The sequence below is a fragment of the Cibotium barometz genome, chromosome 38 (assembly GCF_041138505.1).
Source record: "Cibotium barometz isolate CiBa-2024 chromosome 38, ASM4113850v1, whole genome shotgun sequence".
Lineage (NCBI taxonomy): Eukaryota > Viridiplantae > Streptophyta > Polypodiopsida > Cyatheales > Cibotiaceae > Cibotium > Cibotium barometz.
This window is the reverse complement of record NC_141083.1, coordinates 22594363-22645944: the sequence shown is the minus strand read 5'-3', so window position 1 is coordinate 22645944 and position 51582 is coordinate 22594363. Positions and strand designations below refer to the sequence as shown.

Here is a 51582-nt window from a genome sequence, read left to right as displayed (position 1 = left end):
TCCCCATAGGAAGTTCCCCATGATTGTATACAGGGAGTTCATACAGCATACATGAAAGGCCACCTTGCTGATCTTTCTTCTGTCTAAGGAACCTCCCCATAGGAAGTTCCCCATGATTGTATGCCCAAACCACCCTGATCTTTGTTCATACAGCATACATGAAAGGACACCTTGCTGATCTTTCTTCTGTCTAAGGAACCTCCCCATAGGAAGTTCCCCATGATTGTATACAGGGAGTTCAATTGGGTTTTGGAGGGTCTCCAGCAAGCTAGAAAATAGACCACAGAGGGAATAATGAAGTGGTTAAGGACAAAAGCTCGAGAAGCAACACCTGTATTTATATGACTCCATTTCAAAACCTGGCTTTTGAGCTTCTACAGAACGAAATCCCATCTCTGTTTGACAGAAATATTAAACCCCATGGGTATGCCTAACAGCCTGAAAACTACCCCTTCCGGAATAGCCTTACATCCAACGGCCAAGATTACTGGAGGAGGCACACCTTCAAATACTCTGAAACTAGTCTTAGCATGATTGATTTGAGAACCACTGAAGTATCCAGGCAAGCCATGAAGTGGGCTACAGTCTGAACCTCATTACGGAGTAGAGCATTGGTGTCATCAGCGAAGAGTTGCAAACATAAGGGTTTAGCTCTATTAGGGACAGAGATGCCCTTGATATTGTTGTTGTATATTTCCTCATTCACCAACCACCCCAAGGCATCAGCAACAATGGCAAAAAGCAGGGGAGAAAGGGGCACCCTTGTCTTATAGACTTCTTCAGAGGAAAAGTATCTGTAAGGGCCCCGTTAACAGCAACCCTTGACGAAGCATTTCCCAAAAGGGTTTGAACATACTTGATGAATTTTTTGTTAAGGCCAATGTCCTGCAAAGATTGGAAGAGGAAGGACCAATCAATTATGTCGTCGTAAGCTTTGTCAAAGTCTATTTTCAGAAAGATGTAGTTTTGCCTAGAGCTTTCAGCATGTTCCATGCCCTCCCACAGACTTATGATAGCATCAAGAATATATCTCCCCTTAATAAAACCTTTTTGCTCCTTCAGGATCCAGTCATCCATGTAGGGGTTGATTCTCCTAGTCAGAATATGAGCAAAGACTTTGTAGAGAGAAGAGAGACATGTTATGGGCCTCCAATTCCCCAAGTCATCCTTCTCATCTTGTTTGTGAATTAGCTTAATAACCCCCACATTGGTCTTATCAGCAAGGCAACCCTTCTCCTCATGGCTTCTTTCCAGATGTTTAAGATGTGTGGGGTGAGCTCCTCTTTGAAGGCTTGGAAGAATTCATTAGGGATCCCATCTTCCCCAGGGGACTTCCCCTTTTTGAGGTGAGTGATAGCCTCCTTCACCTCCTTCTCAAAGAAAGGGGCATCTAATTTCATAGCCAGTGAGTGACGGATTAACCATTTTTTTCCTAGTGAGGGCGATTTTGGCTCTAGCTGCGATAACTTCCGGAGTGGGAGGGGAGATAGTGGAGAACAAGTTAAGAAAATGGTTCTTGATGACTTGAAGGTTTTCTTCTTCACTCAGAAGCAGCAGCCTGGCCATTAGGTTTCCTAACCAGGGGAATAAGATCTCTAGCTTTTTTCCTTTTGAGTAAAGCAAACATCTTAGGGTGGGGGGTGTCAATTTTTCCAGCCCACGCCTCTCTGTACCACAGCATAGAAGTCCTAGCAGCAAGCAATTCCTCAAGTCTAGGTTGATTCCTTAGATCAATTAGAGTGTGATCAGTCAAACCCTTGTTAGAATGAAGGAGAACTTGAATCTGTTTTCTAATCTGAATTCTGCGATTCAGACGAATAGCATTAGCTTTAAGCTTACAGTCCCTGCAAATAGTATGCACCCTATTAACCAGCAAAGCCCAACCCTTGGAGGGGGAAACAAATTGACTGAAGGCATCTGAGATGAAACCTTTTATCTTTTGCTGCACACACGAAAGTAGGAAAATAGATGGGTCCAGGTGTGGCCAGCCAGCCCTACCTTTAGCCTGACCCACCGAGAGATTGCAGATCAAGGGAAACTGGTCTGAGATGTTGAGGGAAGTATCTGTAAGGCACTTGACATTTGTGAACATGTCTACCAGGCAACTAGAGGCATAAAGTCTATCAAGTCTAGCAGCCCTGTGAAAGTGATCTTTTTGAAGATTAGACCAGGTGAACCTTGTTTTAGGGGAGAGGTCTGAAAGGGCCTTACCAACCTTTAGAAGATCCCATTTATCCTTCTCAAGGCCACTAACAATTCTTCCTAGAAATCTGCTTCTATCACCTTGACATTCAACCATGTTAAAGTCCCCCACCAACAGAATGGGACCCACAATCTGATTAATAATAGACTGCCATGATGCTGCCCTCATACTAGCCAAACGAGAAGCATAAATAGAAACCACTGTGAAGTTAAAAGGATTCCCCAATCTAACCGCTATCCAACTGTACATAACATCAGACAATGCATCCTGTATGGAGTGTTCCCACTTTCTCTAGATGCCAACTGCGGACCCTCCTTTACCTGTAGAATGATTAGTAAAAAACCAAAGGGCATTCTTTGAGATTCTTTGAAGATTAAGATGAAGCTGAACTTTAATCTTTTGCAAATTCAAAAAGTCAAAATCATAAGGCATGTCTCTAACCCATCTATTAATGGCCACTGCCCTTTCAGGGTTAGTGAGCCCCTTACAATTGAAAGAGAGCAAGTTTATATGGTTCATTTTTTACTAGCTTTGGAGGGCTTCCCAGAGGACATAGAGGTTCTCAATGCCTCCTGGACCTTTTCCTTTTTCCTCTTCATCTTGGCACTCAAAGGAAGGGGAGAGAACCCTCCCTCCTCGGGATGCTTAGATGGGGAGAGGGACATTCTTTTCATCATTGCCACATCTTCAGCTTCCAACTGAGTTTTGAACCCATTATCAATGTGTTGAGTTTTATCTATGAAGTCATCATCTGAATCCATAGGGGAGTCAAGTTCTTGGCTGAACAAGACTCTATCCTTGTGGGCAATCCTTCCAAGAGAAAAATGTTCCTCCCCGAAATGGGCTGCCTTTGGGGTCTCCTTGGCTTGGATATGATTATCCAGAGTATGACTTTCACTTTTCCCCACATAGCCATCTTGGACATCTGCCAAAAGGGGAGCAAACCTATTGGCAGGAATATGCCAAGTTGCTATGTGATTTTTGTTCTTTGTAACATGGTTTTTTTGGGGAAACACAAAGGTATCATCCTTGCTGGGAGCCTTAGAGGTATCTGTGGGTTGATGAAGGTCAGGGCAATCCCTAATCATGTGGCCTTGTTTATTACAATTAAAACAAGCATTGGGCAAATTTTTATAGGTTAAAACCTGTTCATATATGACCTGCCCTTCCTTGTTTTTAAGAGGGAATTTATCCTTTAGAGGTTTGGCTGTGTCAACCTCTATGAGCATCTGATGAGCCCATTGAGGGTTAACCACCTGAAAGGGCTTTTGCCCTAGCACTTTACCAACTGAACCTCCAATCCCTTTGGCCCAGAGAGAGAACTTAGCAGGCATGTCTGTTAACTCAACCCATACAGGGATTTTAGTTGGTTTAGGGCCCTTAGGGTCAAAGCTTTCATACCATCTGAAGAAAGACAATTGGAAACTATGGAAAATTTGAGAAAACAAGTGTTTTCATTTGTTATTACAAGACGTATAATTGTACGTGTACGACTCAATCGTACACCATATAAGATCAACTCATATATGATAAATAGAGTAAATATTATCTCCCATGATTGAATAAATTTTGACATGTGGCAAAGGATATTAATTAATCATTAAAAGAACACATGTTACACTTATCCATACACTTTAAGTGATACATTATATATTTCAAAAACTACGTCATATGTTGAGATTTGTACATTAGACATGGCCATAAGAGGATTCAAGTGGTACGAGTATATTTCAATTATACATTGGACAATTCTTTCATACGATAGATATTTTAACATTTCATTTGGTACATTAATATATGTGTACAATTCATTTCATACGTCCTAAAACTGAACAAAAACTATTGTGTATTTTTTATTTTTTATACAATTGCGTCATATACAGATCAACTAGAAACATACATCTTGCGTTGTATGTGTACGGTTGTAAGAAATAAAAACTTACTGAGATGTTGATTTCTATATTTTTGAGATTTAGAGTGTCTTCCAAGTGCTCTAAAAGATTGAGCATTTGAGAGAAGAGGTTCAACTAACCCATTTAATACACTTGGTCGCAAAGAAGAATTATCGAAGGTGACTTTTATAGTGCACTTAATGATCAAAGACCTGTTTACCAACATAGCTTAGGTTTGCATCACTCAGGTGAAACCAAATCTTACGACACCACTTCACTACTTCACTAGATCAGAGGGAGAAAAGTACAGATTTACATTATGGGTATGTATTAACAGAAGGAATTGCTAATCCAATCATACCATCCTCAACACTAGCTAGAACTTTAAACAACTTGTTAGGGAGAGTCCTAAGCTACTTTGGGATGAATATTATAAAAAAAGAGCTTGTTTACTAGGGATAACAAGAGAGTTAAGAAACAATTTTATAGTAAGTTACTTTCGGATAAACCCTATAGCATAAGAGATTGTCCATGAGGGATAATAACAAGAAGGTTCAGAGTTAAAATGTAACCTTTAAGGAGCCTTAATTTTCTTATAGGCTAAGAGCAAGGACCTCTTGAAAAATGGTAACCTTAGTAGCTTTGAGCTTGTGCAAAATAAGACTAAATCATAAAAGAGTTCGAAACTAAGAAAGAAGATGATGAAGAAGATGCTCTGCTTAATGCCATAAGGATTTACAGAACAAGAACTTCTACAGCATCAAAAAAGTTCATAATGTACATTTACTAGTGTGGTGAACAGGATGCCAATGACTAGTGCGGTGAATAAGAAAAGAGGTGTATACAAGGTGCCTAAGGTTCCCTTACCTCCACCTGTATTACCACCACACCCTTAAGTACCTAGAACTACTCTAGTGAACTAAGTTTTGATTAATGAAACCATAAAAATATGGGATATGAAGTGGACTTAGAGTTGATTCCCTCATTTGTGGAAGAACAAGACTTGTGCATAATTGGCTAAGTAATCATGCATATTTGTCAATCCTCAAGTTAAATCATCATGATTGGTTAATTGATCATGTGTGTATGTGTGTTTGTCAAATCCTCAAGGTTGATCTAAAAACATGGAAGACACACCCCATGGGTTGTGGATTGTTTAGAAAAGAATCTAATTAGACAAGTAGAACAATCGTTATTCTAGTTCAAAAAGGGCTATCCTTAGTATGTTTAGAATGATATAGTCGACTTCTCTAAAGAATCTAATAAGACAAATAGAACAATCTTTATTCTAGTTCAAAAAGGGCTATCCTTAGTATGTTTAGAATTATATAGTTGGCTTCTCTAAAGAACTGATCCTTGGATGAGAATAGATTTAAGAAATCCAATGTACCAATTTTTGACTTGAGGAACCTTGATGCTGATGCATTCCTAGGATGTGATTGTACTATTCTATGTGGAGGAGGAGCTCATTGTTGTTAAGACCCAAGACATAAAGTCCTCTCCAAAATGGATGTCCTTAGAATTAAAAACCCTTCTCGTAATTAACAATCCTTGTCATCATCTATTTCTAATCTTCAAAGTTATTTAATTCCAAGTCCATTAAAGGAATCTTCAAAGTTATTTAATTCCAAGTCCATTAAAGGAATATCAAAGTTATTTAATTCCAAGTCCATTAAAGGAATATCGAAGTTATTTAATTCCAAGTCCATTAAAGGAATATCAAAGTTATTTAATTCCAAGTCCATTAAAGGAATATCAAAGTTATTTAATTCCAAGTCCATTAAAGGAATATAAAAGTTATTTAATTCCAAGTCCATTAAAGGAATATCAAAAATATAAATGACAGCCAAAACCACCAACAAGGAACCCCTTGTATTAACTTCTATGTCAACATTTTGTAAAGCTTCATCATTGGCACTATCTTTCTAGAAAACTTGCAGAACCTAAGCTAACAATATTATGCATTGAAGCCTCTACTAGTGAGACCCCTTTAGCAACATTGTAGATATCCAACCTAACTTTGCCAAAAGTAGCTTTTCTTCAAAACCCACAATGGGTGCCAATAAATGCATTGATGATGAGACCAAAGTTTGGATCCCAAAAGGCCATCATCATTGGTGAACAAACAATCCAAGGAAAAGAATCATCAAGGTAATCAGCTAACACTTTGGATGGTGTTGAAGAATCTTCTTGAGCTCAAGGATATTTTGAAGGTAACACATGGATTTAGTTTCCTAAATGACAAATAATTAATATACTAAACAAAGTGAGTAGTACCAAGAAATCAATAGTTATATTTAAGTAATTTTCCCAAGCTCTAGGTACCCAAGATTCTCCTACATGTCAATGTTTCTACCAAGATAACACACAAATTTGGATGTCTAAGAAAAAAAGATTATCCAAAAATTAGAAGCTAAGGTGAAAAGGGACTAGGTGACAACCATGGTAATATCAAAACTCAAGAATAAATGCCCAAAAAAGATAAGTTACAACAAGTTAAAAATGAGGGCTTAGCTTGAGAGAGAGAGAGAGAGGGGAGGGGGGGATGAGCAGTTTACCATATCCATAGGCTAGAAGAGCTCAAGCTGATGTGAGAGAGAGAGAGAGAGAGAGAGAGAGAGAGAGAGAGAGAGAGAGAGAGAGAGCTCAAAGTAGTCACAAAAATTTAAAAAAAATGTATACATAAAAAAGTACCTTTTTGCATGGAAAACTCCTTTTGGAGGGAAAACCAAAATCTCAAATTTTGGTTTTATGGATGGATAAAATTCCCATATTGTTTACTTCAACTTTTTTGGGATAAGGAGAGAAGAGTGACGGTTTCACTTCCTTGTCTTTGAAATTGCAATGCACTATAATGAATAGAAGGTTGGGCATGATACCTTTGTTAGGGATGGTACTTGGGAGTGGAATAGCTTGGGGACGACTGTAGATAGTTAAAGTGGCATGCATTATTTTGGGGATTAATAGATTTAATCTTACTAATCATGAATAATATGAAGATATATGCATGGTAAGAAGGAGGTCAATCAATTCAAGTTCATGTTAAGGCTTCAAGAGTAGCTTGTGGATGACACATTTGTGAGCTTCTATAGAACAAAAAAAATACAGGTCAAACTCATGTGTTTTTTGGAGGACACATGCTTATGAGAATGAAAAATGAAGCAAGCAAGTTGTTTGTTATTTTTGTTGCAAATAATAAGAGATTAATTTTTTAGGGTAAAGAAATTCAAGGACCAAAGCAATCAATTTTGGGAATGTGAAAAAAATTAATAAACACGTGTGTTGATCCTTGCATCCACCTCTTCCATTCTGTGGAGGTTTCCCCATTATTGAAAGAGAAATTAAAGAGAAAATCAATGGGAACATGTAAGTTACGGCTATTTTTTAATTTAATTAGAATGTAGTTTAGATTTCTCTTTCAAAATTTTTAATTGAATTAGAATGTAGTTTAGATTTCTCTTTCAAATTTATAATGAATTATTATTCTTGAAATTATTTCATGTTTCTACGTAGGATACTCTTTCAAATTAATAATGATTTATTTTCTTTGACATTATTTTATGTTTCTACGTATGATACTCTTTTGGTGAAGATGACCTTGGCATTTCTTAGAGGCTAGATGGGATTTTATTTGCATCTTTTTACTTTTACAATTACACATTATTTCTCCAAATTTGAAATTCTCATGGGTATGCCATGGTTATAATTTTATCTCACCTTCTTTTCTTTAAAAGAGGTTCTTTGCATATATGGAGACTATTTTTCTAGTCATGCACCTTGTGGACTAAATTGTCTAATTGAATGTACAACGAGTCACTTGTTTAAAAAGAAATCAATGGGCAACCATTAGCTTATTCAAAAATTTATGGCCTCTAATTCTATAACTTGATTGTCTTTCTTCAAGGAGACAATAATTTCAAAAATGTGATTTAATATAATAACTTGTGATGTATCACAAGTTACATCACATCACACTTTGCTTGTGTCTCCAAAGACTATACAAAAGACAATACATTAAACTCTAGCAATTACTAAAATTGTGTTAACTAAAGAAAGATAAATAGCATATTATTAAAAATTGATGTATAATTATAAGCTACTTGCAATCCAAAGGATGTCACCAATGACAAAAAAAAAAATTATAATATCACCTGAGTTCATCGGAGATGATTTTTCAAATTATTGCTGTAATTTTTGTTTATATGAGGTTTATTTCTTGTTAACTTCTAGTAACCATTATTTTATTATGTAGACGTATACTTACACCATAAACCATATGTATCCACAAAAATATGAGAATTAACTATTTTTTATCACCCTCTACATGCACATGGTATGCATAGGGTTTTAGAAATATGAAGCCCTAAAGCTTTCAAGTTGGTGCTTAACCTTTACATAGCTACTTCGGTTAATTAGTTTGTTCAGGGTTGTGAAGCATATGCCATGCCATGTGTTTCCATGGCATAACTTATACTGAAATTTCTTACCATAAAACAAAAACCAAGAGCATGGTTTTATAAAGGAAGTGAAAAGGCTAGCACTTCGTAGTTAAACTTGGGAAGGTGATTGTGTTCTTCATTGTTTTTGTGTTCTTGTAAAGGAAATGGGAGGAGTGGGTTCTCTAATTTGCTTGTGGAGGTTTAGCCTAGAACTCTAAAGTAAAATTCCAATAATGGTATAACAACCAAAATTGGAACACCACCCCCGTAACAAAATGGAAGACCATGATGGAACACCACCCCCTTAACAAAAGAACAAGATGAATTTAGCAAAAAGTGATATTGCATCATTTGAGGTGTCTCAACTAGATTGGATGAAAATGTGAGCTTTTTCTACACTACAATACACCAACAACAAGCAACCCCCCCTCTCTTGTCATCTTTCTAGCTTTGTGAGAAACAAAAATTGTGTTAAAAACTTCCGACGAAAAAAGGAAAAATCAAATCCTCTAAGCATTGTAATGAGAACTAGATAGGTTTTATTGAATTTTGAGCTAATTATAACTTTCATTTGGCTTCTCCTCATTTTTTGAAAGGGAATCGCACCAAGGTTTTCTATTTCCATCCAAAATCAGAACATAATGATCATACAAATGATATTTATTTTTCCTCATTTGGAAAAGATAAAAAAAGAACTTAAATTAGTTATACCTGGGAGGAAGGTTCTAGGAGCTCCACCCATCAAGAAAAAGGCCATCGTAAAAACAAGACATAGAAAATTCATGTGATAATTAACCCAAAACAAAAAAGAGATTGAGGAAAGAAAAGTTGAAAAAAGGACAGGAAGGAAGCGTGGAAGGGTGGTGTTCTTTAAGGGTCATTGAAGTATTCTACTTGCACAAGAACAAATTACATGCATGTACATGCAATGTAAAAGCTAGGGGATCAACATTTGTGAACAATGAAAGAAGGTGCTGTCGTGATTTGAGTACTTTAAAATTTGGTGCTTCCATAAAGTAATTGAAAAGGTGATGTGATTTGAAAACTCGAGTCTTTCTATCCCATCCATGAAAACACACATGTGATGCGCAATCCAAAGTTTCTCTTCTCTATAAGAACACTCTTTAGGGTAAAAGCCAAATTAGTAATAGTTAAGAAAAAATCAATGCCAACTTTTGATAAGGAGCCTAGCTCTAGTTAAAAATATCATGCATATAACAATGAAATTATGTTGCATTAATTTAGTGGTTGTGGAACAATGTCCGAGAAAGATGTGCGTTAGCTTATCCTAGGATGAATTTAATAAGTCAAAACCATTGTGACTAATGTGAAGTTAGGAAAGCTATATTTTGTACCCATCTCTCACGTTATTTTGTACCCATCTCTCACGTTATTTTTTTTTAAAAAAAATATCTGCCTCTACCTCTAAATGTAAAGGGAGTGGGTTCTAACCTAAGTGGTTGCTTTCAGTACCAACTCTCGCAATTTAAAAGAAAAACATCCAACATTGTAGTAGGGTCATGGGTGAATAGAAGAAGGGAGCCATAACATCATACAAGGGATGAGTATTTAGTCAATTTGAAATCATATCAACAAAATGCAATTCACAACTCGTCCTCCTTTAAAGTTCACATTCAGTAACTCGAATCAAGGCATGCATCAAATGGGGTTAGTTGTGAAAGTGATTGTAGGGCCAACATATTATAGTCCCGTTACCCTTGGGCTAGGAAAAAATTAGGAGGCCAAAGGCTATTTAGAGAGGTCTTTGCTATTGTCAATCTCTTTCACTAGAATATTTTTTTAGGAAACCCAATTTTTTTTTTAACTTTTTAGTGAGTTCTAGAATTCTCCAAAAGTACACTACATACTATCATATAAAATAAAAAATTTCAAAGATTTGCCCAAGTTTTCTAAAGTTTTAGGTTCGTATATAAAAACATTCACTAACCATCTATACTTATACTATTATACTGGCGTCTTATTTTTTTGACCTTGACATAAATAAGATATTATGAAATTTATTAAATTCTAATATATGTAACAAGTTGGATACCTATAATTAATCAAATCTTCAAACTTAGTGAACTTTAATTTCTCATAACCCTCTTATTTAGATAAAAATAGTCACAAATGCTACAAAATCGATTATGAATATGAATCTGAATTTGAACGCGAACGTGAACCTAAACCTGAACCTGAACTGGCAATTTGCACATTTAATTAACTGAATCTTAACACTAATTTAAAAACCTTCACATATAAAACAATAGAATTAGCACATTCAATTAACTGAATCTTAACAGTGATTAATAAAAACCTTCACATATAAGACAATCGAATCTTCAAAGCAAACTTGATCTTTTATGGGCACCTTTGATTAACTGAATCTTAACACTGATTAATAAAAACCTTCACATATAAGACAATCGTATCTTCAGAGCAAACTTGATCTTAACACTAATTAATAAAAACCTTCACATATAAGACAATCGAATCTTCAAAGCAAACTTGATCTTTTATGGGCACCTTTGCCCTTGAAAACTGACGGTCTTGGTAAAATAAAGTAAGTTTTTTATATTTTAGTGTAATTTTTGACGGGTTACGTTAGAAAATTTACAAGTATTTTACGGCCAAAATCCTTAAAAAACGGGCGTGACACCTGGCAAAAAGCAATTATGCTTCAAAACTATAGTGGGTAGTGGGTAGTGGGCTCTAGCCCAGCTGTCTTCCTCAATATTGTAGAGTATGTTTTTGAGGAACACAAGAAAAGTAACACCAATAAAAAGTCTACCGTATGGGGGAAAAAGGCAAGTTGAGCCTCGATAAATTCACCTATATAAATATTCCAAATAAATGGAACACAAATTTCAATGCTGAGGGTAGAAAAAAATTAAAAAGAAATAATAAAAACCGACAAAACACCATCAATGATTTTCACGTAAGGAATCTGGCTGCAAGAGCCGCCCACCAATCCTTTGAAAATGGCCTCGTGCCTCATTAAAAATCCATGTCTCGTGGCTCGTGCTATCATTAATTAATTAACTATTTTATTTTACTTTATCTGACAACAATCAAATCCCCTCTCTCTATATACATTCACCTCCGTTTATATATTATTAGCATCACACACATTAACTTTCCAGCTAGGCATCTAAATTCCTTGCTATGAAATATACAAGTATAATCAATTAATTATACTTGTGTATATATATTCACCTTAATTAATTATACTTTATATATATATATATATTCACCTAAAGCACAATCTCCATTTATAATTAAGCTATGCATGCATTTGATTTTTTTGTGATTTATTTATCAAGAAGATCTATATAAGTTCACTCTTAAGTGACAAAATGTTTCAATTTACACGCCAATGTAAATGATTATGAATATATTGACCAATGTCTCAAGTAACATCCATGGGCTAAGCACCTCTCAAGTTCTTCTCCTTGAGCTTTCCCACCTTCTAAGACAAAAATGTTTATTCTTTAAATCAATAGAATACATATTAAGACCAAGTACATCATTTAAGATTACTGTGCCAACCCAAATTGTGCTATTTTTCTAGTCTAGGTATACCAAACCCCTTTCCTTTTCAAGTCTAGTTTGACAATTCTTCTCCAAAACTATTTATTTAATAGTTTTGGAGAAGTAGTTGACAATGTCTCCCTTGACAAGGTAGCCTTCTAAAGTAATTAGTTTCTTATTCCCTTGTAAAGATTATGTTTAATAAGTCTCCTCTCCAAGCTCAATCCATTGGAAGCAAGGAGAAGCCAACGGTTTTTGCCCCCAGGTGGCAAAGGACCTTGGTGTCCATCAGTTGAGGCAAGTGAGATTTGAACTCGAGACCTTGAGAGTTCAAATCTCACTTGACTGGACCTTGGTGTCCATCAGCTGAGGCGAGTGAGATTTTAATTCGAGACCGCAAGAGTTCAAATACTTACCAACTACTTGATTCTAGAAAGTGGTCTTTTAATATTAAAAATTAGATGAAGGCCCATTATTTCATATAATGTGTAATTATTAAAGGCTATTAATTAGCATATAAATAGGAGGAGAAGAGATTAAAGCTTAAGAGTTACATATGTGTGTGAGAGAGATATATATATAAGCTTAAGAGGTGTGTATGTACATGTAGAGAGGGAGGGAGGGAGAGAGAGAGAGGGGGGGAGAGAGAGAGAGAGAGAGAGAGAGAGAGGTGTGTACATGGGTGTGTACATGTAGAGAGAGAGAGAGAGGGAGAGAGAGATATTAAAGCTTAAGAGGGTGTGTGTGTACATGGGTGTGTACATGTAGAGAGGGAGGGAGGGAGAGAGAGAGAGAGATTAAGAGGTGTGTGTACATGGGTGTGTACATGTAGAGAGGGAGGGAGGGAGGGAGAGAGAGATTGAAGCTTAAGAGTTGCATGTGTGTACATGAAAAGAGAGAGAGAGAGAGAGAGAGAGATCAAAGCTTAAGAGTTGCATGTGTGTACATGTACGCATGTACGTTGAGAGAGTTGCGTGTCGCAGTGTATGTGTGTGACAATGTTCCAATGGACTTCTTATGTGGAAAGCTCCTCTCATAGACCCAATTGTATTATTGAATCTATGGTCAGGTTCAACATAGATTCAACTACAAAAAACACTATTAATCACACCTCTAAGAAGCCCATTAGCTTAATCAGGGCAGTTAAAAGCAACGAGGGGTCTCCTTGTACATCTCCAATTACTACACCGACACACCAAGCACTAGCGAGATCGAAAGCTCGTGTGAATATCATGGGGCAGAGCTTAGGAAAGATTACCGGTCTCCTTAGTTGGAATGACAAGGATGCTAAGGTGGAGGTAAAGGCCACTGTTTTCTTGCAAAGGAAGAATGTGTTTGATCTCAACGACCAAATTGCACGCGTGGGTGACGACGTCGCAGATGTAGCAGGCGAGAATGTGGAGCTGCAGCTTGTCAGCGTGGAAACTGATGAAGGTAATCAGGAGGAATTAGCTTGTGAGTACTGAGGGGATTAATCTGATTATATGGGTTGTGTGATTAGTACTCCAGCTTGTCAGTGTGGAAACCGATGAAGGTAATCGAATGAGGGATTAATCTAATAATGGGTTGTTTCTTTAAGGGAGATATTTGTGATTAGAGTTACTAATTGACTGCAGCGAATGCGTGATTATGCTAATGACAGTATTGTGGGCGGATATGCAGAGACGGGGCTGGGGAAGAGGAGTGATGTAGGGACACTGGAGGGGTGGGTGTCGAAGCCCGACAGCGTGGCGGCTGATGAAGGGGAATTTTACAGGGTGAGCTTCAAGGTGCGCAGGGACTTCGGCGTCCCGGGCGCTGTCCTAGTGGAGAACCACCACCCCAGCTGGTTCTTCCTCAACTACATCACGCTCGACATGCCCGCCGCCGCCGCCGACATGCCTCCGCAGCAGCTCCACTTCCAATGCAACTCCTGGGTTTACAACCGCCGCCATTACGACGGCCCTCGGATCTTCTTCTCCAATGAGGTCAGCGCCCCCTCCCCAGAATCGCCCAACTGCTTCCTTTAAAATCCCAAATTCTGGTCTAAGATGCCCAGTTTTTGCAGCAAATTGAGCGTCATAATCCTTACTTAGCTATCTGCTTTACTGGTTAAGTCTGTTTTTTCCTTCATTTTTTGGCTCTTTCTTCTCCTGAGCCCTCCACGGATATACAGAGGTCAAAGCTATTTCTATGAAATAAAGATTGCCACTAACTGATACATCAGAGAATTGGGCTTTGCATAAATGATAATACGATTGAACTCTAGTGCGCATAATTGGTGAAGATAATAGGGTTCTCTGGGGCTGATCTGAGTTTAAGTGGGTTTGATGCAATTCATCTTACTACTTATAAAGAACATGATATAAAATGTGTGTGTGTGTGTGCGTGCGTGCGTGCGTGCGCACGCAGAGAGAGAGAGAGAGAGAGAGAGAGAGAGAGAGAGAGAGAGCAAGCATGACAGTGAGGCTCTGAGTTCAATCTTGAAAAATCTTGTGTATGTTGTTATTGGCATTTTAGTCAATACACCAGGGTTTCTACATGTGCTCTGCAATTCACTTGACCATGATCATATATGAATTTTGCAAAGGTATACCTGCCAAACCAAACTCCAGGAGGGCTCGTGGATCTGCGATACTCAGAGCTCGAACAGCTACGAGGAGATGGCAAGGGGGAGAGGCTCAGGCCCGACAGGATTTATGACTATGATGTGTACAATGACCTGGGAGACCCAGACAAAAATGAGGAGCAAGACTCCAGACCCATTCTAGGGGGTTCCAAAGAGTACCCCTACCCCCGGAGGTGCAGAACTGGTCGACCAAGAACCAAGACAGGCAAGCTAGGCATACCATCCCAATCATGAGTGTCATTCTTTTGGACTAGAATTCTCATTTGTCTATTCTCTCTATTCCAGTTAATGTTTTGTGTTCCACATTACAATTTTAAGTCTTCAAAAACCTCCAAGCGTACTATTTAACTCCATCCCTATATACTTTAATCCCGTCGCTAATTTCTCGGTGTTTATCTCGTAACACTGTAGATTGAATTTCTGTTAGCCTCCACACACAGCTTTCTAGCTAGTCAGTCATGTAATGAGCTAATGATGGTGCTGATAATGATGATTATGATAGTGATGCTTGTAATGGTGATGCTTATAATGATGATGATGATGATGATGTTTTTCTTGTTGATGATGACGACGACGACAAAAACCATATGATGCAGATCCAGCATCAGAGAGGCCAGTAGCGCTACCAGAGCTTGTTTATGTGCCAAGGGATGAGAGGTTTTGGCATATCAAGAAGTCTGATTTCTTGGGGACCTCCATGAAGTCATTTGCACATGGGGCAGTGCCCATCATAGAGAGGTTCTTAACAGGAAGCAAGGACTTCCAAGGCATACATGACATCAAGGACCTCTACTCCAAGGGTCTGGAGTTCCCTATTGACGATCTTCCTCGTGTCACCGATGATGAGAAGGCAGAAGGGTTTAGAGATCCCTTTGAAATCATCCGAGAGCTCCTAGACACCGATTCTGGAGATGCCCACATCATCAAGTTTCCTAAACCCCAGGTTATCCAAGGTAAGAAACCCCCTAGATCGGTATCATAATCTTGTTTTTTGCATCATTACTAGTGTAATACACTCAACACACATGGAGCCTGCCTCGTGTTAGTATACTCTTTTCCTGCTGCTTTTAATGCATTTGGTCCCTCATGCTAAACTACTCATTATTTATGCTAAATTATACAACATAGGCACATTTGGTCCCTTCTCTTTCAGACTCTACCCAATTAATTAATGTTGCATCACCACTTTTACAACACATGGAATTATCAATCTGTAGTACTCTTTTGTTGCCTGGTAGCATTTTTTTCTCTTGTTGTAGGACGCTCTTTTGTTGGCTGTTAGTACAGACTTTTGGTGGGCTGGCAGCAGTTTTTCTTGCAGTGCATTTGTTACCTTAATGCTAAGCTGCTTAATTTTTCTTGCATTGCATTGTTCCCTTGATGCTGAGCTGCTTAATTTTTCAACCAGGTCACCTAAGGGTAGCACATCATTTCAACCAGATCCCTTTTTGTTGCATAATAGCTCCGAGTTTTCTTGCATGCCATTAATTTTGGTTTCTGGTCTTGAACTATGTGTATGGTATCATACTTTTACATGGTTTTTTTTTTTTGGGTTAAGTGTTAGTGGTAGGTGGTCTGTACATCATCATTTGTTCCAAATCATTCAAGATCAAACACATCAATCACTACCCCTCTTTTTGATAATTATTGTACTCTTTTTAAAAGACTACTTACACACACATCCACCCACCATGAGTGGCCCATCCCCTGCCCCCATTTTGTTTATGCTTCCTGCATCATAGGTGGTAGTTTAGCAGAATACTTTTTTTAAGCATAGCCATAAATCCTCTTAACCACAACATTTTACTTGCATTCTTTTCTTTTATCCTAATATTCTCAAAAAAGAATTAATATGCTGTAGCCTACATCAATTCCATTTTCCAAAATTGTTAACTCAATCACTGACATGATGACATTTTGTCCAAACTTTAATACAGAAAATGATATAGCATGGTCGGAAGATGACGAATTTGCACGTCAAATGCTGGCTGGCTTGAATCCAATGGTCATTGAGAGAATTACGGTAATTAGCTTTATTTCAAACAACATGAAGAAAGCTTTGATTGGAGGGAAAAATGAAATAGTTATATATTAATTTCCTTGAACTATTTATTTTGTCTTGCAGGAATTTCCACTTGTGAGCAACCTTGATCCTAATGTTTATGGGCCAAGACTGTCCTCAATCACATCACATCATTTAGAGAGAAACTTAGATGGCCTTACCGTCAAAGAGGTCCTCCATTCTTGGCTCTCTCACACTCATATCATGCTTAGTTGCTTGTAAGTTGCTTGTAAAAGAAGGATTACTACTAACAATTTAAATTTTTGGATTAAAAACTTACTTTGTGAATCTATCATCAACAAAGGATACTCACAAATTTGGAAGTACGGATTTGTTTAACTCTTAATCCCAAAGGGATCTTTTTGGATTATAAACTTACTTTCTGAATCTATCATCAACTAAATTAGTGTAGCAAAAGGTACCACCAACTTAAAATTATATAAGGACTTTTATTGTTAATCTATTTATTGGACTAGCCACTACCATAATGTCTTCTTACCTTGCATTCTTGTTGTTAATGATAAAGCTAAAGCAATCCTTGACTTTATAGATGCAAATCTTTCCATTATTGTTGTATATTCAACAGGCCATCAAGCAAAACAGACTATACATTTTGGACTACCATGATGTCTTTCTACCTGCCTTAGAGAAGATTAATGCATTGGAGGGAAAGGCTTATGCATCTCGGACTATCCTTTTCTTGACAAAACGAGCGACACTCAAGATGCTTGCCATAGAATTAAGCCTGCCCCCTAGCGTCAGAAAGGAGGGCTTGAAAATAAATAGAGTTTTTATACCACCCACAAAATCAAATGAAGAAGACCTGCTGTGGCAGCTTGCCAAGACACATGTAGCTATCAATGATGCAGGATACCATCAACTAATTAGCCATTGGTAATTATTGTTCCTGTACTCCATGTTTTTATTTGTATCATTAAGCTCTAAATAAGCTTAAACATAATAAAACCTGTCATATAAACTTTGGTCTTGTTATATCTTGCAGGCTTCGAACCCATGCGTCCATAGAGCCTTTCATAATTGCTACTCATAGACACTTAAGTGCTATGCATCCACTTTATGTTCTTTTGGTACCACATTTCAAGAACACAATGAACATAAATGCTATTGCCAGGAAGATGCTGATCAATGCTTACACTGGACAGTTTCTCATTGGTGGAGTGATTGAGAGAACCTTTTTCCCAGGCAAATATTCAATGGAATTGAGCTCTGCAGCCTACAAAAGTTGGCGTTTTGACGAGCAAAGTTTACCCGCTGATTTGATCAAGAGGTATTAAGTGATGGTCTTGGCTGTTCTAATTTTCAAATTGACATGCATGCATGTTAGGACATGAAAATTCAGAAAACAAATGTAATGCCATGACATGTCAGATCCCATGCATGCATCTATTCTTCACCTCTTTTTTTTCTTTTTTTTTTTCAAAAGCCCCCTTTTGAGGGGGTGTAGCCAAGCTAGAAGCTACACCACTCACACACACAACCCTACAATGTCAAGGCTCGTCGAACCGACGACCTCTTGTTTAGGGTGGGTCGTGATGAGCTAAGCCACGCGGAGGCAAGTGCCTGCTGACATCTATTCTTCACTTTCATGCATATAAAAGAGGTATAATTATAACGATGATACATGATGATTATAAGAACAATGATAATGTTGATAAGTTCTTTGTACATCACTCGTGGATAGTGCAGGGCTCCTCTGTTTTGGCTGTTACATTTTTTACATTGACACGAATGCACGGGAACACATGCGCATTATTGGAACATACAAATATATATCTTGTTATATACTGCACCACCACAACACATGGATCTGTTTGTCACATGAATACATGTAGAGAAAACATGATGATGATAATGATATTGAGTTCTTGTATGTGTGGCATGACCTAGAAAGTAACATGGATATAGTTGTTCATGTTACTATATTATGGCTCTTTTTAACAGTTTTCACCTTAATGCAGGGGGATGGCAGTGAAGGATCCAACAGCAAGATATGGGCTAAGGCTACTGATAGAAGACTATCCATATGCAGTGGATGGTCTGGAGATATGGTGGGCGATAAAGGAGTGGGTGAAGGATTACATAGAGATTTTCTACAAAGATGGGGGCACAATGGAGAGGGATGTGGAGCTACAGAGGTGGTGGAGGGAGGTGAAGGAGGTGGGGCATGGGGACAAGGAGGAAGGGTGGGTGGGTTTGAAGGGGGTGGAGGAGCTAGGAGAGGTGGTGACGACGATAATATGGTTGGCATCAGCACATCATGCAGCGGTGAATTTTGGGCAGTATGCGTATGCAGGGTTCATGCCCAACAGGCCAACGATGGGGAGGAAGCTCATACCAGAGGAGGAGGATCATCACAGTGAGGACGCACATCTGCTTCGCACGAACCCCACGTTGTTCTACTTGCAAGCTGTGTCTACTAAAACGCAAGCCATCATAGTGATGGCCATCTTGGAGATCTTGTCCACCCATGCCTCTGATGAGGAGTACCTTGGCAAGCGCACCGAGTCGCCCTTCTGGACCTCCAACCCCCGAGTCCTGGAGGCCTTTGAGAAGTTCGCCTCTCGCCTTGCTCAAGTGGAGGCAAACATCTCCTCTCGCAACTCCGATCCTTCCCTGCATAATCGCCGCGGTGCAGTTAACATCCCTTACACTCTGCTAGCTCCCTTCTCTGGTGAGGGACTGACAGGCCGTGGTATTCCAAACAGTACCTCCATTTGAATCATGAGATTATATACTGCTGCTGCCCAGCTTTGAAATAATATAGTGATCATTTTTATTGCCCTATTTCTATGACCATTCAAGGAAATGTCCTCTTTTGCAAATTCTTCATAATTAACTTTAACCATATAAGGAAATGTGCTGTAAGGAATTCACTCTTTGCAAATGGATTATTAACTCACAAGAGTGCTAAAAAAATCCCTTAATGCTAAGCAATATCATCCATTTTTTAGAGAATGAATTCTTCATTGTGAAACTTGTACCCTATGATAAAATTCACATGTGTGTGCATGCTTGTGCATCAACTCAAATGAGATCAATTTTACGAAAATAGATAAAATGTGTCATGTAACAAAATTAACCTTCTATGTGTTTAAACTCATGCAAAAAGATTAGGTTGGGGTTTCTTCCTAAGACCCCATGGTCATAATCAAAAACTTTGTGTCTTTCACATGTGCATATGTTTCATTGCAAAAATGCAAGAGTTTGTATGAAGGTTGGAGGTGACTAGACTTGTTTCTTTTAGGGTTCTTAAGTTTATATTGCTGTAAAAAAAAAGAAATGAAGATTGGGAGCAAGCTTGATCACCCTTGTCCTTAAAAATTGATGAGTTTAGTGAATTATAGAATTATTTGTATTTTAGTGTAATTTTTGACAAGCATTTCAAATTTTTGCAACTATTTTATGGCCAAAATGCCCAAAAATGGGCATGAAATGCATCAAAAAGCAACCATGATTGGGAGCAAGACTTGAGGGACAAAATTGGGATATACGAGGCGAGTGAAAATGATTAATGCCTTTAAGTTGGCAAGGCGAGTGAAAATGATTAATGCCTTTAAGTTGGCAAGGTTACTCAAGTGTCCTACTAAATCAATAAGAAGCTATCATCTATTGTTGGTAAGCTTACTCAAGTGTTTACTGACTCAACAAATAGCTATGATTGATAAAATATATTAGAAGAGAGATTAGTGGCTAAGAATGTAAAACTTTTAGCTTGAGCAACAAAAGCTAATTAAGGAAGTATGGGAAAGTACAACAAGAAAGGAAGGGCATCAAAGAGGATGGGGTGTTGAGTTTGGATGCAAGAGGGAGATCAATCAAGAGCTAAACAAGTAACATGTACAAGTAAGTTGCTTCCAAAGGAAGCACCAAGAGTTAACAAGGACACTATAAGAATGGCTTAGATTACAAATCCAACCAAGCAGTGCCAAAAGTAGTTACCATTTCCATAGGTAAGTAACTCTATTGGTGTTAGATTAACACTCAATTTTCAAAGCAATCAATCAATGGGAAAAGGAAACAACTATAGAAAGCATGATTGCCATTAACAAGTTGGTTAGAAACCTAGTGGAGAAAATGACTACAAAAGTTCATGTGGAAGGGAAAAGGGACATGCAAAGGAATAAAAAGAAGTGAAAAAAGGAAACTTCAAGGTGAAGAAGAGAATCAAAGAGAGCTAAAAGAAATGGAAAAAAATGAAGCAAGCAATGGAGGAAGGAACAAAGAGACTCAGACGTGTGGTTAAAGAAAATATGGAGTAAAAACAAAAGAAAATAAACTTAAGGAATATGAAGTGGAACTTCACCTAGAAAAATAACTTGAGAAGTTGATTGCAAAAGAGTTTCCATCCAACAAAATACAAGACATTAGGATACATAAGAAGAAGGACTCTCTATGGAGAAAGCAACTCTATAGAATTTAGAGAAAATGCTATAAGAGGATCTACTAAAGACCAGTAGCAACTTGCTAACCCGAAAAGAAAAACTGTAAAATGGAGTAGCATGTCAAAGTGAAGGACTCTCTATGGAGAAAGCAACTCTATAGACTTTAGAGAAAATGCTATAAGAGGATCTACTAAAGACCAGTAGCAACTTGCTAACCCGAAAAGAAAAACTGTAAAATGGAGTAGCATGTCAAAGTTCTAGCTATTTTCATGTTTGCATCCAAATCAAATTGATCGGTCGCATTGTTTCCACTACCACTATCAAATCTATAATTATGTGAGTTAATCAAAAGTGTGTTTGTGTCCTTTAATATCCATGTACCCTAAAATTTCCAAGTCATTAATAGCCACATACATTACATTTTTCAAATCTACTACACTCAATGCATATATCCATAAAATTTGGTGATTGCTATGTCCAAAACAATGCACACTTATGAGGTTTGCTCCACCAATAATTGTTTCTTTGCATATCCTACATTTTCAACACACATACCTTTAATCAATGACACCTACAAATCCTACAAATTCTCATTTTTTGCAAGTCTCTTTCTTTTCACTACTCTTTCATCTCTACTTTATCAAATCTCTATCATTGTTGCTTTCCATGCTTCTTACCTACACAATTAAGAAAACATTTGATCCATTATACTCAAATGATAGTTGCAAAATGCTTTGCCTATGTATCAATGCTCTTCTTCTTGAAAACATATCCACATACTTGTCATTGTGGTTCATTAAAATGTACCACCACAACATTAGACTTATCATTATAACACGTGACTTGTGAGGATTATCTCATGTGCAAATATTTCCTAGTCATGTGCACATGATGCCCTTCAAGTACAATACTACCTAGTAGTATCATAATAAGCATCATCATCATCTTGCATTGTGCATCATATTCACATCTTTTTTCAAAGGGAAATTTGAAGTGTGATGCACTTCATGTCTACTAGGAAACTGATCTCCAACTCTAGAACGGATCTATAAAGTTTGACCAATGTAGGACCAGTCATGATAGTTTTGCAAGTATTGGGATCCCATGGGCCTGTGGCCTTGTAGATAGGGGTAATGGTTTAACTAGTCCAAGAGGATGAAAAAACATTCACACATCATATATATATATATATATATATATATATATATATATTCGCATCTTTTTTCAAAAGGAAATTTGAAGTGTGATGCACTTCATGTCTACTAGGAAGCTAATCTCCAACTCTAGAACAAATCTATAAATTTGACCAATGTATGACCCATCATGATAGTTTTGCAAGTATTGGGATCCCATGGGCCCGTGGCCTTGTAGATAGGGGTAAAACTTTAACTAGACCAATAGGATGACAAAGGGTTGTGTTAAAACATTCACACCATATATATATATATATATATAAACATACCATGCTAAGTGACCAACGGGATTTGAACCTACAACTTCATGCTAGGTTATCAAATGCCTTATTGATTGAGCTAACACTCATTGGTTATCACGTTCACACCTTACTCATTATCACTTATAGATTGTTTGGAATTACTCTTTATTGTCATCATATAAACAATTCATTAGACTATCCCCACATATGCAAGTTCTACTTTAATCTCACTACAGATATTGCACCCTATCAATGATTTGACAACAAGAAACTCAAAACTTGCATTTTTGAAGCCTCTTTTCAAGTAGCATCTCTTACAACATACAAAAGGAAGTAGGGGGATCAGTAATATATCCACTAACTAAATCTACAGACATTTGTCGACATTCCTCTTTGCCTACAAGGTTATGACTAAATTTGTGAAGATTTTGCACAACATTGATTAGAGTTGAAGTTGGCACTTTCTTTAATGAAGTAGATGAGGTGGCACGAAGCATGATGTTGCATGTAAAGCTCAACTTGAGGTGTTGCATGCAGAGTTAGCTCAAGTTTTAGGAAAAGCAAGCCACTTTCTCTCTACATTTTCCCACTAACGTGTGGCCCCTCCAATGCCCTTGGTTTCCACAATATCTGCTGAGCTAAGAGTTGAGCCTACATGCTCCTCAAAAGCAAGTATTCCCTTCACAACTATATCAAATATACATCTGTTGGCTCCAGCAATCAACAATTAAAAATTAGCACTTGGTTGTCTTCAAACTCACAAAGAATGCTTTTGGAGTTTAGGGCTATTCAAGACCATAGTCGATGATAGAGTTGAACCATGAATATAATAAGCTATTGTGTAAAGCTATAAAATCAAGGATGGGCTATGGTTAGTTACTTATGTCAGGATCCTTGTCAAAATGTCTTTGGTACCACATCTCGACAAAACTACACCCTACGACACCAACACCGTCACAAAGTAGCAATAGAGAAAGTCACCCACAAGGCATTGGCTAGCAAGATGTGCTCCATGAATGCCATGCAACTAGGTGACATATGTTGTGAGGAAAACTTGGTACGTTTTTTTCCTAGATATGCTCTCTCTACATCTATTTTTCTCTGACACAAAAGCTTGAAATAAAATTGTCTACCTGTTAGGAATACCCACGTGCAAACTTGAACATCTTAGCACCTTGGGGTGGCTGTAGAATTTGAATCTGTTGCAATGTCTCTAATCATGCTTAAACTGAGGAATTCAGACAACACAATTGATGAGTTGCTCACCAGGATATGCATGAACAAGACCATAAGACCATAAAAACTTGGGAGTTATCACAAAGGGCTACCTAGAGACGTTCGTAAACACACGCGCACAGCAGGAGAAGTGCTTTATAGCTCAACTGAACTAGAACTACTTACAATGAAACAAGAATGGTTTCTAATGATTCAGCTGCACATGTCCATTTGATATACAGAAAACAAGCAATGGATTACGCAAGAACTGAAGGAACAAAAATCCTGGATAACCTCAGTCTCTTCTCTCAAGAAGCAGAAGACCACGCGCTCTGTCAGAAATTTTCTCTCAAATGTAATAAATAAAAACTCTAAACAGTCATCCTCAAGTAACAAACTTTGACCTTTGATTTTCACCATCAAGAACTCCACTTCCTCTTCTATGGGATCATGTGCGAGGAGCTGCATACAATAGTCAGGTCAAAAGAACATCAATGTGCCCAGTTAATATATAATAATACATTAATTTTGAGCGTACCTCCACCTATAGTTGCTTCTGGCAATCTCTCGATGGAATATCTGTGTTGCGTGATGTACATGATAGGAACACCTGGTATCTGCATAGTTACCCAAAGCAGGATACTTAAAGACTTCGAAGCCATATACATCCACACTGGTGTTGCAACATCAGATCCGTGTGGACATATCTCTTACTTTATGAAGAAGAGCCTCAAATAACTCTCTTGATTGAAACGTTATCAAAGTTAGGGTTTCATCACACTTTTCATTCCAAAATCAAGAAATATACATTAGCAGTGGAGACACTTATCAAATTTCCGGCTAGTACTCCATATACACCCTGTCCAGTGGCTAAATCATTTCTCACAGAGTGGACATATCTCTTACTTTATGAAGAAGAGCCTCAAATAACTCTCTCGAGTGCGACGTTATCAAAGTTGGTGTTTCATCCCACTTTTCATTCCAAAATCAAGAAACATACATTAGCAGTGGAGACACTTATCAAAATTCCCGCTAGTACTCCATATACACCCTGTCCAGTGGCTAAATCATTTCTCATAGTTTTCTTCTTGTGATACTATCTTCTTGCAAGCACACAAACACACAGATGCTACTTTACTTGTTTTATTTGTTAAATGCCTTTGGAGAAGCCTCAGAGTTTAAATGCAATGTAGGCAAAAACTGGTGATTTCTGTCATCCTCGGCATAGACCGGTTGAGGGATAGGGTTGAAGTATAATGTGGGTTAGCAGTTGGCTTCTGGATAGGGAGTTCTAATAATCCCATTGAAGCAGTTTAGAAACCCATGTATGGCTTGTAGGGTGACCTAGAAAGCAGAGACTTGGAATAAGAGGCTACAAGGGTATGGAAACTAATGATACCTTTACACTTGCAAAGGTCTTTTTGTGGAGAGTCATGATGGAGACTCCCAGTTGCAGAAAAGTTCACCAAGAGGCTGGGCAATGGTGGTTGCAAGGCAGATCCGGAGGGAATGCAGCGTATTTTTTGGTCCTGCCCACGTATAGCTGCTGCTATGAGCTGCACAACTAAACCCCAGATGCTAAGGTGAAACCCTCCCAACATGTTAAGTTGAGTCGTTTGCTGTACTTTTAAGCATAGCAGTCAAACTTGGCACCGGCAAGGTCCCAACCACGTTCTCATGTTTTGGCTCTTGGAGGAGCTGTTGCCAACAGTTTGACACCATCAATAACAGCATCGGAAAGCATTGGTTGGCAAGTTGCAGAAACCAGAATGCCATGTCACATTGAGCCTGGCCTTAATTATGCCTTAACAAGAGAAAAACATGTGCTAATTCTCGTAATTAGAGAGTACAGTCACATTAAAAAATCAATACCAACATTTTGGAACATTTAAGAAGCCTACACACCTTCCGTATGCGTCGTTTCAGATCCCTATCACATGTGGCCACAATATAACATTTATGCTGCCCCCAAAAAAAAGAGAGGAAGTGAGCAGAACATTCATTCAGATAAATCAAGTGTCTGTTGTAAAGGATCAAAGTGAACTTACTTGAGTAACCCTTTCAACAATACAATCATCTGCGTAAGTTCCCTTGTGTGTACATGGCAATTGCTCAAACCTTGGATCCTTTGCAATCCTGCAAAGAGAATCATTCACACCAAACTTAAGTTCCTAATATGTATGCATATATACATGCATGCAAGCGTCCACACACACACACACACACATGCATACATGCAGGCATCCATACATACATACAAACACACACACAAACACATGCATACATGCATCATCAATCCATTTATACATGCATGCAGCCATCCATCCATCCATTTATACATACATACATGCATGCATCCATCCATCCATGCACACCATGAGTGAATGCATGTTCAATTCTCTTTTTTGTCCCTTGAACTCTCCTACCCATTTGCGATGCAATTTCAAAAACTAGTCCTTATAATAATGATTGTTCACATTGTGCAAATCCTAAACACACACCAATGAGAAGTCCTGATAAGAAAAGAATACCTGAGAGCCACACGATACTTTTGACCCAACTTCTCTAACTCTGCCATAACACAATCTGTAATGCAAGGAGTACCTGAAGGAGAAAAAAACAAATTACGGCGCAAAGCTCCCAAATAGCTTAATTACATCTAGCTTACTTAAAATAAGCACAGTATTACAAAGTACTTGCTGAGTAGAAATAAGGGCAGGAAGCTTTGAGTTGAGCAAAAGATGGTGGAGCAAACATTTAAATAGAGATGTTTGGAGAACAACTTCAAGTAGAAATGGTTGGACAACATTTTGCCTTGACTTCTGCTTACATTCAGCTAACCCGAAGGTTGGTGTTTGTATTTGCCATTCAAACAGAGAGAGAGAGAGAGAGAGAGAGAGAGAGAGAGAGAGTGTGTGTTTTCCGTATATATGTATCAATATGTACATAGATCCTAGTCAACATGGCCTCCAAAAAGGTAACACCTATGCATATGACCTGTCCCACAAACCTGCGATCAGATGAATACAAGTGGGATTCAATATGCCTATTTATAGGCTCCCAAAATCACATAAAATGCAGTCAGCCAGTAGACCAGAAGTCAGCCTGTTTTAGGGGACACAAAAACGGATCTAATTCCCTCACAAAATACCTAGCCTACACTATGGCTAAACAATGTAGGTTTCTAGTCACAGCCTAAAACTGGGGACTAAGCATGTCCATATGTTGTGCATGTGACATCCCCTCCAGTTCAGCTTGATGACAGGAATCCAACTAAACTTGGATGACTAACATCATCCTTTTAACTGCATGTAGACTTCATCCTTGGCATCCTGTTTCCAAAACTTGAGGCACTCTTGCCCACTTGGTTCTTGTCTTGAAAACCACCTACCGCAACCTTGGATTGCTCCAATCTTTAAAACTCTGTTCTACGATTAGAAACCTGCACCTGTTCTTCTTGTCCCCTCGTTGGGTTGAAGACTTGTACCTTTCTTGGGCTGAGAGCCTGATCGCTTCTTGAAAACCTACAACCCCTTGTTCCTCCACTCATCCTTGTATCATGGCGACCAGGCTGAGCATCTCGGGGCTTCATACCCCATGATCCCCACCTGGGGGCTCTATACCCCATGGCTGCCCTCATTCTCACTCCACGAGGATACTTGATGTTGAAGAACCACTTGGCTGCATTTTCCTGTTTGGACCAAAAACAGCTACCTTTGTATAGTGTGTTTCCAATCATGCACCAATTCAACACCTCTGGGATCATCCATGCCACCACTTGGTCTAGACCATCGCAAGGTCAAGACGTTGGTGAGGGTTTCATTCCTGCACCATGAAGTAAGGGTGGGTGAAGCATCACGGTTAAACTCCATCGAGGTTGTTACAATGGTTGAGAAATACTTTCCAACAAGTATTTTAACCATTCTACCGGCAAAATGAGACTCCCAAACGCAACAAGTATACTAGCATTGCCCTTTCTGACAATCCTACCGCACAGACATATTTTATTTTGATGTAGCTTGACACTACAATATCGCCTGTGCAGGGCAGGTTTCAGCATGAACAAATATGAGCAGGTTTTGCTACAGGCCGACCAGATGTGTATGGGGGATGACTCTCCTCCCCACTGTTCAAGGTAAGGAAAAGGGAATGACATATTCATCATCTCCGACATCGATGCATGTGCCACACCACTAGGGACAAAGAAAGATTAGATGAGTGCACCATTTGTGAGCCCTAATTGATAAAGTGACAGAGGCCAGAGGTAAATGCACACAGCACATCTGCAAAGGGTTTCCATGTCGAGGCACTGACCTATGAGAATGAGCAGGCTGGTAATGATGGAGCAGGACTGGATGCCATTGGAGGGCATGAGTGCATGTTTAGAGCACGACTTGGGCATGTTTTGTAGTCCACCATTAGCTCCAAGCGCCTAAAGATGCAACCAGAAGACTTCCAGATTCAGTCCCAAAACATAGCAAAACTTGAAGCTAAGTCATCTCCAAGAGAGATATAGGGAGGAGGGTCGGGGAAGCCACGGGACCATTGGAATCTAGTTCAGGTTGTTGCATGTGTAGGCAAACATCTCTCTATTTTAAGTACAGGATTTCTGGCTACTTGATTCCGTGCATTAAAATCTTGATTAAGAGCACAGTATAGAGCGTAGATTAGCCACAGGAATATTAGAATTTTATTTTTTTAAAATACCCTTCATAGATGTGTAAGGCTATAAGAGCCCTTCAAATGAAATTTTGGGGTCACTGTTGCAATTCGAGGCTTGCTTGACCATGCTTGGGTAATTTTCAAACAAGCTGGAACGTATTGGTCCTTGGATAAACTCAAAATAATGTGACAAGCAGGTTGTGTCCGTCATGTAAGTCTGTCTACCTATATAATTGCTCTGGGTCTGCCAAAGGAATGTGGGCTGAGCCAATTTACGTTCCATCATCTTCAAGAAGAGAACTTCTGGTTGTTTGATAGATCTGATCAATGGAAGCTTCTTCATTTGCCAAAACATCGTGTTTCATAGGTACTCAGTCCCAGAGAACTTGAGATTTAGGAGACACGGTGACCCCAAAGTTCCAGTCACATTAAGTCAATCTACTCTTCTTACAAAATGTTGGAACACTGGAACTTCAACTTTCAATACCACAATGACATATTTTTACAAACACTCAAGCAAAACATTTGTGGCACTACGTTAAGAAATAATGCCTATATTCTTTTTTAACTTAATAGTGCATCATCAAATCCAGTTTTTTTGCCAAAAGCATGACTTATCCACTTGTGTCCCTTATGGCATGTGCAACTTACATTAAATGCTAGTGGAAGATTCTTCATTTGCCAAAACATCGTGTTTCATAGGTACTCAGTCCCAGAGAACTTGAGATTTAGGAGTCACTGACCCCAAAGTTCCAGTCACATTAAGTCAATCTACTTCTTACAAAATGTTGGAACACTGGAACTTCAACTTTCAATACCACAATGACATATTTTTACAAACACTCAAGCAAAACATTTGTGGAACTACATTAAGAAATAATGCCTATATTCTTTTTTAACTTAATAGTGCATCATCAAATCCAGTTTTTTTGCCAAAAGCACGACTTATCCACTCCATAGGAAGAAAAAAAAGTCTCACATTTTGCATACAAACAATCCATCATTGCTTTCTCCAAGTCCAACTGCAAGGCAACAGCATTGTTAGCAAGACACTCTCTCTCTCTCTCTCTCTCTCTCTCTCTCTCTCTCTCTCTCATTGGTACTGAGCATGCACAATCCCTTCTGAGAGCCAAACGCCCCATATCTCAAAGACCTCATCCATCCACCCAAATCCAGGATATCCTTGGACGACATGGCAAGCTCCCATCACAGAGGGGAGATGCTATGGCTGCATTGGGTTCTATTCTTGAGGAGGATGGTGTAATTCACGCTACCGAGTGTGAGCACGTATTGGGCACACCTCGTAAATAACAATAAAACACTTTTTGAAATGGAAACAGCACAAAACATGGACATAGCTGAAAAATGAAATATGCTCAAAGACACCACAATAGGGCCGGAACCCAAGCCGACCCCCCGCCCCCCCCCCCCCCCCCCCCCCCCCCCGCCTCCCACAAATACCAAGTATATTAGTATTTTATTTGTACAATGTTCTCCAGGCTATGATTGCCACATTTGCCATAAACAAAAAATGAATATAAATACCAAATAGTGGTGTCGATGTTGAGCCTTCCCACCAACTCCCCGCCTATCACTGGAGTGAAGCAATCTCGAAACTGGTGTTCCGGGTCCACATGCATCACTGGTATGCCCCGACTAGCACCTGGATTGTATCCTCACGGTGATGGGAATGCTAAAAACAAAGAATTGGCACCAATGGTCACTCCTGGGCACAAAAACAAGCAACAACGGAGTCGTAGATGAATTTATGTTGCGTAAACATCAAAGGATTGGTTGCAGGCGTCACCCACAAGCACAAGCAGGCATTATGGATGCCCGGAACAACCCTAAATCAGCACGACTAGCCCCCGGAAAGATTTGACAAGCTCAAAACAAGCTATCCAACAACATGGGCAAATCAAGAGCAACACAAGGACACCAAATAGCAACAGCAAATCAAGCCAGCTATTGATGACATGGCATCCGTACAGGCTACCCACGTAAAGTAGCACACTTGGAACAACACACTGGCCACAAATTGGCACAAGAAACTGAAGAAGACCATTTAGGTAGAAAATTCAGCCTCTCTTGAGTGAGTATCCACATGCATGTCACAATTGTGACTTTATAACTACTGATTGATTAGTCTTAACATTGAAAGGACACCAGTAAAGGATCAGACCTTGTCACATGTTCATCACTAAAGGACACATCTCTTCAATTGATCAAAGGACACATCTCTATGTCCAAAGGACATACCTATTCATTCAAGAGTCATACCCTTTCGTCAACGATATGCCTCTCCATTTGTAACTTTCTGCCTCTCCATTTGTAGCTTTCAAGCCCTACATAAGAAGGCCTTGTGTCTCAATGCAACAACACAACTTTCTGCTCTCTGACTCCTATTTACTCAAGTATTTATGTATTAAGATCTTTAATTATGTTTAATTAAGCTAAAAGCTTAACAATGGTATCAGAGCAAACAAAATCCAACTGTAGGATCCCCAAAGGAAGAGAATGTCCCATCCAATTTTGGCCCAGGCAACACGAGATTTATGAAGGCATAGTCTAGCCTCTCTTGCCATGTTGTGACAATTTTGGGTGCCTCTTGGCTGAATCAGAACTCCACGAACAGTCGCCAACTTTTCTCATGAGAAGTCACAACTCTTTGCAATTATAGAATATTTTAATGCTATACGCTAAGACTTGTATCCTTACCCCATTACAAACAAAAAATACGGGCTACACCCATGCCCAAGGAGCCAGCCCCTTTATACAGCCAAACCACAACAAAAAAGTGTTTCGTCACCTTCTTATTTGCAAAAAAAGGTGAAACACCCCCCCACCCCCCTCTTTCTGCGCATGGATTCATGGCCCTCTGGCAGCAAATCAGGCCCCTTCTGCAAACTGTCCCCCTCTCTGGTTATCGCCTAGTGCCTGCACACGTTGATGGGGTTGCTCCAGAATTCAGGTGTTGCATCATTTTCAGCCCCCTGCTTGGTACTTAATGCCTGCACTACCTGAATTCAGCCAAGTTTCTTCAACAAAAACAACTCGGGTGTGATCAGCCCATATACCTTGCTGCATGCATCATTTCCTTGTAAAAACAAAACCAACAGCCCCAAACAATGTGGCGCTTTGATGTTCAAGAAACACACAATGTGAAGCTACCTTGGCCAGCCCCAAAGTGGTCTAGTGGCCAGCCCCAAAAGGGCCCTCAAGAAGGGGCCAAGTGTGGGGGGGGCAGCCCTACGTGGGCTGCCGACCTGACCCCCCTTTTTTTCCAGCCGACCAGGCCTGCTCTTTACCCAGCCGACTGGCAGCCTCCTTGGGGGCTGTGGGTATTTATACCCCTCATTGCACTCATCATCCTCATCTCGGCAATCACTCCTGCAGCGCCCACCAGGCCTGTGTACAACCTTGATCGTGATCTTGAGCAGTGCCCTGTACACCACAACAGTAGCGCTCCCTGAACAGCACCTCTGCAGCAGCCATTCCCATCACCGGATCTCTGCAGAGCCCTGCACCTTTACCTGTAGTGCTCCACTCCAGCCTGCACTAGTACCTGCAGCACCCTTGCACAGCAGCGTGACATCACCTCTGTACCTGCAGACCTGCAGCGCTCAGTTTCTGATACCTGCAGATCAGTACCTACAGTACCTACCTCAGGACAGCAGCCCTTCTCTGCTCACCTCTTCACCACCTACCTCGTGATGACAGCACACCATGCCCGGGACAGCAGCCCTCTGCTCCTCAGATCTGCGTTTCTCCTGAAGTCCACTCATCTGCAGATTTGTGTTTGTCTGCACCCCTCAAGTATAGCCGCACCCTTGTCACCAGAACCTACCGCATCCACCGACGCGAGCCTTCAACACCAACCATGCTTCAGCTCCGACTCAAACCGGCCTTCAGAAATCTGACGGGCAGTGAAACAAACACTCGCACACAAAACACTTCATCTCCCATGGGGGCCTGGAAAAGGAAACAAACAGGGGGAGCTAGAGTGCTCCTGCAAATAGTACAAGGACACCGATTGGCCCCAAAACGCAGTGGCGCCCCTTGCGGTATTTCTTTACTTGTTCAAAAATTTGAGTACAAAGTACAACTCGTAGAATCCTCCACAAATAGGATCCTTTATAGTTTCACCCAGGAATTCCAAATAAGAACTCTCGTTATTACAGCAAAACATTCCATAGAGAAGGCACACCTGTACAACACCTCCCTGCTTGAAAAGGTCTTCTCCATCGCTACCATGATGGATCCCTCAAACCCTTTCCCAAATAGAAATAGGGCTGTACCAAACCATATGTCCTCTCCCCTATAGTCACAACTTGCATGTAACCTCGAGAAAACTACAACCTGTTCACATTAATCCAAAGACATGTTTTCCACATGAAACCGAAGACCTGTATCCGATAAACCAAAGACCTGTATCCCATAAACCATAGGCCTATTACCTCGATACCAAAGTCCAGTTTCTTCTCGAAAACCAATGTCCTGTTTCCATGACAGATATACCATCAAATCACGGCTGCCAAAACCTAGAGAGAGAAATATAGAGGGCGTGTCGAGCAATCCTTGAATACACATAAGTCCAAGACGACATCTCTTCCAAGAACATCATCTTGTGTATATGTAGCTTGATCCTCTGTATCCCAATCTCTAAAACAAGGCCTGCAATCCACGATGAGAGAGAGAGAGAGTGTCATGGCCCTGTGAAAATGGAACAGCACAAGTGTGGGCATGGTGGTTGCAGAGTCAGAATATTGAATGATTCACATGGGGGGTGCCCGGACAGAGTTTAAGATGTGTGGACATCCCTAGGTGTGAAGGGGGAAACTAGAACATTAAACTTTTAATGTTTATAAAAGTTGCCCCTAGGCCTTAGTGGCCCTAGGGAACTTTTAAAGTTTGGGGGCCCTAGGATTTTTATGGGGAGGAGGCCACTCCACTTTTGGAGTGAGTGCTTCTCTCTCCTCCCCCTCTCTCTAGCTTTTGGAAATCGTGGAGCATACTTGCATGTGGGGAAGCGTGGAAAAGCACAGAAGGAGGAGGCGACTGCTGTATCTGTGTGTTGCTGCTGTTTTCTGTGTGTTGTGTGCAGGAGAAGGCCGTACAACAGCCGTACAACTCTGTACGACTGTAGGTACTGTTGAGTACAGGCCGCGTTGAGCTGTGGAACATAGGCAGCCATAGCAGGCGACCATCATCAGGTGGCTGCAGGTTCAGGTACAGGCCGTACAGCCCTGTACGGCTGCCGTACAGTGTACGGACAGGGCTGACACAAGCTGCCCTGAACAGAGCTGCTGCAGGCGGCGTTGGACAAGTGCTGGACAGATCTGGCTGCGCTGATTCAGGCGAGCACAGGTGCAAACAGCAGGCGGCGCTTGCAAGGATAATTCTTGGCACGTATCCCGAGGTAGTACAGACGGGTACGGGGCTGTTTTTCAGATCTGTACATTCAAAGACAGCATAGAAGTGAACACAAGGAGGAGGGTACAGACAAGTACAAACACATGTGTGAAGCAGGGTTGTGGAAACAAGTGCCTGCAAGTATAGATTGGTACCGTTGCTTCCTCCAGTGCTGTTTCACGAGCTGAATTTGGTAAGCTCCGTTTCTGTTCATCTATCTCTCTTTCTACTGCTTGATGTCTGTTGCAGATATGAGTTATCTGGCCCCTTGTGAGAGGAGGGGTATGGCAGATTGACAAGGGTTGAGACAGAGTTTGGACAGCATATGTATGTATGAGCTGAGATGTTGTATCATGCACTTGAGTTATGCCAGATGTATGCTCATGGCTGCCCTGCTTAGTGGTCTTGGCTGATCAGAGGGAGGCACAGTGTGTTATTGTGAAACACAGATCTGTGTGCATAGATCCTCTGTGCTAGGAAGGATTGTGGGTCGTCAGATTAGACATACAGGTGTAATCTCTTGGCTGATTTTTGTTGTACTCAGCCATTCATATTTTTGGAATTTAATAAAGAAATACCACAAGGGGCGCCAAGCTTTGGGGCCAACAAGTGTCGCTTTGTTTTCAGATTTGGGCGCTCTAGCTCCAATCTGTTTTGTTTTCACATCTAGACTACAAGTGGACGGGTGACTGCTAGTCTACCGCACTCTGGTTTCTATCAGAGGCCGGTTTCAAGGTTCCGTTGCCGGGACCCAATCATCAACTTTCTGAAGGGGGTGAGCTCGTGGTTGCTTTGAAGAAAGCCATCGCTGAAAATTTAGCAAACATGTCTGATACAGAGGATGAGTACTTCTATCATGAAGAAGAAGAGCAAGAGACTTCTCCTGAGCGAGATGTATCTGAGGAGATTTTTGCAGGAGAACAGGCTGCAGATGTTGAGCCCTATGAGGATGTAACACAGCCAAAAGATGTGCATGGTAAAGAGGATGATGATGCTCGGTTCAAAGATCGCTTGGCTAGTGTTATGGACACTTTTATGCAGCTCACACTTAGTGAGAGATTTGCTGAATTTATGAGATCTCGCACAGAGCCCCGCACAGAGCCCGAGAAAAAGAAGAAGAAGGTTCGTTCAAAGAATCTTCCTCAGGGTCATAGTGGTGCCACTCCACAGGATCCATCTCCTGGACAGTTTCCAAACATGCAGCATGCTTTTGGTGCTAATCCACAGAGTTCCTTCTATGGACAGCCACCTATTCCTCAGGAGAATATGCATCCAGGTTATTTTGGTGGTGGTTCGGTGTTCCAATCCATGACTGGGGGTTACCCTCAGGGAGGCATGGGTATGTATGGGCCTTTTGGAGCCAATTTTCAGCCTGGCATGCAAGGGAATATGTATGGTGGTATGCAGTCCGGTATGCAAGGAAATATGTTTGGAGGCATGCAACCTGGGATGCAAGGCAATATGTTTGGTGGTATGCAGCCAGGTATGCCGAAAGCAATGTTTGGAAACATGGCTGGAATGTATGGTATGCCTGGTGTGGGAATGGGAAATGTTAACCCAATGATGGGTATGAATGTTGGGGGCAGCAATCTTGCGAAACCACTTCCATATGATAATCTAACGCCTATGGGAAAGGCGAAGGATTACAAGGAAGGGGGAGCTGCAGTGAAGTTTGACACATTCAGTGGGGCCAAGGATAAACTTAAAGCACTTACCTTTTTACAGCAGTTTGATGCTGCTTTTTCTGGTGGGAATTACACAGAGTCCTCTAAGGTGAGGAAAGCTGCCACTTTTCTCAAGGGCAATGCTTTGCAGTGGTGGTCTACTCTTCTTTTGCAGGGCATAGCACCCACCACATGGGTCCAATTCAAACAGGTTTTCTCTTCCGTATGGCTCACATCTACATTTGAGGTGGATGTTATGACCGCATGGCACAAGCTGGATGCTTCAAAGTGTGATAGTTTGGAGGATTATAACAAGAAGTTTTGGGAAGCTCTACTCCCAGTGACTTCTTATCGTGCCGTGCCATTATCTGAGCAGGTAGAGAAGTATTGTTGTGGGCTGCCCAAAGAGGTACGAGATTATTGTATAAAGACGAGTAACGAACATGTCACAGATGATTGAAAATGCTCTAATGCGTTACTCACGGGTGGTTCATCTGGGTTTAAAGGCAGTAAGAAATTGAGCAAGAAAGCTAAAAAATTTGGGCATGCTTCTCGTGATGCTAAAGGGTCTTCAGAGACAAAGTATAAGAAGTTGCCAATGCCCAAGAGGACTTCTGAGGAAAGACAGGCTTTGAGAGATGCTCAAAAGTGTTTTTACTGTACTGAAGAGGGGCATATGTCATTCAATTGTCCCAAAAGAAAGTCCCAAAAGGACTCTGACAATAAAGGAGAGCCCAAGCCAAAGAAACCAAAGCCTTATGCAGGCTTAATTCCTGATCTTGTGGGGGAACAGCCAGGTGGTGAAGCTACGAGTTGTGCAGGGCATGGGGCAAAGTGAGAGATCAGAATGCTTTGATCTTCTTTGATACAAGTGCTAGAGCCAACTTCATTTCACCAGATTTGGCTGGCCGATTGGGGATTCGCGCAGAGGAGATGGGGCCATTACATGAGGCTAATATGGCTTGTCCAGGGTATGCAGAACCCGTTACTCCTATCATTGGGAAGCTTCGGCTTCATTTGCAGGGTTATGTGGACAGCGAAGAGTTCTTCGTCATGCCTTTGGATGGCTGTTATGTTTTGTTGGGGATGCCATGGTGCCACAGGGTACATGCGGTGGTGGATACTTACAATAGGAAAATCACTCTGACTCATAGAGGAAAAGAACATGTATTGGATGTAAAACTCAAAGGGGAATCTGTTCCTATTGTATCCGCTTCGGCGATTTCATCAGTAATGAAAAAGCATCTTTCCGCGTACTTGATTTATGTAAAGGATGCACAGGATAATGAGTCTAAGTCTAATTTGTCAATGTTAGATAAGGACAGGACTGATTTCTTAAGTGGGTTTCAAGACTGTTTTTCCGAGTCATTGCCAGGAGAATTACCTCCTGAGAGGCCAGAAGATCATGTCATAGATCTGATTCCTAGTAGTACTCCACCGAATAGACCGCCGTACCGTGTTAGTGCAGCCCAAAAGGAAGAGATTATGAGTCAGGTGCAGGAGCTTTTGAATAAAGGGTTGATACAGCCTAGCTCATCACCCTTTTGCTCACCTGTGCTCTTAGTGCAGAAGAAGGATGGTTCTTGGCGCATGTGTATTGATTACAGGGCGCTGAACAAGAATACCATCAAGGATCGATTCCCCATACCGAGGATCGATGACATCTTGGACCGCTTACAGGGCTCCACAGTTTTTAGTCGTATTGACTTGAAAAGCGGGTATCATCAGATACGCATTAGACCCGAGGATGTGCATAAGACAGCATTCCGAACCACGTTTGGGTTGTATGAGTTCTTGGTTATGCCCTTTGGTTTGACGAATGCGCCTGCCACATTTAACAGAATGATGGACAGGATTTTCAGGCCTCATAGAGAGTTTGTGGGCACAATCTTTGATGATATGATTGTGCATTCACAAACTGAGGAAGAGCATAGAAGGCATTTGGCCATTGTGTTTGCAGAACTCAAAAACCATAGGTTGGTTGTTAATGGCAAGAAGAGTGAGTTCTTTTTGCAGGAGATACATTTCTTGGGGCATATTGTGTCTGGTCATGGAGTCCGTATGGATCCAGCAAAGGTAGAAGCAATACTTAATTGGCCAGCTTTGAGGACCGTGCATGATGTACGCAGTTTTCTAGGATTGTGTTCCTATTACAGACGTTACATACGGCACTTTGCTGAAATTGCTTCGCCTCTTCATGCTTTGACGAAGAAAGCAACTCCGTTTAGATGGGCTGATCGGAAAATTACAGCATTCAAAAAGCTCAAAGAAAAGCTTACTTCGGACCCAGTATTGGTGTTACCGGACCTCCGAAAGGCTTTTGTTGTCCAGTGTGATGCATGTGGAAGTAGCATTGGTGCAGTTCTCATGCAAGAGGGACATGTCATAGCCTATGAGAGTAGAGTTTTGCAAGATGCTGAGAAGCATTTACAGGTTTATGAGAAAGAGATGTTGGCTGTAATTCACGCTCTTTCTACATGGAAACACTACTTGCTTGGGGCTGATTTTACTGTTCAGACAGATCATTAGACCTTGCGTTATTTCCTCACGCAGACTAAGCTTTCAGAGAAGCATATGCGTTGGGCAAACTTTTTGTCAATGTTTCACTTCCAAATTGTGCATGTGGAAGGCAAAAAGAATGTAGTGGCAGATGCTTTGTCACGCAAGCCACAGGTCTCTGCAGTTTCACTTGCTTATCATCATGAGCTTGATGAAATGAAAGAGCAGTATGCCCATGATGAGGACTTTGAAAGGTTGTATGATCAGATGTCTGAGGGTCAGCGGCATGAGCACTATACTCTCAGAGATGGGTTTTTATTGATGCATGGCAGACTCTGTGTTACCAGGCCATTGCGACTCAAGGTTATGATTGAAAGTCATGCTCCACCGTATGCAGGTCATAGAGGTATTGACGCCACGGTAAAAGCAGTGGAGACTTTCTTTTATTGGCCAACCTTGAGAAGAGATGTTGATGCCTTTGTGAGGCAATGCATCGTATGTCAAAAGGTAAAGTTTGACCGTCAGAAGACACCAAGGTTATTACAGCCTTTACCTATTCCAGATAGACCTTGGGAGAGCATTGCCATGGATTTTGTATTTGATCTTCCACGGACACAAACGGGAAATAATGGCATCTGGACTATCATATGTAGGTTCAGTAAGCAGGCTCATTTCATTCCCGTGCGGAAGACAATTAAAGTGGATCATATGGTGAAGTTGTTCATGGCGAACATCTTCAAGTATCATGGCTTGCCTACGTCTATCATTAGTGACCGTGATCCACGGATGACGAGTTTTTTTTGGAGAGGGTTGTTTGACAACATGGGTACAACTCTCAAGTTTTCATCGTCATTTCATCCACAGACAGATGATCAGTCAGAAGAGGCTAACTCTACAGTGTTGGATCTTCTCAAGTGTTATGTGTCAAAGCACAAGCAACAATGGGAAAAGTATCTTCCTTTGGTGGAGTTTGCATATAACAACACTGTACATACCTCGACAAGCAAGGTGCCTTTTGAGATTGTAGAAGGAGGGAAGAAGGTACCACCCATTTTGCATACAAAGGATAAGATCTTTGAGGCTGATCAGTATGTGGAAAGCTTGGATGAAGGCTGAGATGTTGTATCATGCACTTGAGTTATGCCAGATGTTTATGGCTGCCCTGCTTAGTGGTCTTGGCAAGTTGGCTGATCAGAGGGAGGCACAGTGTGTTATTGTGAAACACAGATCTGTGTGCATAGATCCTCTGTGCTAAGAAGGATTGTGGGCCGTCAGATTGGACATACAGGTGTAATCTCTTGGCTGATTTTTGTTGTACTCAACCATTCATATTTTTGGAATTTAATAAAGAAATACCGCAAGGGGCGCCAAGCTTTGGGGCCAACAGGTGTCGCTTTGTTTTCAGATTTGGGCGCTCTAGCTCCAATCTGTTTTGTTTTCACATCTAGACTACAAGTGGACGGGTGACTGCTAGTCTACCGCACTTTGGTTTCTATCAGAGGCCGGTTTCAGAGAGAGAAAGAGAGAGAAAGGTTTCTCAGCTGTTAGCCCCTCGGCACCTCCTTCAGCTCACCTCCTTCCAAGAGAGAGATAGAATCAAGTGTGCTGTTCAGCCCTGTGCCTCTCTGACCACTTGCAGTCCTCCGCCCCTTCCACAAGATAGAGAGAGAGAACTGTGCAGCTGTGCACTTCAGTATTCCCGCCAATCGCCTTGTTATGCCTATGCTGGCTGCTTCCACACTCGCAGCCGCCAGCACCCGCACGTGGCCTGACGCCCACCTGGCTGCCCGACCTGGCTGCAAAGAGTCTCTCACCTGACGCCCGCCTGGCTGCCTGACTGGCTACAGAGAGTCTCGCGCCTGGCGCCCGTTGTTGCTGGCTGTAGCCCATACGCGCAGCCGCTTGGCGCCCACACGTGGCCTGCTCCAAGGAGATGCGCCCGCGCTACCACACGACGACTCTGCCTCTAGAATCCGCCACTCTTCGCCCTTTTTAAAGATGCGATTCTCTTCGCTTTTCTCCAAAACGCCAAAAGCAGAATTAGCAAAACGCATGCTTCCAAATATTATTATTATTATCATCAAAGGTTTAAAAACCTTATAAACTTTAAAATCCCTTTTGTCCCCTTTCACACTTGGGCTGGCCACAAATGGGTTTCCTTTTCATATCCAAACTGATGCCGTTCACACTGTCCATCCCGTGCCTATGCCCACCTGCTTGTTGTCCAGAGAAAAACACAGGGTCGTAACACCAACCTCATCTTTTCTTCTTCGCCAGTCTACTACTCAGAGTCACCTCACATCAGAGGGCCTCTTGTACAGGATTACATTCATCATTGTACATACACTCATTCATCCATTTCATGATGTGTTGATGTGCTCTGACCTCTCGTACGTATGGTCCTTTCGTCCTTTTGACCTAATTCATTACTATACAGCCACCACACACTGTTGGTGTGCAAATTGGGACTTATGGTTTACAAAAAAATAAAAACCCCTCTGCTCCCTCTTCTTTGGCAACAACCAATCCCAAGGGCTCTCAGTTCCAACTAATCTTCCTGCCTATACAAAGTGGTCTATGGCACCCTCCCCAGCTTGCAACCAACCCTTTCCACTTCATAGTATGCCTTCGCCTCACACACCTCTTGATGGTTCTCACTACTGTCAACAAACAAGAAAGGGAGAAACGCTTCAAACTCCTGCAACACTAATCTATAGCTCCAGAGCCTTCATCCAAAGACTCTTCGGTGGTATGATCAGGTGATAGTGGAGACAAAATGTAGAGGCGAAAACAAGTCAGTTGTGGACTATTCCTTGCCACGGTCTAAAGACCTGCATTTGTAGATAGATAGCAGGTTCTGGCATCCCTTGGAGACAGACACTAGACCATCCTCAGTAGCCAGCCCTAGCCCACATAAGTCCGTAGAGAACACTCGCAGCTCTTGCAGCTCCTTGAAAACAGATGCTCCTGCCTGAAGTCCCCCGTCTTTCAAAGAGTTCAGAACCCAGAGTCGAAGAGAGACAACTGCCATAGCTAGGTCTGACAACAAGTGGTGGCAGCAGCAAATTAGCGTATGCTGTGGATTGTAGGCTAACCGGTGTAGCAACTCGATGAATTGAACCACTGCTTCAAAGGAGACACCACAATTGGCTCTGATACCATGTTATAAATCATGGTAGAGCTTGCTCAAGCATGCTTGTGGACTCTGGAGCTATGGGGGATCATAAATGGGCACCTCCATAGCTAGTGAAGAGAGAAGGAAGATTGAGGAGTGTAAGTGTGTGTAGAGACGATGCAAGTATACGAAAAGGATAGGTCAAAGATATTCCATTCTCATTTCATGATAGCCTCTAATATAGGCTTTGGTTACATTATGAGTGGCTCATCAAGATGCCACATCATCATTCTCATCTTCCACATAACCATTATCATCATCTCCTCCATCATAGTATCCATTCACATGGCCCTTCTACATTGGTACACGAAGGCACCACATATTTCAGCAGGTCACTTGCCGGACCTGATTGTGCTTGTCGCTAGACCTTTGAAACTGATCTGAGAGCTTAATGATGTACTAGTTTTGCATACATACCCTCAAGGAATGCTTCCTCTAGCTTCGCCTGTTGCAAACCACTCCATCTGCTACCCTACTACATTCTTTTGCTGGAACTATGCACCTTCCTTGGGAATATGTGTAGTGGCTAAGCCTAAATGCTCTGATACCAATGTTGCATGCACCAAAGCCTTGTTGTACTAATCCACAGCCCTAAGCCTGATTAAGAACAAGATGCGGATTTATACAGGATTAAGACAAAGGAGAGAGAAGAAGAGAGACTGGTGTCAAGGTTTTTCTGTATTTTAATATGGTGCAAAAAGGTTGATGATTAGATGCTTGACCTCTCGCCTCTACATAACTTCTACTAATGTATGAGACTGATTGACTGATGAATGAACTTGATGAAATGACTTGATAATGACTGAATGCTTATAAATGAGCTGAGGCACACGACCAACCAGTAGAAGTGCTGTCGGCCAGTTGCTGTGGACAAATATTCATAGTAATCTGCCTTAAATGCTGCAAAACGATGCTGGCCTTCAACATAATACTGCCGCTTGCTACTAGGGTCCCAAGGCTAGCTTCCGACTACTGCTACCCAAAGGCCTATATGGCTGCCGACTCATACCCTACCCCCTCTAGTGCTGTAAATGATGTTGGCAATGTTGTTGATGATGATGATGATGATGTTGATGCTGACTAATCAAGGATTAAGACTGTTCATGTAGAGGATTAGCCATGGCACGGGTGTGCACGTGACATTTGTGGTGATGCCTTTTGGACAACGTGCACCTTGCACTGGGGTACACAGTGACGCACTTGCATCATCATCAGTGCAATATTTGTACAAAAGTAATACCTTTTTCTAAGAATATTTATCGTATGCCGTGACCCCATTGTCAGCCCTCAATCCAGGGACACTCAGGCACGAGCTATGTAGGTCAGCCATAGAGGTCAATCCTCTTAACCCACTTGGAGAATTCATCAGATTAGTGCATGTTGCAGTCAACCTTGGAGTCAGTCCTCTTATCCCACTCGGAGAATTTATCAGATTAGTGCATGTAGCAGTCAACCTTGCATTAGGATCATTAGCATAAACATTGCATGCCTATGGCCAGCTAAAGGGCCGGCCCATGGCTTCATCAGCCTGTCCAAGGGCTGTTCACAGCTCTAGACAACAGAATGGGCCAGCCGACAGGTTCTCAAGCATTGTACAGCAGTTCTCCAAAGAATTAATAAAGCAAATACTCCTACATGTAGGGGGGGCCTTCAGTGGGTAATTGGGACCCAATACTATGTCATCTATTTCTCTTCTATTCGCTCTCTCTACTCTGTGAATTGGATGCTAAAGATCTCACCATATAAAGATATAAAGAAGGCCCTGTTGTGCATTACTACGATCAACCTCAGTGCCTGCATAGGCCCACACAAGTCTGTGTACCAACTCCAAAGGCTTCGAAGCTCGCCTGGAAGCCTACTTCGGAAAAGATTCCCTGTGCTGCTTACCACGAATGCAAGAACTACAGCATCCTTGCCTGCTGCCAACATCTGGCAAGCCAACCACCATCTAGTCCCGAAAAGCTCGCCGCAACGCATCCACATTCAAGTGGCCAAATCGAAAGTGCCACAAATCACCAATCTAAGAACTTGTCAAAAAGGAGAGTGCGAAGAGTTTGTATATACCATTCTCCACACCACCTTCCCAAACAACCTAGCCAGTCTCACGGTCCCGTAGAGCAACATAATGCTCCTCAAACTCCACCCGGAAGCCAGTCTTGCACACCTCATGCACTGACAACAAATGAAAACCAAGTGCGGGGATGTAAAGAACACGAGAGGAATGCTTCCCCCCTCTGCCACCATCGGGAATGATCTCCATTCGGCCCTCACTGTGAATCAGTATGGTGGAATTGTCGCCAATGAAAATGCGACCTGATTGCCGTTTTACATCCTAAAAGAAGTCACAGGAAGGAGTCATGTGCCTGGAAGCACCACTATCAAGAATCCATTCCCGAGTATCCTTTGCGGTGAAGCACCTCCGCCCTGTGAAGGGTTCGTGAATTGCTCTTCTTGGTCCAAGACCATGGGCACAAGCTCCTCCCATGTGATAGTGTTGAGTCTATCACTGGTGATCAAAGAGGAGTAAAATGATGAGTACTGAGAGGGCAAGTGTGACAACAACGTTATGGCCATATCCGCTGACGATATCTCTTTCCCGACTTCGTGAACTTCCTGCTGAAGAGCCTACAGCTTGTTGATGTGCTCCCGCATCGTCGACGATTTTGCAGTATTCATCACCCGCATCTAAACTTCCAAGGAGATTCTCTTCATGGGTGATACCCTGTTGTAGAGAGAAGCCAAATGCTGCCAAATCCCTCTAGCCAACGTCATATGCTTTATGTGATTGATCACCTCTGGTGTGCAATTGAGGAAGATGAAAGAACGGACTCCAGCATTAACATGATCCCATAACTGTGCCTGTGCCTCCCATTCCTTCCGAATAGAGAATAACTCCCCTTCTTCCAACTCCAGCCGTGGAACCCCAACAACAATCATAGGACTCTAAAACAGATTCCATCATTACCTTCCATATGCCGTAGTTGTTCCCGTCCAACTGGCGGTCCACCGGAAACGTGGCGAGTGTCGGCTTCTCAGCAATCTCAAGCAAATCTGCCATCTCAAGGGTTCACAAGGTCTTGTGAAGGGAGGGTGGGTGGGAAAAAAAGAAGAAGAAGAGGCTGCAAATAGAATGCAAGGTGGCTGTCCAACGGTGATGGCCGCCTTCTACCCGATCTCCAAGTCCCGTACAGCCCAAAACAGTCTCCAATCAGCACCTCAATCAGCAAACCCTCGACGTCCCACTATCTCCAAGCTTCAAGCCATCTAGGGCTCTGATACCATGTCAGAAAGCACAGCGGAAATGAAGACAACTACTGTAGAGAACAATACAAAGATGAAAGAGAGAGAGAAGCTAGTGTAACTCTGCTATATACACCAATAAATCCCGGAAATATACAATGATAAAGTGTGTGTGCAAGGGGCCATTTTATATGGCCCATGGCTGTTGGTCGGCCAGCTCAGAGACAGCCAACAGCAGCCCACGACCAGAAAAATCCAATCGGCCAGCTCAAAATCAGCCGATTGCTGCCCTAGTGCCCACGACCTGTAGAAAAACTCAGTTGGCCAGCATAGTTGGATACAATCAGGCAGCACCAGATCACATGGGCAACACTTACTCAGTCGGCCAGACACCTGGGGGCAGCCGACAACCCGCACACAGCTCCAGAAAAATGGGAAATAATACGGAGAGTGAGGAAAAATGGGAAGACACCAAAAAAAGGCGGGCACACCCACAACAGAGGCCCTAACATAGTGTACAGACAGGAGATGACTGCTAACAGAAGAACCTCATCACGTGCCAAATCAACCCTGCTCAAGATCTTGCAATTCACATCCTCAATGGCAGACAGGAACTTCTTTTACAAAAAAGAAAAAGCCAATATCATGGAGAAGAAAGAGCTTCCCACAAAGAAAGCACTATTGTTATTGCGTCCGAATGTCTAGAGATATCTCATCCACTGAACCAAGCGTCGAGCACGAGCTGGCCGAGGAAGATGCAAGGTATTAAAAAGCCGAGTGAAGGAAAGAATATCCCATAGTGGGTCGGGACTGGCATATATGATTGAACGGAGATGCAATCCGACGACAACCACGAGATGGGGATCCTGGTGTGTGCGGGAGGAGAGAGGCCCAGTGATTGGAGAAAGTGGGAAAGAGGGGAGCTTGGGGATGAACAAAGTGAGGACTCTCAAACATTTGAGGGGATTGTAAGTTGCACATTGGTGGAGGGCAGAGGTGTCAGTCTCAAAAGTGATGTGTGCACCCCCCCCCCCGGCGCCAAAAAATAAAATTTTGCATGCATGTGAGAGCATACAAGCATGTAGAAGGTGGTCATTGAAACTACAAAATTAAAAATGCAATCAGCTGACCTTGTTTTGAATCGAAAAATTAATGAAATTGGTATCCACAAGCACTTGATAAGGAGGGCCCAATGCAGTATTGTACTTAAAAAACAAAGCCGATGATACATTTGGTCTGCAAAAAGCACAATGTATGAATTATATTATGTATTATATTGTTCGATACACAAATGTAGCATAATGCATAATGTGATGTGCTTTACCAGAAGACAAATAAATTAAAAAACTAGGCACAGAAAAGTAGACAAAGTTTTACATGTTTCTAGGAAGCTTCTCCTTCTCTGGGTCCTTCTTGCCAGCATTCAAAACATCTTGCCTATGCCTAAAAGGAAGAGGATGAGCAAGCCTTATTAGTGAGAAAAAACTTCAAGCCTTATTTTGTGAGGAACAACTTTCTGTCATCACTTAAAAAGTTGATCCTCCTTTTCTCTCGCATCAAACAGAAAAGAACATATAAATCCTCCTTTTCTAATATACATGTGAAATCAGGATATGTACATTGACAGGTTTTTTCACATGTAATCAAGGTTAAGGTTATGTACTACGATTTTTCAAATGTAATTAGGGTGAGTACTGTGCGTTTTCGAATGTAATTAGGTAACAATAAGGTAAGTAATATGTGTGAAATCTGAAACTAAGATCCCTGTAAAAACGATCAAAACGATGAGCTATATGGGGGGCTTACTGTCGCAGAGATGCTGGTGTGACCATGCGCTTCATCTGCGCAAACTTCCTCGTCTTCTTGGCCTTACCCATCTCTCTCTCTCTCTCTCTCCGTCGATTGGGTGTATAACCCTCTAAGTCGACATTAAGCGACTCCGTCTCCGTCCGTCTCTCTCTCTCTCGGGCTGAGCTCCCAGACTATCCCCAACCTTAAGCGACTCCGTCTCCGTCTCTCTCTCTCTCTCTCTCTCGGGCTGAGCTCCCAGACTATCCTCGGTTGGGGACGACCGCAGGACAACCGAGAAATAGGAGATCAGGACAATTTGAACATGTTAATCATTATAAATTATCTAATCTTTTTCACCACACCCATGCTTATTGTGTGCATGTATTTGTGAGTGAAAAAAAAAAAAAGATCATACCCAACGGAGGTGGCACAAGTCTCCCCTTAAAATCATAATTGTAAGGGAACTTGTCATTCACTTGTTCAAGATAAAGCAGTTCCTGTGTTGAAAGTGGAGTGAGAAAATTGTTACATAGCCATGTAGCAAATAACAATATATTTACGTTCCCCTTGCTCACTATGAACTTGTTCAATCTTGCTTGTTACATCCTTATGGAGTTGTTCAATCTCTGCTTGCTATGTTCTAATTATTGAACCTGCATACAAATTGGAATATTGCATAGCATGTTATGCATGAACATGGTTTTGACAAATGGTAAGTTTCCCCACAATGCCAAAGAGAGTGCACATGATAGTTTGAGGTGTAGAGCAGCAAAACCTCAAACACATCTAAGAGGTACGCTGCTTACATAAGTCTCCCCACAGTGCCAGCAAAGGGTGCCCATGACATTTAGAGGTGTAGAGCAACAACACCTCAAACATGTCTGAGAGGTACACCACTCAGGTAAGATGTGCTAGCGAGGGTGCCCATGACGGTTAGAGGTGTAGAACAACACCTCAAACACTTCTAAGAGGTACTCAAACTAGGGATGCCGACATGCTATAAAAAACAATAACAATTCATCCACACCTACTAGTATAGATAAAGAACTTTCCAAATAAATAAAAGAGACGCTAAAATTAGTTATGCATATCCAATTTCTAATTATTTCAAATAGGACTGTTAACCACTTCATCAATTAACATGGTTTCACCCACCCAACCTACTGTAAGGTGCTATGCTATCTCACCCACTCAAACGGGCATTTATCTCACCCACTTGAATGAGCCTGGACACATGAGCCGTGAGCCTATATAGACATGAGCCATGAGCCTCGACACGTGAGCCTGTGGCGGATGAGTCTAGAGGTAGGTATACCTAACATTGTATGGACCAATTATTAGTGCCATAAAGACTCATATGGACATACCTACTCATGTCCTTGGAAGAATTTCCTTTCATACAATTTGTACCAGCTACAAATTCTAAGGAAAATTCTTGTCCTTTTCCCAATTATTGTGGAGAATTAAAGTATAATTATTACCCATAATATGTGCACACCAATCCTATCCTAGGCCTAGTTCCTTGGTAGGCTTTTTTCATACAAGGGAAGTACGTGAACCTAGGGGCATGAACCTAGACATGTGTGGCTAGAGGTGTGCACCTGAACACGTGAACCTGTATACATGTGTCTAGACATGCGCCTAGAGGCGTGACCTGCATACATTAGTGTGTAAATGTGAGTTTATAGCATCACTTTTAAAAGAAAAAAACTTGTCTAAAACAAATTTTAGACCTACACTTGAAACACTAAGTGGGATGTAAGGAGGGGGTTACGCTACACCCATTGTTTTACAATACGAGATCTCTTACCCTATGGAGTCGGGCTGTGCAATTTCCAATGCCTTTTCCAACCTGTACTTGAGTTTGCAGGCTTGTTATAGTTGAGGACACATTTTGTAAATGCTCGCATGGATCCCTTTATGATGAGGTGGTCTCAAACATTGGCTCACCCTTCCCCCCCACGTTTCCTGTTCCTCTTCCAAACGGAGAAAAACTAGAACTTGGATTCATGGTAAAGGTGGTTCTATAGTGGGCCCCTGTGGAGAGTGGGACTCCTGTTTACGCTTGCGGTTGGGTGTACAGAGGAACACTTGTGCCTCATGGTACAACAAAATAGACATGTCTCGATTGCCATAATTATCGTTGTTGGGTTACTTATTATCGGTCATGGTCTGTTTGGGATAAACCCATCTCAAGACTAACACCAAATGTTTGAAACGTTGTGGTGTCAAACATGGTTTGACTGCTTCTTGTGGGAACACCTCGAGGTTCTTAGTCCCACTTTCACTTCTTCACTAAAGCTACACCCAAAAATAAGGAGATTGAATGCTTTCTTCATAAAATTTAAGGGCAATGTTGACAAAGCTAGTTGGTGAATTCGAAGTTTGGCTCCTGTTTCTTGGTGTTCCATTGTTCCTCCACTCACGTCTGTGTTTCGTTAGCTCATTTCCTCCCAAAGCTCGTAGCTTGAGCTGGATCTTAAGGAGTCTAGTTCTTGTGGGAACACCTCGAGGTTCTTAGTCCCACTTTCACTTCTTCACTAAAGCTACACCCAAAAATAAGGAGATTGAATGCTTTCTTCATAAAATTTAAGGGCAATGTTGACAAAGCTAGTTGGTGAATTCGAAGTTTGGCTCCTGTTTCTTGGTGTTCCATTGTTCCTCCACTCACGTCTGTGTTTCGTTAGCTCATTTCCTCCCAAAGCTCGTAGCTTGAGCTGGATCTTAAGGAGTCTAGCCTTCTTAACTAGGGAGAACTTTGCTGAGTGTTGGTCATTTGTTGGGATCACGAGGCTTGATGGGTGAGGTAGTGTGATTGGATGCGCTACAGCTGATTGTATTATCATTTTCAATAATTTATCCAAATTGGGTTCACATCACGTGAATGTACATAAGATATGCTAAGGATGGCATTTAAAATGGGAAGAGGGGTTATAACCACAAACGTAGCACCTAGAGGCTTGGAGTAAGGTAAAACCAAGCCAGTCTACATCTCAAGGATGATGACCAAATTTGATGGAGCTAGAGATACTATTCAATACCTAGAGAAGTTCGATCCAAATTTGCGAGGCCATGGGAAGGAGTGATGATCTTGCCAAGATCTTCTCATTCAGGCTTTACCTTGAATGCACAACAAGCCAGTGGTTTAGATCACTAAACCCACTTAAAAGGCCAGCTATACGAGGTCTTGAGATACACTTTCATAGTGGGATTCTCGCCTAGTGGAGCCCCATCTCACATATATATAACCTCGAGATGAGGAGGGAGAAACAATGTCAGATTACATTGCTAGAACCAAGTATCTCCACATGAAATGCAACACCAGTAAAAACTAGATGATCTATCTCTTATTGATCAATTCATGATCGGCCTTAAAAGCTAGAGGCTTCACATCATTGCATTGCTAGAACTAAGAATCTCCACATGAGATGCATCACCCACAAAACGCTAGATGATCTATCGCTTAATCGATCAATTCATGATCTATCGCTTAATCGATCAATTCATGATTGGTCGAAAGAGAAAGAGGCTTCACGACCATCTCTACAGGTTTAGGCACTACATCTTTAATGACTGGCTGTCCTCCCTCAAACCAAGACATATTATCCAAAGCCTCATTGGCCAAGGATGGCTAAATTCTTAGTTAAGGACATGAGCATGGATGAGTTAGCATAGAATTTACTAAGTTGTTTAAGCCACCACTGGCAAGGCCAGCCCCTAGGGCCAACATTAAGTATCTATTCCCACGAAGAGATATGGTTTAGTGTGTAGTTTATCCTTGGAATCATACAAGTACAGAGTGTCAAATGCTAAGGCCTAGACATCTATTTTGTGCTCATTACTAGCACCACGGAAACCATGACATAGCTCATTGTTGGTACCAAGGAGACCAAGTAAGGTGGACCAACACCGTGACAAATGCTCCCCGTTACTCCCACCACCTTCCAACGCTTGATGTGTATAGCGTTCAAGGATCTCTATGATCTCCTTTGGAAGATCCTAGGGATACCCATTGACAACCTATGCATACACTTCAAGTGGAGGGAACATCTTCCTCATCTTTGGCTAGTCTTTGAGAGATAAAGACTCTATTGTATCTTGCTTATCTTTGGCTAGTCTTTGAGAGATGAAGACTTTACCGCATCATCTTGCTCATCTTTGGCTAGCCTTTGAGAGACAAAGACTCTACCACATATCATTAAATCCTCTTAAAATCAATTATGAGTTAAACATGGTATCATTAAATCCTCTTAAAATCAATTATGAGTTAAACACGGTATCATCCTTAGACATATCATTTCCAAGAATGGAATCTCCCAAGATGAAAACAAGATTCATGTGATCTTAGAGTTGCCACCACCTGTCAATTACAAGGAGGTGTAGAGATTCATGGGGCACATAGAGTATTACAGAAGATTCATAATCTTGTGAGCTACCACCAAGTTTCTCTATGAGAATGTGATTACCCGTTTTGGTTGCCTACTAGAAATAATGAACAATCAAAGTACACATTTTATAAATGACATGGTGTTCTTACTCAAAGTGTTCCTTGTGACACCTCACTACTCCACAAGTGAACCACGCCAGGTCAAAAGCACAAACAAGACCTGTGCACTATTTACACAAAGATGATATAAGCATTAAGGAGTGATTGGAGGCATAAATTGCACTCTACTCTATGGACCTATTGAAAAGGTGTAACTATTAACATCACACCTTTTTGCCAACATCACTCTTGACATTGTCATGCCAATGGAACACTTAGTCCCAAAGCCTCCGAATTACAGCTAGACATAGTCTCATGGAAAACCATCTCATAGAGAGGTTAGTTACCTTAGAGCAACTTAGTGATCAAACATTATGATATGCTTACGGATTGATATTTGAAAAACTACGGAGTAAGTAGTGGTTTGATGACCAACTCAAGGATAAGTGTATGGATGTAGGAGACATGGTGCTGATGTACAGTGTTAAGAACACCAATCCAAAACTTAAGTATAGAGGGCAAGGTCCCTACCAAATGACATAAATTTCTCCTCAAGGTATAAGGTAGGGACCTTGGATGGGATTGAGATGAAAATATACTTTAAGCTGAAGTGCTATATTATAGACCTCTCACCTAGGACATGCTTTTCTAAATCCAAAAGAAAAAAGAGGAGAAATGAGAGACTAACAATGAAAAAAAGAGAGCACGTCTCCTGACAAAAGAAGACCCAAAGCGGCCGTAAACCCCCAAGTGTACAGATCTATGTACATGTAACCACTCTCCACATGTAACCCCCAAGTGTACAGATCTATGTACATGTAACCACTCTCCACATGTAACCCCCAAGTGAACAGATCTATACACA

At 41.2% G+C, this 51582-nt stretch overlaps 2 protein-coding genes across 3 annotated transcripts; one reads left to right on the top strand and one right to left on the bottom strand.

The window, feature by feature from the left end:
• Positions 1–12766: 12766 nt before the first annotated feature.
• Positions 12767–19540, top strand: LOC147616491 (putative linoleate 9S-lipoxygenase 5). Its single transcript, XM_086777569.1, has 9 exons — positions 12767–13499; positions 13728–14032; positions 14635–14878; positions 15270–15626; positions 16611–16696; positions 16799–16906; positions 17322–17629; positions 17739–18023; positions 18715–19540. Exons 1-9 carry the CDS (start codon positions 13052–13054, stop codon positions 19472–19474), a joined length of 2901 nt encoding a protein of 966 aa, XP_086633695.1. The 5' UTR covers positions 12767–13051; the 3' UTR covers positions 19475–19540.
• A 3315-nt stretch (positions 19541–22855) lies between these two features.
• Positions 22856–46511, bottom strand: LOC147616490 (uncharacterized). Of its 2 annotated transcripts, XR_015262503.1 has the most exons (11): positions 46247–46511; positions 45818–45883; positions 45571–45676; positions 29430–29472; positions 26320–26392; positions 25837–25924; positions 25694–25750; positions 24327–24405; positions 24193–24250; positions 23707–23801; positions 22856–23510 (listed from the first exon to the last, which is right to left on the bottom strand). XR_015262503.1 is itself a non-coding variant. In XM_086777565.1 (9 exons), exons 1-9 carry the CDS (start codon positions 46315–46317, stop codon positions 24237–24239), a joined length of 597 nt encoding a protein of 198 aa, XP_086633691.1. In that variant the 5' UTR covers positions 46318–46510; the 3' UTR covers positions 23979–24236. The 2 variants fall into 2 exon arrangements, 1 of the variants encoding a protein (XP_086633691.1); XM_086777565.1 differs by lacking the exons at positions 22856–23510; positions 23707–23801 and having other exon boundaries at positions 23979–24250; positions 46247–46510.
• Between the last annotated feature and the right edge of the window lie 5071 nt (positions 46512–51582).

Bases quoted from the DNA above. Each gene is read 5' to 3' on its own strand.
- LOC147616491 (XM_086777569.1), top strand. From the start codon at position 13,052: ATGTGTGTGACAATGTTCCAATGGACTTCTTATGTGGAAAGCTCCTCT. The intron at 13,500-13,727 runs GTAATCAGGAGG...GCGGATATGCAG, and splicing joins CAGCGTGGAAACTGATGAAG to AGACGGGGCTGGGGAAGAGG. The intron at 17,630-17,738 runs GTAATTATTGTT...TATATCTTGCAG, and splicing joins CATCAACTAATTAGCCATTG to GCTTCGAACCCATGCGTCCA.
- LOC147616490 (XM_086777565.1), bottom strand. From the start codon at position 46,317: ATGGGTAAGGCCAAGAAGACGAGGAAGTTTGCGCAGATGAAGCGCATG. The intron at 26,393-29,429 runs GTGAGACTTTTT...TTTCTCCTTCAG, and splicing joins GGATTGTTTGTATGCAAAAT to GTACTCCTTGCATTACAGAT. The intron at 25,751-25,836 runs GTAAGTTCACTT...TTTTGGGGGCAG, and splicing joins TTGTTGAAAGGGTTACTCAA to CATAAATGTTATATTGTGGC.